Source organism: Ictalurus punctatus, chromosome 9 (genome assembly GCF_001660625.3).
Source record: "Ictalurus punctatus breed USDA103 chromosome 9, Coco_2.0, whole genome shotgun sequence".
NCBI lineage: Eukaryota > Metazoa > Chordata > Actinopteri > Siluriformes > Ictaluridae > Ictalurus > Ictalurus punctatus.
Genome location: NC_030424.2, coordinates 30,673,040 through 30,745,128, shown reverse-complemented (window position 1 = coordinate 30,745,128; position 72,089 = coordinate 30,673,040). Strand labels below are relative to the sequence as shown.

Here is a 72,089-nt window from a genome sequence, read left to right as displayed (position 1 = left end):
GGGCTCTCTGTACTTACGTCCACCACTCCGGCCAGCGGCGTAAGCCGGAGCAGCTACTGGTCTGCTTTGGCAGCGACAGGAAAGGTTATGCTATGTCAAAGCAGCGCATCCCTAATTGGATAGTGGAAGCAATCTCTAGGGCTTACGACACGCGGTCTCGCCACGCCGCTGGGCATAAGAGCTCATTCCACTAGGGCGGTCACCTCCTTAGAGGCTTTGTCCAAAGGGGTATCCTTGCAGGATTTGTGTGTGGCTGCAGGGTGGTCTACACCACACACATTCATTTGTTATTACAGCCTGGATATTCATTCCACCCCGGGCTCGAGTGTCTTGCAGTGACCCTCGGGCTTGGGTATTTTTGAACAGGCCGTACCCTCGGTATGACGGAGTGGGTATTCCCCTTCCCATACTGTTATGCTAAATGTAACGTCGAAGTTCCCTTCTCAGGGAACAGGGTTACATGTGTAACCCCAACGTTAGAGACGTTTAAGTAAATAGGAAACTAAAGAATGGAAGAAGTTCTAGAATGGAGAATCAGAACCAATTTCTAGATCCAAATAAAGAGAAATAATGGAGACAGAGCAGTTTTACTGAGAACTACATTTTTACCTGGTGTTGTTGTTGTTGTTGTTGTGGTGTTGGTGGTGGTGGTGGTGTTGGTGGGGAAACAATAATCTATATGAAAAATGGTAAAAAGTTCACACTTCATGTATTAAACATCACATGTCTGTGAGTCTGCATTTTTGTAAACACTACTACTGATTTCACACTGTCACTAGCTCTTTCCATCTGTTTATAACTCTGCATCCTATCAACAAGGGAAAGAACGAAAAGAAAAAAAAAATACAAAAGTAAAAGTAAAATATATATTTTTTTAATTTACCGATTGAAACATTTCATAATAAACAGTAATGTTAATTTAGGACTAAAAAATTACATATATCTTACGTTAACTAGATTTTTTAAAAATAGTTCTCACCGTAATAATCATTGCAGCAGTTTCCATAGGACTGACAGGAGCTGGTGCAGGAACAGAGCGTACCGTTATAACCACAATGATCCCTGCAGCTAATGTAATCTAAAAAAAAAAAAAAAAGTCAAATCAAATGAAATAAATTAACTAAACAAATCTGACATTTAATAATATATCAACTCAAAATCAATTCATTCATTTAACATTAATATGATTGCTGATTCAGTACGTCATACAGACCATCATATACATTCACATAATCACAGTTGAAGCAACGGTCCAGACTACACACACACACACACACACACACACACACACACACACACACACACACACACACAGGCTGTTGGAGTTAGTTTTTTCTTATTAAGTCATTTAAAAAATGTTAACTTTATGTGCTGTCATCTGTATTTACATAGAACGCCTTACACAACATCATTCTGAATTTTTTTTTTTCATAAAGTAGAGTCTGAAGTACAATGGCTATTAAAAGTCTACACACCCCTGTTACAATGGCAGTTTTTATGATGAAAAGCAAATGAAACCAGGATAAATCATGTTAGAACTTTTTCCACCCTCAATGTGAAATTATTATGTATAAAAACCTGAATGAAAAACAATCAGAAACATTTTAGGGATTTTCTTCACAACCCACTACTGAAGCCATGGTTCACGAAAAGCTTACAAAACACGCACAGTATCGATCAGGAGAGGGGTTATAAAAGAATTTCTAAAACATTAAATGCACCATGGAACACCGTAAAGGCCATCATCAGCATGTGGAGAAAATGGAACACTACAGTGACATCACCCCAGCACGTCCCTCCAACATTTATAAAAGGACAAGACAAAAGCTTACCAGGGAGGCTGCCAAAACACCAACAACAACATTAAAGGAGCTGCAGGAATATCTGACAAGTACTGATTACACTCTGCACATGACAACAATCTCTCATTCTTCACATGTCTGGGCTGTGGGGTATGGTGCCTAGACGGAAGCGCTTTCGCACAAAAAAACATCCAAGCTCAACTAAATCCACCAAACCATGTGGCAAAAATGTATGTATGGCCTGATGAGACCAATTCCAAAAGGTATATTTGGTGCAAACAAAAGGCACATCACCAAAAGAACACCGAAGCTACGGTGAAGCACGGTGGTGGCAGCATCATGCATTACGGCTGTTTTTCATCAGCCAGAAGCAGGGCATTTATCAAGGTGGAGGGAATCATGAATAGCTACAAATACCGGCCGATTTTAGATAGATGCAAAACCTTCAGGTGTCTGCTAGTAAGCTGAACATGAAAAGAAATTTCACCTTTCAGCAGAACAATGACCCAAAGTATACATCCAAATCAAAAATGTTGTTGTTTTGTGTTGACTCGCCGTGTTAGCCGTTATTTTTGAGCTGTTCACAATAAAATTCTGCACCTGCATCCGTCTTGGCCTCCGTAACTTGACAATGGGAGAGCTCTATTTTTCGTCATTTTTGGCTGTTTTGCTGAATTCGGCCCTGTTATTTAAAAGGTATGTCTTGGAATTTAGATGTGTACATGCCACGGACAGTCCTTAAAGCGTATAGCAAAGATTTAGCAGGTTAGCAGGTGGAGAGGATGGCCCGACATGGACGGCCTAAAGATCAATGAGATTACCGAGGATGGTACCACTTAAAAGCCATAAGGAAGGCTTTGGACTACTATTGATATGAGCAGGTCATATATGACCTGTGACAGCTCTCTGACCAGAGAAGGCTTAAAACGTGGAATGGCCTTGGCCAGGGCAGTCCCTACAGTAGCACTGGGGGCTAAGTGCCCTAACAACCTCATGTCCCCTGATACGTCCCTCCATGGCCCCTCAGGACCGTTCCTTCCTTGCCTGCTTTGCTTTTATGATCATTCTTAGATCAGGCCTCTTAGCAGGCTGTGGCCGCCCGGTCCCCCTGGCTCTCTGCGCAGGGGAGGCAGCCCGCCACACTCGCCTTCTGTGCCTCCCTCGCACAAACAACAGACATGCAGTCCCGCTGAAGATAATAAGGCTGGTGGCGTGGTTCAGAGGTGCCATATATATATATATATATATATATGTCATGCGATGCGCTTAATTGCCACGTCACCTGATCATGGCAGGCCTATAAGTAGAGGCATGATTTTACACAAGCTTCAGATACCGGTCACGCGCACAAGGCGTTCCCATACTGTTATGCTAAATGCAACGTCGAAGTTCCCTTTGAAAGGGAACACAGTATCAGTGTTATAAACACAGTAAAAGTGTGAAAGTTTCATTTGGTTTGAGAAAATATCATAATGTATTTTAAAAATCAATACGTTACTACAAAGTTACTCCTCCATCGGGGGAACAGTTCTGTTCATCATTTTACACACTTTCTTTTTCACTCTTCTGAACAAAATGACGGTCTCCTTCGCTGTGACCTGTTTTCTGTGATGGTTTTTGAAATGTATTCATCCTGAATCAGAACCCTGAGAAGAAAGTTCTCCTAATGCTACAGTCTTCAACAGACCATTGAAGTGGCGGTGCTGTTACCACCCCGAAGTTGATTATTTTCCTTTTAACCGCATGTTCGGTAGAGTTTTCTACCACGGCCATTGGTAAATGCACATTATTTATTTATTTATTGATTGATTGATTGATTTTTATCACATTTATTTTCATCACTTTTTCATTGAACTGTCCATAAACAAAATGAATGGAGTTGAAATGAGATTAAATAACACTTACCTATGAAAGCCCATTCTGCTCGAAAACCTTGTGTAGTCATGCTGAAGTCACTGGAGAAAACGACGGTCATGTATCTGCTGCTGGAGTTGAAGGTAGCTCTCTGATTTCCACTCACAGAACCCAAAAATGAATGCTGAGCAGTCGGACCGTCGTACACGCGGATAAAGTCACAGCATAACTCCAAACTGAAGAAAGTTTAACGAAACTAGCCTTACAGACTAACCACAAACAAATATTATTAAATTATAAAGATCTAATAAATAAATAAATAAATAAATAAAAGTCAGGTATGATTTATCAGCAGGTGAGGAACAGGAAGGTGATTTCTTACGCAACGAACGTGAAGTTTAACGAAACCACCTGCAGTTCTCCGGCCAGCAGGCTCCATGTGCAGTTTCCATTATTGGGATAATAATTGGGATAATTGGGGCTCAAAAATTCCCCACGTGACTGAGTCAGATTTCCACCACATGGAGCTACACCTGAAAAACACCACGGTTTTAAACACTATCACACATATAAGTACCCCTATAAGATGGCTAATGTAATCTAAAAAAAAAAAAAAAAAAAGGCAAATCAAATGAAATAAATTAAACTAAACAAATCTGACATTTAATAATAGATCAACTCAAAATCAATTCATTCCTTTAATATTCATATGATTGCTGATTCAGTACATCAGTATTCAGTACTGAAACATTACCTGCTGTCAGTGAGCTTTCTGTCGTCGTGGATTCTTAAACACAGTGAGAAAATATTCAGTTCCCTTGCAAAGGGAACTTCGTCGTTGCATTTAGCATAACACTATGGGAACGCCTTGCGCGCATGACCGGTATCTGAAGCTTGTGTAAAATCATACCTCTGCTTATAGGCCTGCCATGATCAGGTGACGTGGCTGTTAGGCGCGTCGCATGATATATATATATGGCACCTGTGAACCACACCATCAGCCTTATTATCTTCAGCGAGACTGCATGTCTGTTTGTGTGACAAAAATGCTTCATTCCTAATCGATATTTTCTCAAAATCTCTTAACTTTTCTATCCTTTTTAGAGTAAAAGAGAGGTAAGTAATGAATTCGAGAAGTGTGTTACGGCTTGTTCCCGTTTCATCATGGGGAAAAGTGTACACTTTCTGGGTGAAGTGTTAACGGTGTAGTATGCGATGGCAGTCTCGAGAGGCTGTGCATGTTAATGCCTACATTAAGCAGCGTGGCTCGCGACTCGCACTCTTCAAGAAAAAAAAACGGAAGCCGAAGCGAGCTGGGTTTCAGAGCCTCGCAGATCTGGGCCGGCCGCTGCTGAGTTAGCTAGCCGTCTCGGGTTCGGGGGATCTCTTACAGATCCGGAAGAGGAGCCGGAGACGAGCGCTGCTCTATCTCATGCTCGGTCTTCCAGGTTCGGCTCTCCGCTGGATTTTGGAGCTCGCGTCCCCACTCCCCCTTCCGTTATAGAAAGCCAAAAGGTAATAATTCTCTCTGACTCCAAGGAGTTAGAAGGATGTGTTAAAAACTGAGAGCAGCATATAAAGAGATGCTTGAAGTGATTACCCAGTGAAAGTAAATCCCTCACACTGCAGAAACTCCCCTGTTTTCCAGAAGTGCATGACAAAATCTCAGGTTTCTTGGGGAAAACCACGTATAAGCCATATTCATAACCCCACGATGTTGGATTATTCGGCAATTGTGGGAATGAACGGCATGGCTATTTAGCTATGCTCAAGGTGGAGGAGGCGCTTGCGAGCTACCTCTCTCCACCGACGGCAGGTAATTACGGGGGCCGGCTAGCATCCAAGCCATGTAAGGCCACCGTGGCATTGGTGGGCAAGCCAATGCAGTAGTATTCTTGCTTGTGGGTCACTGCAGACAATGACAGGGTTGCAGGCCTACCAAGCAGACCTGCTGAGTGAGCTCGACATATGGCGGCATTAAAAAAAAAGCCAGTTCCTTCCCTGTTGTCTCGAGCTCACCTGGGCGTCCACGAGTGGAGCCTGGGCCAGCACTAATGGGAGGGAGACCCAGAAGGCGAGTATGGCAGCCGGCCAACCCCCGCAGACAGCCAGGGGAACCGGGCAGCCACAGTCGCGGTCTGCTACTAGGCCTGATCTGAGAATGGTCATAAAGGCCAAGCAGGCAAAGAAGAGCGTTCCTGAGGGGCCGTGGAGGGATGTATCTGGGGACATGAGGTTGTTAGGGCAGGTAGCCCCCAGTGCTACTGTAGGGCCTCCCCTAGCCAAGGCAGTCCCCAAGTTTTCAGTGTTCTATGGTCAGCGAGCTGTCACAGGGCAAGGAAAATCTGATGCTTTCCCTCCAATAGAATGTGGAATAGTTAACGTCACCAAAAGACCATCGGACAGCGTGCAAACTACTGCCAAATGTGTCTCCGTGGGTTCTGTCTACCGTAGAAAGGGTTACCGGGTCCAGTTTATAGCTCGACGCCCCCCCGCCCCCGCCCCATTCACAGGTGTGCTCACCACAGCAGTCAGCACATACCAGAGCCCGACGTTAGCGCAGGAAGTAAGTTCCATTTTGGACAGTGGGGCTATAGAACATGTACCCCGTTCCTGAAGGGAGGGAGGTTTACAGACATTATTTCCTGTTCCGTAAAAAAGTGGGAGTATGCGGCCAATTTTAGATCTGCGTCATCTGAACCGTACTCTTCGGACATGACAGGTTCAGAGTCTGACGCTCAAACTTATCGTGCCACAGATTCAGTTCGAGAACTGGTTTGTGGCGATAGATCTAAAAGGTGCATATTTCCACATAGGAATATCGCTAGCTTTATCCCCTCGCACCCTCACAAAGTGCATGGATGTCACTCTGGCTCCATTGGGACTCCAGGGCATCTGTGTACCAAACTACCTGGACGACTGGTTAATTCTAGCACGATCCAGGGAGCTGGCAGTTCAACATCGAGATGTTGTTCTCGCCCACATGAAGAGCTTGGGGCTCAGGTTGAATCTCAGAAAAGTTTGCTTTCCTCGGTGCAGTGGACAACTTTTCTAGATAAACTTGGATCTTGGGAGACTTTTGGGGTGGAGTCCACACATGTGGCCGAGGTCACATCTGTATGCTGCTCCCCCATCGCTCTGCTCCCACAAGCTCTAGCTAGAGTTCGCCAAAACAGTCTGCTAGTAGCACCTTTTTGGCAACTCGAACATGGCTCTGAGGGATAATATCCCTGTGAGATGGCACTCCTTGGGAGATTCCCATCCGCAGGGATCACACTGTAGACCCAGTAAACTGCGCAATAGCTACAGTCCTGGAGCTCCTACAAAAACATTTCTCAGCAGGGTGGGCTCCTTCTACAATCAGGGTTACAAGGCCACCATTTTGGCCAGCGACACCCCTGTTGAGGGAGCCTCTGTGGGGCAACATCCTCTAACTTCGAGATTCATGCGTGGTGTCAGACAGCTGAGGCCCTGGTGCCCCATTTGAGCCCTTAGAGTCAGCCTCTGAGAAGCTTCTGACTCTAAAGGTAGCTCTTTTACTGGCCCTGACATCTCTCAAGCGAGTGGGAGGTCTACAAGCTCTCTCTGATACCCCTGGACTAGCCAAGGCCTTCCTGTATCCTAGGCCGGATTATAATCCTAAAGTGCCTACATCGGCTGCCCACCCTGTGGTGTTGCAGGCTTTCTGCCCTCCTCTGTTCCTCACACCGGAACAAGAGAGGATGCACCTACTGTGTCCAGTAAGGGCTCTCTGTACTTACGTCCACCGCTCCGGCCAGCGGCGTAAGTCGGAGCAGCTACTGGTCTGCTTTAGCAGCGACAGGAAAGGTGATGCTGTGTCAAAGCAGCGCATCTCTAATTGGATAGTGGAAGCAATCTCTAGGGCTTACGACACGCGCTCTCGCCACGCCTCTGGGCATAAGAGCTCATTCCACTCGGGCGGTCGCCTCCTCGGAGGCTTTGTCCAAAGGGGTATCCTTGCAGGATTTGTGTGTGGCTGCAGGGTGGTCTACACCACACACATTCATTTGTTATTACAGCCTGGATATTCATTCCACCCCGGGCTCGAGTGTCTTGCAGTGACCCTCGGGCTTGGGTATTTTTGAACAGGCCGTACCCTCGGTATGACGGAGTGGGTATTCCCCTTCCCATACTGTTATGCTAAATGCAATGTCTCGTTCCCTTCTCAGGGAACAGGCTTACGCATGTAACCCTGACGTTAGAGACATTTAAGTAAATAGGAAACTAAAGAATGGAAGAAGGTCTAGAATGGAGAAACAGAAACGATTTCTAGATCCAAATAAAGAGAAATAATGGAGGGGACAGAGCAGTTTTACTGAGAATACACCGGTTAAAGAGAACTACATTTTTACCTTGTGTTGTTGTTGTTGTTGTTGTTGTTGTTGTTGTTGTTGTTGTTGTTGTGGTGGTGGTGGTGGTGGTGTTGGTGGGGAAACAATAATCTATATGAAAAATGGTAAAAAGTTCACACTGTATGTATTAAACATCACATGTCTGTGAGTCTGCATTTTTTTAAAAACATTACTACTGATTTCACACTGTCACTAGCTCTTTCCATCTGTTTATAACTCTGCATCCTATCAACAAGGGAAAGAACGCAAAGAAAAAAAAATGAATACAAAAGTAAAAGTAAAATCTTTTTTTTTAAATTTACCGATTGAAACATTTCATTATAAATAGTAATGTTAATTTAGGACTAAAAAATTACACATATTTTACGTTAAATAGATTTTTTCTTAAACTATTACATTAACTAGATTTTTTAAAAATAGTTCTCACCGTAATAATCATTGCAGCAGTTTCCATAGGACTGACAGGAGCTGGTGCAGGAACAGAGCGTACCGTTATAACCACAATGATCCCTGCAGCTAATGAAATCTAAAAAATAAAAAAGAAAAGTCAAATCAAATGAAATAAATTAAACTAAACAAATCTGACATTTAATAATAAATCAACTCAAAATCAATTCATTCATTTAACATTAATATGATTGCTGATTCATTACATCATACAGACCATCATATACATTCACATAATCACAGTTGAAGCAACGGTCCAGACTACACACACACACACACACACACACACACACACACACACACACACACACACACACACACACACACACACACACACACACACACACACACACACAGGCTGTAGGAGTTAGTTTTTTCTTATTAAGTCATTTAAAAAATGTTAACTTTATGTGCTGTCATCTGTATTTAGATAGAACGCCTTACACAACATCATTTTGAAAAAATATATTTGTTTTCATAAAGTAGAGTCTCAAGTACAGTGGCTATTAAAAGTCTACACACCTCTGTTACAATGGCAGTTTTTTATGATGAAAAGCAAATGAAACCAGGATAAATCATGTTAGAACTTTTTCCACCCTCAATGTGAAATTATGATGTATAAAAACCTGAATGAAAAACAATCAGAAACATTTTAGGGATTTTCTTCACAACCCACTACTGAAGCCATGGTCCACGAAAAGCTTACAAGACACGCACAGTATCGATCAGGAGAGGGGTTATTAAAGAATTTCTAAAACATTAAATGTACCATGGAACACCGTAAAGGCCATCATCAGCATGTGGAGAAAATGGAACACTGCAGTGACATCACCCCAGCACGTCCCTCAAACATTTATAAAAGGACAAGACAAAAGCTTACCAGGGAGGCTGCCAAAACACCAACAGCAACATTAAAGGAGCTGCAGGAATATCTGACAAGTACTGATTACACTCTGCACATGACAACAATCTCTCATTCTTCACATGTCTGGGCTGTGGGGTATGGCGCCTAGACGGAAGCGCTTTCTCACAAAAAAACATCCAAGCTCAACTAAATCCCCCAAACCATGTGGCAAAAATGTATGTATGGCCTGATGAGACCAATTCCAAAAGGTATATTTGGTGCAAACAAAAGGCACATCACCAAAAGAGCACCGTAGCTACGGTGAAGCACGGTGGTGGCAGCATCATGCATTACGGCTGATTTTCTTCAGCCAGAAGCAGGGCATTTATCAAGGTGGAGGGAATCATGAATAGCTACAAATACCGGCCGATTTTAGATAGATGCAAAACCTTCAGGTGTCTGCTAGTAAGCTGAAGATGAAAAGAAATTTCACCTTTCAGCAGGACAATGACCCAAAGCATACATCCAAATCAAAAATGTTGTTGTTTTGTGTTGACTCGCCATGTTAGCCGTTATTTTTGCGCTGTTCACAATAAAATTCTGCACTTGCATCTGTCTTCGTCTCCGTAACTTGACAATGGGAGAGCTCTATATTTCGTCATTTTTGGCTGTTTTGCTGAATTCGGCCCTGTTATTTAAAAGGTATGTCTTTGAATTTAGATGTGTACATGCCACGGACAGTCCTTAAAGCGTGTAGCAAAGATTTAGCAGGTTAGCAGGTGGAGAGGATGGCCCGACATGGACGGCCTAAAGATCAATGAGATTACTGAGGATGGTACCACTTAAAAACCCTAAGGAAGGCTTTGGACTACTATTGATATGAGCAGGTCATATATGACCTGTGACAGCTCTCTGACCAGAGAAGGCTGAAAACGTGGAATGGCCTTGGCCAGGGCAGGCCCTACAGTAGCACAGGGGGCTAACTGCCCTAACAACCTTATGTCCCCTGATACGTCCCTCCACGGCCCCTCAGGACCGTTCCTTCCTTGCCTGCTTTGCTTTTATGATCATTCTTAGATCAGGCCTCTTAGCAGGCTGTGGCCACCCAGTCCCCCTGGCTCTCTGCGCAGTGGAGGCAGCCCGCCACACTCGCCTTCTGTGCCTCCCTCGCACAAACAACAGACATGCAGTCCCGCTGAAGATAATAAGGCTGGTGGCGTAGTTCAGAGGTGCCATATATATATATATATATATATATATATATGTCATGCGATGCGCTTAATTGCCACGTCACCTGATCATGGCAGGCCTATAAGTAGAGGCATGATTTTACACAAGCTTCAGATACCGGTCACGCGCACAAGGCGTTCCCATACAGTTATGCTAAACGCAGCGTCAAAGTTCCCTTTGAAAGGGAACACAGTATCAGTGTTATAAACACAGTAAAAGTGTGAAAGTTTCATTTGGTTTGAGAAAATATCATAATGTATTTTAAAAATCAATACGTTACTAAAAAGTTACTCCTCCATCGGGGGAACAGTTCTGTTCATCATTTTACACACTTTCTTTTTCACTCTTCTGAACAAAATGACGGTCTCCTTCACTGTGACCTGTTTTCTGTGATGGATTTTGAAATGTATTTATCCTGAATCAGAACCCTGAGAAGAAAGTTCTCCTAATGCTACAGTCTTCAACAGACCATTGAAGTGGCGTTGCTGTTACCACCCCGAAGTTGATTATTTTCCTTTTAACCGCATGTTCGGTAGTGGTTTCTACCACGGCCATTGGTAAATGCGCATTATTTATTTATTGATTGATTGATTGATTGATTGATTGATTTTTATCACATTTATTTTCATCACTTTTTCACTGAACTGTCCATAAACAAAATGAATGGAGTTGAAATGAAATGAAATAACACTTACCTATGAAAGCCCATTCTGCTCGAAAACCTTGTCGAGTCACGATGGGGTCACTGGAGAAAACGACGGTCATGTATCTGCTGCTGGAGTTGAAGGTAGCACTCTGATCTCCACTCACAGTACCCAAAAGTGAATGCTGAGCAGTCGGACCGTCGTACACGCGGATAAAGTCATAGCCTAACTCCAAACTGAAGAAAGTGTAACGAAACTAGCCTTACAGACTAACCACAAACAAATATTCTTAAATAATAAAGATATAAAAATAAATAAATAAATAAATAAAAGTCAGGTATGATTTATCAGCAGGTGAGAAACAGGAAGGTGATTTCTTACGCAACGAACGTGAAGTTTAACGAAACCACCTGCAGTTCTCCGGCCAGCAGGCTCCATGTGCAGTTTGCATTATTGGGATAATTATTGGGATAATTGGGGCTGAAAAATTCCCCACGTGACTGAGTCAGATTTCCACCACATGGAGCTCCACCTGAAACACACCACGGTTTTAAACACTATCACACATATAAGTACCGCTATAAGATGGCTAATGTAATCTAAAAAAAAAAAAAAGTCAAATCAAATGAAATAAATTAAACTAATCAAATCTGACATTTAATAACAGATCAACTCAAAATCAATTCATTCCTTTAATATTCATATGATTGCTGATTCAGTACATCAGTATTCGATACTGAAACATTACCTGCTGTCAGTGAGCTTTCTGTCGTCGTGGGTTCTTAAACAGAGTGAGAAAATATTCAGTTAGAGACGTTTAAGTAAATAGGAAACTACAGAATGGAAGAAGGTCTAGAATGGAGAAACCCGCTAGCTTTGGGATGGGAAGTTTTTTTTGTGTGCTGTGCCATATTTTGTGCGCAGGTCTGAACTCCCTTTCAGAGTTCCAGCCTGCCCTAGCCTACTTTGCTCCCGTCTCCCAGGATGACATCACTAATTGACGATCATATTTAAAGAGGAAGCGGAGTGAGAATGGTGTGGGATGTTGGAGGTGGTTACGTGTGAGCTGTTGTTGTTAGGAGATTGTTTGGTTCGTGTTGCTCGCCCTTGTGACTATCGAATTCTGTATTCTGACTACTCTTCTGGTTTTGACTCTTGCCTGATTTTTGACATTGAGTTTGGTTGTCCCTGCTTCTGTTTATGTGTATACTCTTCACGACTGTATATATTTTGCACTTGGCACTTGGCAGTAGGGGTGTTTGCTGACATTTCTTTTGGGAGGGGATCCCTTTGTCTCTGTTTTTGGCTTAGGTAGTTAGGGAAGTATTTGTATTTTCTTTGTTATTTTCCTTTTAGGTAAGCTAGCTACCTAACAGTAGAATTCTTTTGTTTATTATTTTGGCCTTGGCCCACCCTGAAGTTATGCCTGGTTTGGTTAATTTGTACAGTTATATGTGTATAATTGTGTGTTACAATGTACCACAACTTTTGAACAATTGTTTTCCTGTAACAGCATGACATGGAGTGTTTTATTGCATAATATGTATAACATCAGAGTTACCTTTAAAGTGGTGAACAAAAGGATGATGAACAGATTCTCATCAATTAAAATGCACAATGCTTTTATTTTTGCTACTCTAAATAAAACATAAAGCAAGTAATTATTCAAAAGATTAATTGCAGACTTACGTGTTGTGAATCCAGAGCTGTGCCCGAAAAGAGCAGAGCTGAGCAAAAATATCACGAATCCAAACTCCATCTTGTCTCACCTGCAGAATTTCTGTCCTCACAGAGGTTTATATAGACAACAAGACCACTTCCTTATGACGCTCATGTGGGAATGCAGGTATGGGGTTTAATATTATTTGTTGATCTCACCTGTCTGCATTCCAGACATTTGTGTTAAGTCGGGTTATACTATAGACAATGGCCTTTATAACCTGTTTAACTGTGGTCTGTAGTACATGTAGTACAAAACACACACACACACACACCCACACACATACTCGCACGCCCACACACACACACACACACACACACACACACACTTACTGTTCCACCATCAGAATTAAAACTTCAAACTGAACTCAAAGGTGTTAACACAAAACCAAAATACTGGGTTAAACAAAACAAATTAATTTACAATTAATGAAATTAAGGAACAACTTCTGACCAGAATCCAGACTTCAACAGACAGTGGAATAATAATTACTATTGTTTCCCTTCAATAAAATGCTATTCAAAACTACTTTCTGCACATTGCTGCTATTTCCTTATGCTATACCAGCATTAACTCTTGCTAAAAATGTATGTATACATCTATGCAGTAGCTTTAGCAAATAAATAAATAAATAAATAATGATAATAATAATAATAATAATAATAATAATAATAATAATAATAATATGTTTCAACCACCATTTTCGGGGGCCATGAACCCAGACTCGGTGAGCCGCACATTCATCAACACATCAACATTCATCAATTTCACAACTTTTTACAAGATGGTTCTTTGGGCTGTCGTATACACCCTAGCCAGAAGCAGAAGATGAAGAAAAGGTACAATAACAATAGGGTGCCTACACACATTCAGTGCTTCATCTACTTTCGTTGTCTTCTGTGGTCTTCCAGGCCTTTTGGTGTTGCTGATATCACCAGTGCATTCCTTTAAAAATGTGCCAAATTGTTGATTTGGCCACTCGTACTGTTTCTGTTCCTGTGTTTGTTTTTTCAGCCTAATGATGACCTCATTCACTTGCACTGGCACCTCTTTGGACCGCATATTGAGAGTTCCCATGAACAGCTACCAAATGCAAATTCGACACTTGGAATCAACTCCAGACCTTTAATCTCCTTAATTTGTCATGAAACAACGAGGACACAGGCCACACCTGGTCACAAAAATGCCTATAAGTCAATTAAGCATTCAATGAAGCAATCTCTTCATTCTATGAAGAGAGACAGCAATTTTTGAACTCGGATATGTACCTCTATGTTTAATTTACAATTTAACATACAACTTTGTTAATAAAAGGTTATCGATAGAACACACATCACACAAACACAAGATCCTGGTCTTTTTAGAACTTAGAGAAGGACAGTCTGGATCTGAACCAGGGTGAATTATGTGGTGCAGCCTGTTGAGGTCTGGAATGCAAAGACAGCTGACGTAGGGGAGGTGCGTGAGAGAACCTCAGGACATGAATACAGCATACAAACAGAGACCAGTGAGAAGAGAATTGCAGAAGTTTGCAGGATCAGGTGACTGATGTGATCATCTATAATCACACAACAGTTTTTAGGGTAAGGGCGTAATATGATATGACTGAAAGGCCATCAAGTGGTACTACATACTCAGAAAGATTACATCTATCTGTCTGTGGTTCTAGTAGAAGTACTTCTGTCTTGTCAGTTACTGAGAAGAAATTCCAGCATCCAGTGTCTAATGTAATTCACACATTCCGCAAATTTATTAAGCTGATGTCTGTCATCTAAGTCAACAAAGGAATGGCTTCAGAAGAAGAAGATCATCGGTTTGGAATGGCCCAGGCCAAGCCCAGATGTAAATCCTTTTGAAACCCTGTGGAACGACTTTAAAGAGTTCTGTGCACAGGAGATCAAATTGCAGTTTGATAGATCTAGATCAGGCGTGTCCAATCTTATCCGGAAAGGGCCGGTGTGAGTGCAGGTTTTCATTCCCAACCAAGCAGGAGCCACAGCTGATTCCACCGGTTTAATCAGGTGATCTTGTCTTGGAACATTTTTGCAATGAAGCGTGTAATAAAACTGCCAGATGACGATGTGCTACCTCGGTAGACTCAACTTTAGACTCAAAATCACTGAGTGCTGTATTACAAGCAAAATGTGCTTTAATTAAGTATTAGTTAAGGGGTGTGCATACTTATGCAACCAGGTTATTATAAGTTTTTTCTTTTCTTTAAGTTTTTTTTGTCTTGTTTACCTCAAGAGAGAGATAAAGAGAGGCTGGTGAGGGAACAACTTTTTCTAGCTGCTATAACATAATTGAGAACATCAACTAACTTGATTTGTGGCCATTCTACAACATTAAACCTAACAATAAATAGATAAAAGTAGGACATTCTTTAATAAATGAGGTGATAACATCACACCATTCTGTTGTTGTTGTTGTTGTGTTGATTTCCCTATGACATAGAGTGTTTTCTTTATTAAATTTGATCATCGTTCTGTGTGAACAAAGAATCTTGTGTTTGTCATTTCAGCTAGTGTTGCTATAAGATTTTCATTGCTAGAACTGTCTTCCCATAACCAGTGGTATCTGGTGGTGTAGCACAATACGTTTAATCTACTGCTCTACAGTCACTTTCTTTTAGGTACTGTGTATATATAAGTTCTTCAGATTTTAACAGATAAATATAATAATTTTCTGATCATAACACCAATGACACCACACCAGCTTGCCTTTAGATAATGCTTTAATAGAGGAAGCTTATTCAGATTATTATTCAGTGTTAACTATATTTAAGTGATTAATTAATCAGTCAGTGTGAGTTCACTCCTTGTCCTCTGTCTTGGCCTCAGCCTCCTCTGGACCTGTAAATAAATAAATAAATAAATAAATAAATAAATAAATAAATAAATACTATTCTGCATACATAATAAGCCTGCTTTTCTGTTTATCGCAGTTTATGATACATCGCCTCCTTAAAATGTCTGTCCACCATATTGTGTAGTAAACAGAATTATGGGATTGTCCTCTACACTTTTGTGCATAATAAGAGTCTTTCAAAGTCCCTACTCAAAATTCACAAGTTGTCCTCTGACCTTTGAGTGTGATTGGCCCAAGGATGAGGACCTCAGTGTGGTGATCAGAGCTAGTGCTTCGTTTCCTGCGATAACTGCATCCTTGGCGACATCGTGAGTTGTAGTCGTTGTCAGGGCAGATAATGACATCACACTTGAGGAACACCTGGTTGTGTGTGCGCAGGAACTTGAATGCGCTGAAGCTGAACTGAGCGAAGTAACGATTTCCATTTCTGTATATGTTTACCGTGTTGTCTCTCTGACAGCTGAAATGATAAAGACAAAAATAAATACATCATTGTTACATGAACTGCCTAAATAGAGACAGCACATAGCAAGCAGTGGTCTTAAAGAGTTCATGGATATTATGACACCTTATGCAACTTCATTTACATTCCTAGGCAGCTTTGTAAAGTTACAGATGTCTACCAAAGAGAGAACCTGTACAACAAGGAATAGGATCTACTGTGGGCAACAAAAACACCTCTCAGAGAAGCTGAAGGGTAAACAGTTCCTGATTGAGGTTTGCTCAGGAGAGGAAATCAGTGCTGGTGTAGGAAAAACTACTGGAGGGGTAAAAGTCTTTGATGGTATTTGAACTGTTTCACTGATGTTTACAGTTGTGATCTGCTACTGTGAGTGCCCCGACCATAGACACACAATCTAGGTGTATTTGAGCAGTCAAAAGAAACTTCTCTGAAGAGCTGAAAGACTTAACGTGTAACCCAGTATCAGCATGGAAAACCATCACTAATAACAAGAAATACTGACTATAATTTCAAGGCACCTGTGGAGCCTACACTTGGGAACTATCGGTAGACTTCAGCTCAACCTTAACTACAATCATTTCTGATCTCCTCCACTACATTTTCCCAACATACTATGCCTGCCTAGTTGGATCTAGGGATCACTAACTTCCTGACTCGTAGGAGATAGCAGGTGGGGCACTCATCTTACTGGAATAACTGCAGTTCATATATAGGACTAACAGGTCAGTTTATAATGCAGCTACATTACTTTATTACCTCAGTTACATTATAATGGGGTTACATAACCTCCTCCAACTCCTTAAGCCTGAGGATCCTAGTGTTAGATGCTATTTGTTGACTTTATCTCAACCTTCAATGAAACCATTCCTGTATACAACTCACTATGCCTGACACAATGTTAGCTTATCATTAACATCCTGCTTGGTAGGGGGTAATAGTTGGGCCAAGTGTAACTCTCATCTTGAACCCTGACAATCAGCTACACACGCTCACACTATTGTTTGTGTTGCCTTTAAAAGGTGGGTCCACTGAGGTATTGCTATTGGTTTACAGGGACAAGAATATGTGTACCAATGTTGCTTGTGTCAGTGTACTTGTTATAGTTGTGCGTGAGTGTGAGTGTGTGTGTGTTGTACCCATTGCGTATAAGGTCATAGGTGCGGCTGCTGTAGTTGTGGTTTGGCGAGGCCACACAGGAGTCCATGAACAGGTGGAGGCTTGGTTCGGCTGGGGTTAGCTGCACCTGCACGTACAGTTGCTGATTGAGGTTCACTCGGTACGGGGAATCGGTGATGGGGTAGTAAAAGCTGCTGGATGGGTAAAAGGCCATGGTGGTGTTGAACCGACCCGTTCCAATGATAGCTGCATTTGTAATCTCTTTGGCCTCATAAAGAATCTCGACTGAAGAATCACGCTCCATCACACATTTCACAACCAACGGGAAAACTGTATCATGTTGGGTGATCTCACCCGACGTTGGCTGAGCTGCTCGCACATTATTGGTGTAGATAATACGTCCATTCTCGGTCTGGGGGGAAGTGCACATAAATACGTACATATAAGTGCATATAAAATTAAGCACCATTAGCTAAAGTTTGACTGACAACACATTTATCCTCCAGAGTTGCAATGTTTTTTTCTCATTTTCTCCTTAATCTGGTCTCCAATTCCCACCCACCAGTACTTTGTTATTTAAAAATAACAATAAATAAAAAAAAAAACAATACCTGTCTTGTGTTTTTTTTTTTTTGTTCTTCTTACTGTACTAACCTCTCCAACAGGGTATTTTGACTGATGGTACACAATTTGGCCAAATGTTTCTGGACACCTGACCATCCACAAACTTTTGGCCAGATATTGCATTGTGGGTGATTCAGTACCTGAGAGTGTACTTTGTGCGGTTCATGACATTACCCTACTGCAGTGCATTGTGGGATTTCACTGGATCACTGGATGTTATGTAATATTGTATAAAATGTAGTGTTACCGTTCTCCCGGTGCTGCAGCTATGGAGACGGAAGTTGAAGGTGACATAGTAGTTGTCAGTTGAAGCTCTGCAGCGATGGTCATCAAGATAAAGGTCATACCAGCTGAATCCCAGTGAGTCCAGGTAGGATTTACGGATGGCAATGTTCATCGAGTCAGAGGAGCAATCCACACGGGCTGCACGACATTCAACGTTTGACATTAAACTATAAACATGCATCTAGTTATTGTGTTCTTTGTATTACCAACCTCTATAGTGTTCACTATATAACCATGCTGAGTCCCACTAGTCCAGGCCATGTTTATATTTTATAGTGAAATCCCAAATTCATTAGCAATAAAAAAACAATACTACTACTACTACTACTACTACTAATAATAATAATAATAATAATAATAATAAAGCTGCAAGCAGCATTTTCGGGCACCCAGACTCAGTGAGCCTCATATTTACAGACATGCTACAATTATTGGTTAAGGAATCACAGCAAAGCAGAGCAATAACTATAGGCAAAGGGATTCAAGTATGATTTGTATTTTCACAAATTTGCAAGACTGTTATGGGAGAATTCTTTTGAATATCAGAGTTCCTTTGATAACTTCTATTCAGACAACTCTCAAGATGATGTGAGCCAAATTTGGTGAACATTGGACATAATTTGGAGAAGGAGTTGCAAAAATGGCACTTAGACATGAGCATTTTTTAGCATGTGAATGTTACTTTTGACCAGTAGGTAAAATTTGTTCAATAAAATTTGTTGCTTAGCCTCAGGTCATGGCCCTTAAGATGTGTACCAAGCTTTGTGTCATTGAACAAAGTCATTGCTGAGATGAAGCCTCACTTCCTGTTTGGCTGCTTTGATATCAGATTTGTTGGCACATTATGGGCAAACCATTTTGAATATTCAACATTTTATAAGTTTTTAAATAAGTTTTGTGAGGCTTACTCTGTAGATGATGTGACAGATTTGGTGATGATTGGACAAAGTTTGTAAGAGGAGTAGCAAAAAACTTTTTTTTTCAAAATCAAATTAAAAATTGAAATTAAATTTCAGACCTTGGCGTGCATTCACATCAGCATACTCCAGTGAATTATAGGAAAATTACCTATGAATTTTGCACAAATTCTTCAAATGATAAAACGGAAATTTTTTTAAAGTTTTCACAGTTCTTGACCGCAAGGTGGCAAAAACATAAAACGTCTTGGGTACATTGCTGGCATAGTACTGAAGATACTTATCAAGTTTCAAGATAAATTGATGCATTGTTGAGATACACCCTCACATCCTGTTTTTCACTTATGGGTATCCTCACTTTTGTTGCCAGCGGTTTAGACATTAATGGTTGTGTGGTGAGTTATTTTGAGGGGACGGCAAATTTACACTGTTACACAAGCTGTACACTCGCTACTTTACACTGTAGCACAGTGTCATTTCTTCAGTGTTGCCACATGAAAATATATAATCAAATATTTACAAAAATGTGAGGGGAGAACATGCAAACTCCAAAGTCAAATCAAATGAAATAAATTAAACTAAACAAATCTGACATTTAATAACAGATCAACTCAAAATCAATTCATTTCTTTAATATGAATATGATTGCTGATTCAGTACATCAGTATTCGGTACTGAAACATTACCTGCTGTCAGTGAGCTTTCTGTCGTCGTGGATTCTTAAACACAGTGAGAAAATATTCAGTTAGAGACTTTAAGTAAATAGGAAACTAAAGAATGGAAGAAGTTCTAGAATGGAGAAACAGAAACGATTTCTAGATCCAAATGAAGAGAAATAATGGAGGAGACAGAGCAGTTTTACTGAGAATACACCGGTTAAAGACAATTACATTTTTACCTGGTGTTGTTGTTGGTGTTGTTGTGGGGGTGAAACAATAATCTAAATGAAAAATGGTAAAAAGTTCACACTGTATGTATTAAACATCACGTCTGTGAGTCTGCATTTTTGTAAACACTACTACTGATTTCACACTGTCACTAGCTCTTTCCATCTGTTTATAACTCTGCATCCTATCAACAAGGGAAAGAACGAAAAGAAAAAAAATAAATACAAAAGTAAAAGTAAAATCTTTTTTTTTATTATTTACCGATTGTTACATTTCATAATAAATAGTAATGTTAATTTAGGACTAAAAAATGCATATATCTTACGTTAACTAGATTTTTAAAAAATAGTTCTCACCGTAATAATCATTGCAGCAGTTTCCATAGTAACGACAGGAGCTGGTGCAGGAACAGAGCGCACCATTATAACCACAATGATCCCTGCAGCTAATGAAATCTAAAAAAAAAAAAGAAAAGTCAAATCAAATGAAATAAATTAAACTAAACAAATCTGACATTTAATAATAGATCAAATCAAAATCAATTCATTCCTTTAATATTAATATGATTGCTGATTCAGTACGTCAGTATTCGGTACTGAAACATTACCTGCTGTCAGTGAGCTTTCTGTCGTCGTGGGTTCTTAAACAGAGTGAATAAATATTCAGTTAGAGACGTTTAAGTAAATAGGAAACTAAAGAATGGAAGAAGGTCTAGAATGGAGAAACAGAAACGATTTATAGATCCAAATGAAGAGAAATAATGGAGGAGACAGAGCAGTTTTACTGAGAATACACCGGTTAAAGACAATTACATTTTTACCTGGTGTTGTGGTGGTGGTGGTGGTGGTGGTGGTCGTGTTGAAACAATAATCTAAATGAAAAATGGTAAAAAGTTCACACTGTATGTATTAAACATCACATTTCTGTGAGTCTGCATTTTTGTAAACACTACTACTGATTTCACACAGTCACTAGCGCTTTCCATCTGTTTATAACTCTGCATCCTATCAACAAGGGAAAGAACGAAAAGAAAAAAAATGAATACAAAAGTAAAAGTAAAATCTTTTCTTTTTAATTTACCGATTGAAACATTTCATAATAAATAGTAATGTTAATTTAGGTCTAAAAAAATACATATACAGTGAGGGAAAAAAGTATTTGATCCCCTGCTGATTTTGTACGTTTGCCCACTGACAAAGAAATGATCAGTCTATAATTTTAATGGTAGATTTATTTGAACAGTGAGAGACAGAATAACAACAAAAAAAATCCAGAAAAACGCATGTCAAAAATTTTATGAATTGATTTGCATTTTAATGAGGGAAATAAGTATTTGACCCCTCTGCAAAACATGACTTAGTACTTGGTGGAAAAAACCCTTGTTGGCAATCACAGAGGTCAGACGTTTCTTGTAGTTGGCCACCAGGTTTGCACACATCTCAGGAGGGATTTTGTCCCACTCCTCTTTGCAGATCTTCTCCAAGTCATTAAGGTTTCGAGGCTGACGTTTGGCAACTCGAACCTTCAGCTCCCTCCACAGATTTTCTATGGGATTAAGGTCTGGAGACTGGCTAGGCCACTCCAGGACCTTTATGTGCTTCTTCTTGAGCCACTCCTTTGTTGCCTTGGCCGTGTGTTTTGGGTCATTGTCATGCTGGAATACCCATCCACGACCCATTTTCAATGCCCTGGCTGAGGGAAGGAGGTTCTCACCCAAGATTTGATGGTACATGGCCCCGTCCATCGTCCCTTTGATGCGGTGAAGTTGTCCTGTCCCCTTAGCAGAAAAACACCCCCAATGCATAACGTTTCCACCTCCATGTTTGACGGTGGGGACGGTGTTCCAGGGGTCATAGGCAGCATTCCTCCTCCTCCAAACACGGCGAGTTGAGTTGATGCCAAAGAGCTCCATTTTGGTCTCATCTGACCACAACACTTTCACCCAGTTGTCCTCTGAATCATTCAGATGTTCAGTGGCAAACTTCAGACGGGCGTGTATATGTGCTTTCTTGAGCAGCGGACCTTGCGGGCGCTGCAGGATTTCAGTCCTTCACGGCGTAGTGTGTTACCAATTGTTTTCTTGATGACTATGGTCCCAGCTGCCTTGAGATCATTGACAAGATCCTCCCGTGTAGTTCTGGGCTGATTCCTCACTGTTCTCATGATCAATGCAACTCCACGAGGTGAGATGTTGCGTGGAGCCCCAGGCCGAGGGAGATCGACAGTTCTTTTGTGTTTCTTCCATTTGCGAATAATCGCACCAACTGCTGTCCCCTTCTCACCAAGCTGCTTGGCAATGGTCTTGTAACCCATTCCAGACTTGTGTAGGTCTACAGTCTTGTCCCTGACATCCTTGGAGAGCTCTTTGGTCTTGGCCATGGTGGAGAGTTTGGAATCTGATTGATTGATTGCTTCTGTGGACAGGTGTCTTTTATACAGGTAACAAGCTGAGATTAGGAGCACTCCCTTTAAGAGTGTGCTCCTAATCTCAGCTCGTTACCTGTATAAAAGACATCTGGGAGCCAGAAATCTTTCTGATTGAGAGGGGGTCAAATACTTTTTTCCCTCATTAAAATGCAAATCAATTTATAACATTTTTGACATGCGTTTTTCTGGATCTTCTTGTTGTTATTCTGTCTCTCACTGTTCAAATAAATCTACTATTAAAATTATAGACTGCTCATTTCTTTGTCAGTGGGCAAACGTACAAAATCAGCAGGGGATCAAATACTTCTTTCCCTCACTGTATCTTACGTTAAATGGATATTTTTTAAAACTATTACATTAACTAGATTTTTTAAAAATAGTTCTCACCGTAATAATCATTGCAGCAGTTTCCATAGGACTGACAGGAGCTGGTGCAGGAACAGAGCGTACCGTTATAACCACAATGATCCCTGCAGCTAATGAAATCTAAAAAAAAAAAAGAAAAGTCAAATCAAATTAAATAAATTAAACTAAACAAATCTGACATTTAATAATAGATCAATTCAAAATCAATTCATTCATTTAACATTAATATGATTGCTGATTCATTACGTCATACAGACCATCATATACATTCACATAATCACAGTTGAAGCAACGGTCCAGACTACACACACACACACACACACACACACACATCCTCAAACGGAAGTTGGAGGAGCACAAGGTCTCTAACATCCACCAGCTCCATGATGTCGTCATGGAGGAGTGGAAGAGGACTCCAGTGGCAACCTGTGAAGCTCTGGTGAACTCCATGCCCAAGGGGGTTAAGGCAGTGCTGGAAAATAATGGTGGCCACACAAAATATTGACACTTCGGGACCAATTTGTACATTTTCACTTATGGGTATCCTCACTTTTGTTGCCAGCGGTTTAGACATTAATGGCTGTGTGTTGAGTTATTTTGAGGGGACAGCAAATTTACACTGTTACACAAGCTGTACACTCACTACTTTACACTGTAGCACAGTGTCATTTCTTCAGTGTTGCCACATGAAAATATATAATCAAATATTTGACACAATGTGAGGGGAGAACATGCAAACTCCAAAGTCAAATTAAATTAAATAAATTAAACTAAACAAATCTGAAATTTAATAACAGATCAACTCAAAATCAATTCATTTCTTTAATATTAACATGATTGCTGATTCAGTACATCAGTATTCGGTACTGAAACATTACCTGCTGTCAGTGAGCTTTCTGTCGTCGTGGGTTCTTAAACACAGTGAGAAAATATTCAGTTAGAGACTTTAAGTAAATAGGAAACTAAAGAATGGAAGAAGGTCTAGAATGGAGAAACAGAAACGATTTCTAGATCCAAATGAAGAGAAATAATGGAGGAGACAGAGCAGTTTTACTGAGAATACACCGGTTAAAGACAATTACATTTTTACCTGGTGTTGTGGTGGTGGTGGTGGTGGTGGTGGTCGTGTTGAAACAATAATCTAAATGAAAAATGGTAAAAAGTTCACACTGTATGTATTAAACATCACATTTCTGTGAGTCTGCATTTTTGTAAACACTACTACTGATTTCACACAGTCACTAGCGCTTTCCATCTGTTTATAACTCTGCATCCTATCAACAAGGGAAAGAACGAAAGAAGAAAAATGAATACAAAAGTAAAAGTAAAATCTTTTCTTTTTAATTTACCGATTGAAACATTTCATAATAAATAGTAATGTTAATTTAGGTCTAAAAAATTACATATACAGTGAGGGAAAAAAGTATTTGCTCCCCTGATGATTTTGTACTTTTGCCCACTGACAAAGAAATGATCAGTCTATATTTTTAATGGTAGATTTATTTGAACAGTGAGAGACAGAATAACAACAAAAAAAAAAATCCAGAAAAACACATGTCAAAAATGTTATAAATTGATTGACATTTTAATGAGAGAAATAAGTATTTGACCCCTCTGCAAAACATGACTTAGTACTTGGTGGAAAAAACCCCTGTTGGCAATCACAGAGGTCAGACGTTTCTTGTAGTTGGCCACCAGGTTTGCACACATCTCAGGAGGGATTTTGTCCCACTCCTCTTTGCAGATCTTCTCCAAATCATTAAGGTTTCGAGGCTGACGTTTGGCAACTCGAACCTTCAGCTCCCTCCACAGATTTTCTATGGGATTAAGGTCTGGAGACTGGCTAGGCCACTCCAGGACCTTTATGTGCTTCTTCTTGAGCCACTCCTTTGTTGCCTTGGCCGTGTGTTTCGGGTCATTGTCATGCTGGAATACCCATCCACGACCCATTTTCAATGCCCTGGCTGAGGGAAGGAGGTTCTCACCCAAGATTTGACGGTACATGGCCCCGTCCATCGTCCCTTTGATGCGGTGAAGTTGTCCTGTCCCCTTAGCAGAAAAACACCCCCAAAGCATAATGTTTCCACCTCCATGTTTGACGGTGGGGATGGTGTTCTTGGGGTCATAGGCAGCATTCCTACTCCTCCAAACACGGCGAGTTGAGTTGATGCCAAAGAGCTCCATTTTGGTCTCATCTGACCACAACACTTTCACCCAGTTGTCCTCTGAATCATTCAGATGTTCAGTGGCAAACTTCAGACGGGCGTGTATATGTGCTTTCTTGAGCAGCGGACCTTGCGGGCGCTGCAGGATTTCAGTCCTTCACGGCGTAGTGTGTTACCAATTGTTTTCTTGATGACTATGGTCCCAGCTGCCTTGAGATCACTGACAAGATCCTCCCGTGTAGTTCTGGGCTGATTCCTGTAGTTCTGATTCCAAAAGGTATATTTGGTGCAAACAAAAGGCACATCACCAAAAGAGCACCGTAGCTACGGTGAAGCACGGTGGTGGCAGCATCATGCATTACGGCTGATTTTCTTCAGCCAGAAGCAGGGCATTTATCAAGGTGGAGGGAATCATGAATAGCTACAAATACCGGCCGATTTTAGATAGATGCAAAACCTTCAGGTGTCTGCTAGTAAGCTGAAGATGAAAAGAAATTTCACCTTTCAGCAGGACAATGACCCAAAGTATACATCCAAATCAAAAATGTTGTTGCTTTGTGTTGACTCGCCGTGTTAGCCGTTATTTTTGCGCTGTTCACAATAAAATTCTGCACTTGCATCCATCTTCACCTCCGTAACTTGACAATGGGAGAGCTCTATTTTTCGTCATTTTTGGCTGTTTTGCTGAATTCGGCCCTGTTATTTAAAAGGTATGTCTTGGAATTTAGATGTGTACATGCCACGGACAGTCCTTAAAGCGTGTAGCAAAGATTTAGCAGGTTAGCAGGTGGAGAGGATGGCCCGACATGGACGGCCTAAAGATCAATGAGATTACCGAGGATGGTACCACTTAAAAACCATAAGGAAGGCTTTGGACTACTATTGATATGAGCAGGTCATATATGACCTGTGACAGCTCTCTGACCAGAGAAGGCTTAAAACGTGGAATGGCCTTGGCCAGGGCAGGCCCTACAGTAGCACTGGGGGCTAAGTGCCCGAACAACCTCATGTCCCCTGATACGTCCCTCCACGGCCCCTCAGGACCGTTCCTTCCTTGCCTGCTTTGCTTTTATGATCATTCTTAGATCAGGCCTCTTAGCAGGCTGTGGCCGCCCGGTCCCCCTGGCTCTCTGCGCAGGGGAGGCAGCCCGCCACACTCGCCTTCTGTGCCTCCCTCGCACAAACAACAGACATGCAGTCCCGCTGAAGATAATAAGGCTGGTGGCGTGGTTCAGAGGTGCCATATATATATATATATATATATATATGTCATGCGATGCGCTTAATTGCCACGTCACCTGATCATGGCAGGCCTATAAGTAGAGGCATGATTTTACACAAGCTTCAGATACCGGTCACGCGCACAAGGCGTTCCCATACTGTTATGCTAAATGCAATGTCGAAGTTCCCTTTGAATGGGAACACAGTATCAGTGTTGTAAACACAGTAAAAGTGTGAAAGTTTCATTTGGTTTGAGAAAATATCATAATGTATTTTAAAAATCAATACGTTACTAAAAAGTTACTCCTCCATCGGGGGAACAGTTCTGTTCATCATTTTACACACTTTCTTTTTCACTCTTCTGAACAAAATGACGGTCTCCTTCGCTGTGACCTGTTTTCTGTGATGGATTTTGAAATGTATTTATCCTGAATCAGAACCCTGAGAAGAAAGTTCTCCTAATGCTACAGTCTTCAACAGACCATTGAAGTGGCGTTGCTGTTACCACCCCGAAGTTGATTATTTTCCTTTTAACCGCATGTTCGGTAGTGGTTTCTACCACGGCCATTGGTAAATGCGCATTATTTATTTATTGATTGATTGATTGATTGATTTTTATCACATTTATTTTCATCATTTTTTCACTGAACTGTCCATAAACAAAATGAATGGAGTTGAAATGAGATTAAATAACACTTACCTATGAAAGCCCATTCTGCTCGAAAACCTTGTCGAGTCTCGATGTAGTCACTGGAGAAAACGACGGTCATGTATCTGCTGCTGGAGTTGAAGGTAGCTCTCTGAGTTCCACTCAAAGTACCCAAAACTGAATGCTGAGCAGTCGGACCGTCGTACACGCGGATAAAGTCATAGCCTGACTCCACACTGAAGAAAGTGTAACGAAACTAGCCTTACAGACTAACCACAGACAAATATTCTTAAATAATAAAGATATAAAAATAAATAAATAAATAAATAAATAAATAAAAGTCAGGTATGATTTATCAGCAGGTGAGAAACAGGAAGGTGATTTCTTACGCAACGAACGTGAAGTTTAACAAAACCACCTTCAGTTCTCCAGCCAGCAGGCTCCATGTGCAGTTTGCATTATTGGGATAATCATTGGGATAATTGGGGCTGAAAAATTCCCCAGAGTCAGATTTCCACCACATGGAGCTCCACCTGAAACACACCACGGTTTTAAACACTATCACACATATAAGTACCCCTATAAGATGGCTAATGTAATCTAAAAAAAAAAAAAAGTCAAATCAAATGAAATAAATTAAACTAAACAAATCTGACATTTAATAACAGATCAACTCAAAATCAATTCATTCCTTTAATATTCATATGATTGCTGATTCAGTACATCAGTATTCGGTACTGAAACATTACCTGCTGTCAGTGAGCTTTCTGTCGTCGTGGGTTCTTAAACACAGTGAGAAAATATTCAGTTAGAGACGTTTAAGTAAATAGGAAACTACAGAATGGAAGAAGGGCTAGAATGGAGAAACCCGCTAGATTTGGGATGGGAAGTTTTTTGTGTGTGCTCTGCCATATTTTGTGCGCAGGTCTGAACTCCCTTTCAGAGTTCCAGCCTGCCCTAGCCTACTTTGCTCCCATCTCCCAGGATGACATCACTAATTGACGATCATATTTAAAGAGGAAGTGGAGTGAGAATGGTGTGGGATGTTGGAGGTGGTTACGTGTGAGCTGTTGTTAGGAGATTCTTTAGTTCGTGTTGCTCGCCCTTGTGACTATCGAATTCTGTATTCTGACTGCTCTTCTGGTTTTGACTCTTGCCTGATTTTTGACATTGAGTTTGGTTGTCCCTGCTTCTGTTTAAGTGTATACTCTTCACGACTGTATATATTTTGCACTTGGCACTTGGCAGTAGGGGTGTTTGCTGACATTTCTTTTGGGAGGGGATCCCTTTGTCTCTGTTTTTGGCTTAGGTAGTTAGGGAAGTATTTGTATTTTCTTTGTTATTTTCCTTTTAGGTAAGCTAGCTACCTAACAGTAGAATTCTTTTGTTTATTATTTTGGCCTTGGCCCACCCTGAAGTTATGCCTGGTTTGTTCATTTGTACAGTTATATGTATATAATTGTGTGTTACAATGTACCACAACTTTTGAACAATTGTTTTCCTGTAACAGCATGACATGGAGTGTTTTATTGCATAATATGTATAACATCAGAGTTACCTTTAAAGTAGTGAACAAAAGGATGATGAACAGATTCTCATCAATTAAAATGCACAATGCTTTTATTTTTGCTACTCTAAATAAAACATAAAGCAAGTAATTATTCAAAAGATTAATTGCAGACTTACGTGTTGTGAATCCAGAGCTGTGCCCGAAAAGAGCAGAGCTGAGCAAAAATATCACGAATCCAAACTCCATCTTGTCTCACCTGCAGAATTTCTGTCCTCACAGAGGTTTATATAGACAACAAGAGGAGAAATAAACCACTTCCTTATGACGCTCATGTCCTGGAATATGCTGTAATAGAGAGATACATGTGGGAATGCAGGTATGGGGTTTAATATTATTTGTTGATCTCACCTGTCTGCATTCCAGACATTTGTGTTAAGTCGGGTTATACTATAGACAATGGCCTTTATAACCTGTTTAACTGCGGCCTGTAGTACATGTAGTACAAAACACACACACACACACACACCCACACACATACTCGCACGCACACACACACACACACACACACACACACACACACACACACACACACACACACTTACTTACTGTTCCACCATCAGAATTAAAACTTCAAACTGAACTCAAAGGTGTTAACACAAAACCAAAATACTGGGTTAAACAAAACAAATTAATTTACAATTAATGAAATTAAGGAACAACTTCTGACCAGAATCCAGACTTCAACAGACAGTGGAATAATAATTACTATTGTTTCCCTTCAATAAAATGCTATTCAAAACTACTTTCTGCACATTGCTGCTATTTCCTTATGCTATACCAGCATTAACTCTTGCTAAAAATATATGTATACATCTATGCAGTAGCTTTAGCAAATAAATAAATAAATAAATAAATAAATAAACAAATAAATAATGATAATAATGATAATAATAATAATAATAATAATAATAATAATAATATGTTGCAACCACCATTTTCGGGGGCCATGAACCCAGACTCGGTGAGCCGCACATTCATCAACACATCAACATTCATCAATTTCACAACTTTTTACAAGATGGTTCTTTGGGCTGTCGTATACACCCTAGCCAGAAGCAGAAGATGAAGAAAAGGTACAATAACAATAGGGTGCCTACACACATTCAGTGCTTCATCTACTTTCGTTGTCTTCTGTGGTCTTCCAGGCCTTTTGGTGTTGCTGATATCACCAGTGCATTCCTTTAAAAATGTGCCAAATTGTTGCTTTGGCCACTCATACTGTTTCTGTTCCTGTGTTTGTTTTTTCAGCCTAATGATGACCTCATTCACTTGCACTGGCACCTCTTTGGATCGCATATTGAGAGTTCCCATGAACAGCTACCAAATGCAAATTCAACACTTGGAATCAACTCCAGACCTTTAATCTCCTTAATTTGTCATGAAACAACGAGGACACAGGCCACACCTTGTCACAAAAATGCCTATAAGTCAATTAAGCATTCAATGAAGCAATCTCTTCATTCTATGAAGAGAGACAGCAATTTTTGAACTCAGATATGTACCTCTATGTTTAATTTACAATTTAACATACAACTTTGTTAATAAAAGGTTATCGATAGAACACACCTCACACAAACACAAGGTCCTGGTCTTTTTAGAACTTAGAGAAGGACAGTCTGGATCTGAACCAGGGTGAATTATGTGGTGCAGCCTGTTGAGGTCTGGAATGCAAAGACAGCTGACGTAGGGGAGGTGCGTGAGAGAACCTCAGGACATGAATACAGCATACAAACAGAGACCAGTGAGAAGAGAGTTGCAGAAGTTTGCAGGATCAGGTGACTGATGTGATCATCTATAATCACACAACAGTTTTTAGGGTAAGGGCGTAATATGATATGACTGAAAGGCCATCAAGTGGTACTACATACTCAGAAAGATTACATCTATCTGTCTGTGGTTCTAGTAGAAGTACTTCTGTCTTGTCAGTTACTGAGAAGAAATTCCAGCATCCAGTGTCTAATGTCATTCACACATTCCGCAAATTTATTAAGCTGATGTCTGTCATCTAAGTCAACAAAGGAATGGCTTCAGAAGAAGAAGATCATCGGTTGGAATGGCCCAGGCCAAGCCCAGATGTAAATCCTGTTGAAAACCTGTGGAACGACTTTAAAGAGTTCTGTGCACAGGAGATCATATTGCAGTTTGATAGATCTAGATCAGGCGTGTCCGATCTTATCCGGAAAGGGCCGGTGTGGGTGCAGGTTTTCATTCCCAACCAAGCAGGAGCCACAGCTGATTCCACCTGTTTAATCAGGTGATCTTGTCTTGGAACATTTTTGCAATGAAGCGTGTAATAAAATTGCCAAATGACGATGTGCTACCTTGGTAGACTCAACTTTAGACTCAAAATCACTGAGTGCTGTATTACAAGCAAAATGTGCTTTAATTAAGTATTAGTTAAGGGGTGTGCATACTTATGCAACCAGGTTATTATAATTTTTTTCTTTTCTTTAAGTTTTTTTTGTCTTGTTTACCTCAAGAGAGAGATAAAGAGAGGTTGGTGAGGGAACAACTTTTTATAGCTGCTATAACATAATTGAGAACATCAACTAACTTGATTTGTGGCCATTCTACAACATTAAACCTAACAATAAATAGATCAAAAGTAGGACATTCTTTAATAAATGAGGTGATAACATCACACCATTCTGTTGTTGTTGTTGTTGTTGATTTCCCTATGACATAGAGTGTTTTCTTTATTAAATTTTATCATCGTTCTGTGTGAACAAAGAATCTTGTGCTTGTCATTTCAGCTAGTGTTGCTATAAGATTTTCATTGCTAGAACTGTCTTCTCATAACCAGTGGTATCTGGTGGTGTAGCACAACACGTTTAAACTACTGCTCTACAGTCACTTTCTTTTAGGTACTGTGTATATATAAGTTCTTCAGATTTTAACAGATAAATATAATAATTTTCTGATCATAACACCAATGACACCACACCAGCTTGCCTTTAGATAATGCTTTAATAGAGGAAGCTTATTCAGATTATTATTCAGTGTTAACTATATTTAAGTGATTAATTAATCAGTCAGTGTGAGTTCACTCCTTGTCCTCCGTCTTGGCCTCAGCCTCCTCTGGACCTGTAAATAAATAAATAAATAAATAAATAAATACTATTCTGAATACATAATAAGCCTGCTTTTCTGTTTATCGCAGTTTATGATACATCGCCTCCTTAAAATGTCTGTCCACCATATTATGTAGTAAACAGAATTACGGGATTGTCCTCTACACTTTTTGCATAATAAGAGTCTTTCAAAGTCCCTACTCAAAATTCACAAGTTGTCCTCTGACCTTTGAGTGTGATTGGCCCAAGGATGAGGACCTCAGTGTGGTGATCAGAGCTAGTGCTTCGTTTCCTGCGATAACGGCATCCTTGGCGACATCGTGAGTTGTAGTCGTTGTCAGGGCAGATAATGACATCACACTTGAGGAACACCTGGTTGTGTGTGCTCAGGAACTTGAATGCGCTGAAGCTGAACTGAGCGAAGTAACGATTTCCATTTCTGTATATGTTTGCCGTGTTGTCTCTCTGACAGCTGAAATGATAAAGACAAAAATAAATACATCATTGTTACATGAACTGTCTAAATAGAGACAGCACATAGCAAGCAGTGGTCTTAAAGAGTTCATGGATATTATGACACCTTATACAACTTCATTTACATTCCTAGGCAGCTTTGTAGGTTACAGATGTCTACCAAAGAGAGAACAACTACCTGTACAACAAGGAATAGGATCTACTGTGGGCAACAAAAACACCCCTCAGAGAAGCTGAAGGGTAAACAGTTCCTGATTGAGGTTTACTCAGGTGAGGAAATCAGTGCTGGTGTAGGAAAAACTACTGGAGCGGTAAAAGTCTTTGATGGTATTTGAACCATTTCATTGATGTTTACAGTTGTGATCTGCTATTGTGAGTGCCCCGACCATAGACACACAATCTAGGGGTATTTGAGCAGTCAAAAGAAACTTCTCTGAAGAGCTGAAAGACTTAACGTGTAACCCAGTATCAGCATGGAAAACCATCACCAATAACAAGAAATACTGACTATAATTTCAAGGCACCTGTGGAGCCTACACTTGGGAACTATCGGTAGACTTCAGCTCAACCTTAACTACAATCATTTCTGATCTCTTCCACTACATTTTCCCAACATACTATGCCTGCCTAGTTGGATCTAGGGATCACTAACTTCCTGACTCATAGGAGGTAGCAGGTGGGGCACATATCCTACTGGAATAACTGCAGTTCACATATAGGACTAACAGGTCAGTTTATAATGCAGCTACATTACTTTATTACCTCAGTTACATTATAATGGGGTTACATAACCTCCTCCAACTCCTTAAGCCTGAGGATCCTAGTGTTAGATGCTATTTGTTGACTTTATCTCAACCTTCAATGAAACCATTCCTGTATACAACTCACTATGCCTGACACAATGTTAGCTTATCACTAACATCCTGCTTGGTAGGGGGTAATAGTTGGGCCAAGTGTAACTCACATCTTGAACCCTGACAATCAGCTACACACGCTCACACTATTATTTGTGTTGCCTTTAAAAGGTGGGTCCACTGAGGTATTGCTATTGGTTTACAGGGACAAGAATATGTGTACCAATGTTGCTTGTGTCAGTGTACTTGTTATAGTTGTGCGTGAGTGTGAGTGTGTGTGTGTTGTACCCATTGCGTATAAGGTCATAGGTGCGGCTGCTGTAGTTGTGGTTTGGTGAGGCCACACAGGAGTCCATGAACAGATGGAGGCTTGGTTCGGCTGGAGTTAGCTGCACCTGCACGTACAGTTGCTGATTGAGGTTCACTCGGTACGGGGAATCGGTGATGGGGTAGTAAAAGCTGCTGGATGGGTAAAAGGCCATGGTGGTGTTGAACCGACCCGTTCCACTGATAGCTGCATTTGTAATCTCTTTGGCCTCATAAAGAATCTCGACTGAAGAATCACGCTCCATCACACATCTCACAACCAACGGGAACTCTGTATTATTTCGGGTGATCTCACCCGACGTTGGTTGAGCTGCTCGCACATTATTGGTGTAGATAATACGTCCATTCTCGGTCTGGGGGGAAGTGCACATAAATACGTACATATAAGTGCATATAAAATTAAGCACCATTAGCTAAAGTTTGACTGACAACACATTTATCCTCCAGAGTTGCAATGTTATTTTCTCATTTTCTCCTTAATTTGGTCTTCAATTCCCACCCACCATCCAGTACTTTGTTATTTTAAAATAACAATAAATTAAAAAAACAACCAATACTTGTCCTGTGTTTTTTTGTTTGTTTGTTTGTTTGTTTTTGTTTTTTTTTGTCTTACTGTACTAACCTCTCCAACAGGGTTTTTTGACTGATGGTACACAATTTGGCCAAACGTTTCTGGACACCTGACCATCCACAAACGTCCGGTCAGATATTGCATTGTGGGTAATTCAGTACCTGAGAGTGTACTTTGTGCGGTTCATGACATTACCCTACTGCAGTGCATTGTGGGATTTCACTGGATCACTGGATGCTATGTAATATTGTATAAAGTGTAGTGTTACCGTTCTCCTGGTGCTGCAGCTATGGAGACGGAAGTTGAAGGTGACATAGTAGTTGTCAGTTGAAGCTCTGCAGCGATGGTCATCAAGATAAAGGTCATACCAGCTGAATCCCAGTGAGTCCAGGTAGGATTTACGGATGGCAATGTTCATCGAGTCAGAGGAGCAATCCACACGGGCTGCACGACATTCAACGTTTGACATTAAACTATAAACATGCATCTAGTTATTGTGTTCTTTGTATTTCATTACCAACCTCTATAGTGTTCACTACATAGCAATGTAGTTCTTGACCACAAATTGGCACAAACAAAAAACATCTTGGGTACATTGCTGGCATAGTACTGAAGATACTTATCAAGTTTCATGACACATTGATGCATTGTTGAGATACACCCTCACATCCTGTTTTTGGCATTTGCCAGTGCTTTACAGGAGGACTGTTATGAAAATCAAAATTCCTCTGATAACCTTTGATCAGACAGGTCACATGCTAATGTAAGCAAAATTTGGTGAAGATTGGCCAAAATTTGGAGGCGGAGTAACAAAAATGCAGTTAGATGTAAACATTTTAAGCATGTTGTTGTAACTTTTGTCCAGTAGGTGATGCTGTCACTAAATCTGTTGTATAGGCTCATGTCATGCTCCTGCAGTTGCCTACAACATTCTCTTTCAGTGGGCAAAGTCACTGAGATACTTCCTGTTCCTGTTTGGCAGCTTCGCTGTCAGATTCGTTGGCTCATTATAGGCAAAACATCTGGAGTATTTAAAATTCTGTTGATAAATTTTGTGATGCTTACTCTGAAGATGATGACTGCTAAATTTGTTGATGATTGGACAAAATTTGTAGGAATTGAACTAATCTCAACCCATGGAATCCAGGGATGCCTGGCTTTTAAATTTTGGACACGGTTCAAAAGTTATGACCATAAACATACTTCCAAATTGATCAAAATTTGACCCAATGATGGGGCGAGATTGTTGCCAGCACTTGGCCAGATTTGGTCAGAATGTTCCCTAGACCCTCCCCAATCACTGTACCAAATTTCGCAAATTTGGTACAGCCCATAGAACCAGATGGTTCTATGGGCTGCCATAGACACCCAACCCAGAAGAAGAAGAAGAAGAGGAAAAAGACACAAAATAAGAATAAGTTGCTTGGCCTCCTAGTAATATATGATGCATATCCAACTACTGCTGGTGCATTAAGACGTTTTTAGGTGAAATTTTTCTGGCAGATGGTCTTTCTTGGTTGGAAGGATTTGGGCACATCACCTGAATTTTGGACACATAAAGAATTGTCTGTATGGCTCTACTTTAGACTGACCTTGCCAATTCCAAAACAAGTTTAAGACCAGGACCAGCCAAGACCAAGTCAAAACTGAGTCTTAAGGGAGTCAAGGCGAAGGCAAGGTCAAGTCTAAATGAAAATAAGTCAAGAACGAGACAAAAAAATCATCAAAGCCTTTTGTAGGCTTTGGCTTCAACTAGCTGGTTTTATTTGTGTTCTGTGCTGTTTTTTCTTTTTTTCTTTTTTTTTTTTGAGTTCCAACCATTTTCTCCTTAATTTGGTTTTGGTCCACCAGCTAGCTCTCTCTTATCATAAAACAGCTACCAACCAGGGAAGGTGAGGGCTAAGACATGCTACACCAGAAGGTTCACAAACCACTGCTCATGCAGAGACACAGAGCAGCGTAACACACTCAGAGGAAAGTGTTATCATCAAACTTTGTGTTTCATAGAACTCTGTTTTATAATGGACTGTGTACCTGTGTTTTGGTTGAGGGAGGAACTGAAATGGGCTTTAAAGCCACGCCCAACCCCAGAGTAGTCACTCCTGAACATCACGGTCATGTAGGACGAGGACGACTGGAAGTCCAGGTGGCTTGTGCTATTCTGACAGAGCTTTCCTATCAAGCGGTACGCGGTGGACGGACTATCATACACATTCACATAATCACAGTAGCAGCAGTGTTCCAGACTACACACACACACACACACACACACACACACACACACACACACACAAACACAGATATAGACAGACAGATAAATAAGTAGAGCACTCGATGGATTTACTAAAAATTAAAACAAATTATTCAATTCATATCTACAATTAACACAAATATTAAAAAGATGAAGTGAAACAAATCATATATTTAAAAAGTCATAGCAAGATGTGTTTTACTTCTGAAATACCCCGCTTTTAATTAAAGTAAATATAATGTGAATATTGCAAAATATCCAACCAGAATTCTGCCAGAAGCTGGTTGATGGCTATCAAAAGCGTCTGCTCGAGGTGAAACTTGCTAAGGGACATTCAACTAAATATGAGGTGTGCTGTATGTATATTTTTGACCTGTGACCCTGTGTTGATTACAGAAAACCCCAAATAAATAAAAACTTGTGAACCAAGATGTATGTTGTACAATCATTCTGCCCCAGAAAAAGAAAAGTTCAAAGAAATGATTGAAAGCGCAATATTGCCATGACATTCAAGTCCATGATGAGTGTATGTAAACTTCCGACCGCAGCTGTACATTTATATTGAATATAAATAGATTAATTCACTCAGCAAAGGGAACCATCATAAAAATAGTGTTTTTATGAAAAAAGTATTTATGAATTTATTATAAATAAATAAATAAATAAGTGATTTATTGTGATAATTCAGATGTAATTTGAACAAGTAGCAGATGTATACAGTGAAAGTAAAATTTGGGAAATGGACTGACTCTAAGTCCTGGAACGAGAGGAAGACGGTCTGTCCTGCCGGAGCCGAGAGCTGCCACACACAATACGCGTTGTCATGGTAATAACTGGGGTAGTAAGGGCTGGAGATGGAGCCTGAGCCCTGAAGACTCCCCCCACAGGCTGTAGAGTGTAAACACACATACACGCACACACACGCACACACACACACACACACATTGCTAGGCTAATTTTTCCAAACTATAATAGTAATAATAAAAATAAAAATAAAAACACCAACATGAAGTATATAATAAAGCATATTTTATGAAATATACAAATACATATAATTAAATTTATCATTAAAATATTCAATAATTATGACAAATATAATCAATATTCTGGGATCAAATGATAAATATAAATAAAATATGTAATAAAAATGTCTGTAATGTAAATAAGAGTTTTACAAGTAAGGCAAGATGTTACTGTTAGTTAGTTAGTTAGTTAGTTAGTTAGTTAGTTAGTTAGTTAGTTAGTTAGTTAGTTAAATCAATTGGAATTGTAAAAGAGGCCACATGCTGACCCAAGCTAAGGTAAAGAGCTCACCTGGTACAGGAGTTGGCGTCACATAGTAACAATAATCTGAAAAATTAAATAAATACAATAAACACTAGAACTTTCATTTCATACTCCAAACTCCAACATGTCTACACAGACAGACAGACAGACAGACAGACAGCTCGAGAGACAAACAGGAAGACCAAGGGACAGGCAGAAGGACAGACTATTTAAAAATAATAAATGGACATGTTCGTTACCATAATAATCGTGACAGCATCTTCCATATCGTTCACATGAACTCTCACAGGAGCATCTGCTGTTGCTGCTGCCACATCGGTCCTTACACATTGGAGCAGCTGTACACACACACACACACACACACACACACACATTTCAAAATTATCATTTCAAAGGTATGTCTTTGAATTTATATATCACAGACATTCCTTACAGCATGTAGCAATGACATTAGCAGGTTAATGTGTGCTGGACAGTTGGATAGATGAGTTCTGCTCACACAAACACAAACTGAAATTGAATTTAAATAAGTTGAACAAATACGTACATTTGAAAGTCCATTCAGCCCGAAAACCTTGTCGAGTCACGCTGATGTCACTGGAGAAAACGACGGTCATGTATCTGCTGCTGGAGTTGAAGGTAGCTCTCTGATTTCCAGTCACAGAACCCAAAAGTGAATGCTGAGCAGTCGGACCGTCGTACACGCGGATAAAGTCACAGCATGACTCCAAACTGAAGAAAGTGTAATGAAACTAGCCTTACAGACTAACCACAGACAAATATTCTTAAATGATAAAGATGTAAACAAAGTCAGGTATGATTTATCAGCAGGTGAGAAACAGGAAGGTGATTTCTTACTCGACGAACGGGAAGTTTAACGAAACCACCTGCAGTTCTCCGGCCAGCAGGCTCCATGTGCAGTGTGCGTAATTGGGATAATAATTGGGATAATTGGGGCTGAAAAATTCCCCTTGTGACTGAGTCAGATTTCCACCACATGGAGCTCCACCTGAAACACACCACGGTTTTAAACACTATCACACATATAAGTACCCCTATACGATGGCCATCGTCACACTGCCTAAAATTAATCAACACCTTCTGACCAATCACAAATCCAGAACTGAACAGTGCTGTGGTATATTATGTATGTAGACTGTGTTAAGTAAAGCAGTTATTAATGATGGAGTGCATTTAATGACGCCTTCTCACTGAACATGCATTCAAGACATTTTTACATCACCTCTGTATCAGTTAATCATGTTTCTCTGTCATAAATTATCACCAGTACAACGGTATTGAATAATAAACATGCACCTGTTTTCAGCATATCTTCTGTGGTCATGTCATAACCTATTTAAACAGAGTAAATATGAAATACAGCCTCACCTTAACGTCACTGTAGTGTAAACAGAGGACTGAAGGTTTTACAGAGGACCTGTACCTGTTGTTGTGGGAAAACAATAATCTATACGAGAGACACAAAGAAAATCAAATACATTAGCACAGATAAAAACATGCCGTGTTTTAATATGTGTACAATATATATGTGAAATATGTGTTTTTATATATTTATGGGAATTAATAACTATGAATAAATATTTTTCCTCACCGTAATAATCATTGCAGCAGTTTCCATAGTAACGACAGGAGCTGGTGCAGGAACAGAGCGCACCATTAAAACCACAACGATCCCTGCAGCTAATATAATCTATAAATAAATTTTTTTTTTAAAAGTCAAATCAAATGAAATAAATTAAACTAAACAAATCTGACATTTAATAATATATCAACTCAAAATCAATTCATTCATTTAACATTAACATGATTGCTGATTCAGTACGTCAGTATTTGTTACTGAAACATTACCTTCTGTCAGAAAGCTTTCGGCCGTCGTGGGTTCTTAAACACAGTGAGAAAATATTCAGTTAGGGACGTTTAAGTAAATAGGAAACTAAAGAATGGAAGAAGGTCTAGAATGGAGAAACAGAAACGATTTCTAGATCCAAATGAAGAGAAATAATGGAGGAGACAGAGCAGTTTTACTGAGAATACACCGGTTAAAGACAATTACATTTTTACCTGGTGTTGTTGTTGGTGTTGTTGTGGGGGTGAAACAATAATCTATATGAAAAATGGTAAAAAGTTCACACTGTATGTATTAAACATCACATTTCTGTGAGTCTGCATTTTTGTAAACACTACTACTGATTTCACACTGTCACTAGCGCTTTCCATCTGTTTATAACTCTGCATCCTATCAACAAGGGAAAGAACGAAAAGAAAAAAAATAAATACAAAAGTAAAAGTAAAATCTTTTTTTTTTTTAATTTACCGATTGAAACATTTCATAATAAATAGTAATGTTAATTTAGGACTAAAAAAATACATATATCTTACGTTAACTAGATTTTTTAAACTTTATTACATTAACTAGATTTAAAATAAATAAATAAATAAATAGTTCTCACTGTAATAATCGTGACAGCAGTTTCCGTAGTACTGACAGGAGCTGGAGCAGGAACACCAACCCAAATTGTAGCCGCAGTTATACCGGCAGGAATAATGACCTACAACAGACAATAATAATTATAACTCATACCATTATTACAATTAAATGACATTGAGGTGAAATGGCAATGGTAGTGCAGTGGTTAAGATGTTGGTTTGTAAATTGTTGGTTTGGAAGGTCATGAGTTTAAATCCCAGCAACGCTAGAGCACTATCTCACTGCAGTTCTTGCTTGGTGTCCTACTGAAGCTAAGCAGGGTTGAGCCTGGCTTGTACCTCGATGAGAGACTTCCTGGGGAAAGCTAAGTTTGCTGCTGGAAATGGTATTTATTAGTGAGGCCAGCAGGGGATGCTCACCCTGTGGTCTGTGTGAGGGGTAATGGCTCAGTATACTGATGTGGACTCTAAACTGTAAAAACAGCGACGTCTTTTGTAGATGTTAAACCGAGGTCCTGACTCTCTGTGGTCATTACAAATCCCGCGACACTTATGGTAAAAGAGTAGGGGTATAACCCTGGTGTCCTGGTGAAATTCCCCCACTGGCCCTTCTCTATCACGGCCCCCTAATAATCCCCATCTCTGAATTGGCTACATCATGCTCTCCTCTCCACTAATAACTGGTGGGTGGTGGGAGATCTGGAGCACTATGGCTGCCGTCGCATCATCCAGTTGGACGCTACACACTAGTGGTGTTTGAGGAGATCCCTCCCCCCACCATACTATGAAAAGCGCTTTGAGTGCATAGAAAAGTGCTATGTAACTGTATCTGTAACTAACTGCCAAGCAATCACTGCTGGGCCCTTCAGCAAGGCCCTCAACTGCTCAGTTGTGCAAATGTAAGTTGCTCTGGATAAAGTTGGTCTGCGAAACTCTGTAAATGTAATGTCACTACATTATAGTACTCTGAATCTCTGGCCCTTATAATGGAGTTATAAAGCGTTTCTTTAATTGTTAATTTTTTCTCAGAACTTTTTTTTTTCCATTTTATAGACTTCATTACTCAGTTGTGAAATTCTGAGATTAGCACCAGTGTTTAATAATTTAATGGTTTAATAATTTAAATATTTAATAATGAAACCTCACCTGTTGTCTGGACAACGTACACACGTGCTGAGTCACTGGTGCTATAAGAGACATCCTAACACTCAGCTATTGTAGTGGATCGCTCATCTATATTTACCATCTACATACCTGCTGTTATGTCCCAGTACGGTGTGGCATCAGCTATTTAAAAAGACAAAATAAAAATGAAATATTAGGGAAAGAGGAATAAAACACTGCTTCATCACACCAACACATTGCTGATTATTTTCCTGTAACAGCATGACATGGAGTGTTTTATTCCATAATATGTATAATATCAGATACACTTTTAAGTGGTGAACAAAAGGATGATGAACAGATTCTCATCAATTAAAATGCACAATGCTTTTTTTTTGCTACTCTAAATAAAGCATAAAGCAATTATTCAGAAGACTAATGAGAATTAAATGTTCGGCACTTTTCTGATTGTAGACTTACGTGTTGTGAATCCAGAGCTGTGCCCGAAAAGAGCAGAGCTAAGCAAAAATATCACGAATCCAAACTCCATCTTGTCTCACCTGCAGAATTTCTGTCCTCACAGATGTTTATATAGACACAAAAAGAGAAGTAAACCACTTCCTCATGACGCTGGAATGTCCTGGAATATGCTGTAAAAGAGATATACCTGTGGGAATGGAGCGGGGGGATTAATGGTACTTATTGATCTCACCTGTGCTTAGCAGGGTTATACAATACACAATGGCCTTTATATCCCATTTAACTGCAGTCTGTAGTACATGTAGTATAAAAGAGTGGCATGCATGTAAATGTAAAATAACTAAAGCAATAATAATAATTGTTTTAATATATTATTATTACTGCATAGGCTCCATATTTTATAGATGTGTACATTGTGTAGAACACAGAGGCATTATATAGAAATGTATTATCTAAAAATGTATGTATACATATATGCAGTAGCTTTAGCAATAATAATAATAATAATAATAATAATAATAATAATAATAATAATAATAATAATAATAATATGTTGCAAGTAGCATTTTCAGGGGCCAAATACCCAGACTTGGTGAGCCACACATTCATTGGCATGCTAAAATTGTTGCAGAAATTAGAGTAGTAGTTGGTACTGGCACAAAATTTGTTGCGTAGCCTCAGGTCATGGTCCTGAAGGTGCCTACCAGGTTTTATGTCAGTGCACAAAGTCATTTGGTGGCTTCGCTGTCAGATTTGTTGGCCCGTTATAGATGTTGGCCCTTTACAGACATTACAACTGTTTGGATATTCAAAATTCTTTTGATAACTTTTGTGAGGCTTAATCTGAAGATGATGTGTTCCAAATTTGGTAATGATTAGACTCAATTTGCTGGAGGAGTAGTGAAAAGAACTAGTAGTTTTTGACCAAAAAAAAAAGTAGTTTTTGACCAAATCCAAGATGGTGGAATTTGGGTGCACTGAACTGGTCTCGAAACAGGGATCCAGGGATGCTTGGATTTTACATTTTGACACATGGTTCAAAAGTTATGATACAAACGTACAACCAAATTAGCCCCAAATTTGTCCCAAAGGTGGCACTTGGCCCAAATTTGGTGAGAACATTCCTTAGACCCTGTCCAGTCAATGTGCCAAATTTCACAACTTTTTACAAGATGGTTCTTTGGGCTGTCGTAGACACCCTAGCCAGAAGCAGAAGATGAAGAAAATCTACAATAACAATAGGGTGCCTACACACATTCAGTGCTTCATCTACTTTAGTTGTCTTCTGTGGTCTTCCAGGCCTTTTGGTGTTGCTGATATCACCAGTGCATTCCTTTAAAAATGTGCCAAATTGTTGCTTTGGCCACTCATACTGTTTCTGTTCCTGTGTTTGTTTTTTCAGCCTAATGATGACCTCATTCACTTGCACTGGCACCTCTTTGGACCGCATATTGAGAGTTCCCATGAACAGCTACCAAATGCAAATTCAACACTTGGAATCAACTCCAGACCTTTAATCTCCTTAATTTGTCATGAAACAACGAGGACACAGGCCACACCTGGTCACAAAAATGCCTATAAGTCAATTGTCCGATTACTTTTGAGCCTTTTTAAAATGGCGGGACTCTGTTTGAATGGCTGTAATTTCAAAACTTTTGATGCAATATTTTTGTTAAACCCTTTGAATTAAAGCTGAAGTTCTACACTTCGATCACATCTTGATTGCTTCGTTTCAGATCCACTGTGGTGGTGTACAGAGGAAAAATGATGAAAATTGTGCCACTATCCAAATACTTATGGACCTGACTGTAAATCATAGTCAAGAAACAATGCTCCAAACTCCAAGGGTGGATTTATATTTAAGTAAATGTATAGATAATGTGTCAAAATCTTATTCACTTCAAAATGCCTTTATCTAGATGAAAGTCTTCAACTGGAACCTCAAAAAGTTTCTATTTTTTAATATTATGTAATTTAATGAATGGGATGTTATATTATGAAAACTACCTTATATCACTGATCTAAAACTTTTTGAAATGAGCAAATATGGCGTTTTTCTCTAAAATAAAACATTCCTCTCAGATGTGGTGCAATGAACATGAACACTGTGGATTATTTACTCTCTCGTTCTTTTTTTTTCACCATAAGACCTTGTGATATAAAGCATTGCTCAACCATAACTTTTGCTGACCTATTGACAGATATTAGATTTTAGCCCTTCAGATAACCTCACCATCAGCCGTCACTGCTCTGAATTATAACCCCTTCCTTTGTGCATGCATGGAGTGTGTTAAATAATAATCTTTCTGACGCATGCCCTTTTATAATCTGCCACCAATAAAACCCTTGTGTGAATGCTGAGCTCGTTCCCATGAACAGCACTAACTACATATTTCAATAAGGGCACCCCTCTTCAAAAATAAGACCTTTCAGAAAATAATCGAAAAATTGTTCAGCGTAGGACAAGGACATTTTTTCCCCCTTGTATATTCAATTAATAAAATGCAATGAAAACAAAAATCATTTCTAATAACTAACTGGAAACACCTTCATTGATTATTAAAGCTAAAACAAATATAGCTCTCTTCAAAACATGTTAAAGCTTATTAGCCAATGAAGACACTATACTGTATCTCTCCCAGTCAAGAAATGGAGAAAGTTGTCTTCACTATGAAGAGAGACAGTAATTTTTGAACTCAGATATGTACCTCTATGTTTAATTTACAATTTAACATACATCTTTGTTAATAAAAGGTTATCCATAGAACACACATCACACAAACACAAGATCCTGGTCTTTTTAGAACTTAGAGAAGGACAGTCTGGATCTGAACCAGGGTGAATTATGTGGTGCAGCCTGTTGAGGTCTGGAATGCAAAGACAGCTGACGTAGGGGAGGTGTGTGAGAGAACCTCAGGACATGAATACAGCATACAAACAGAGACCAGTGAGAAGAGAGTTGCAGAAGTTTGCAGGATCAGGTGACTGATGTGATCATCTATAATCACACAACAGTTTTTAGGGTAAGGGCGTAATATGATATGACTGAAAGGCCATCAAGTGGTACTACATACTCAGAAAGATTACATCTATCTGTCTGTGGTTCTAGTAGAAGTACTTCTGTCTTGTCAGTTACTGAGAAGAAATTCCAGCATCCAGTGTCTAATGTCATTCACACATTCCGCAAATTTATTAAGCTGATGTCTGTCATCTAAGTCAACAAAGGAATGGCTTCAGAAGAAGAAGATCATCGGTTTGGAATGGCCCAGGCCAAGCCCAGATGTAAATCCTGTTAAAAACCTGTAGAACGACTTTAAAGAGTTCTGTGCACAGGAGATCATATTGCAGTTTGATAGATCTAGATCAGGCGTGTCCGATCTTATCCGGAAAGGGCCGGTGTGGGTGCAGGTTTTCATTCCAACCAAGCAGGAGCCACACCCGATTCCACCTGTTTAATCAGTTGATCTTGGCTTGGAACATTTTTGCAATGAAGTGTGTAATAAAATTGCCAGATGACGATGTGCTACCTCGGTAGACTCAACTTTAGACTCAAAATCACTGAGTGCTGTATTACAAGCAAAATGTGCTTTAATTAAGTATTAGTTAAGGGGTGTGCATACTTATGCAACCAGGCTATTATAAATTTTTTCTTTTCTTTAAGATATTTTTGTCTTGTTTACCTCAAGAGAGAGATAAAGAGAGGTTGGTGAGGGAACAACTTTTTCTAGCTGCTATAACATAATTGAGAACATCAACTAACTTGATTTGTGGCCATTCTACAACATTAAACCTAACAATAAATAGATAAAAAAGTAGGACATTCTTTAATAAATGAGGTGGTAACATCACACCATTCTGTTGTTGTTGTTGTTGTTGATTTCCCTATGACATAGAGTGTTTTCTTTATTAAATTTTATCAACGTTCTGTGTGAACAACGAATCTTGTGTTTGTCATTTCAGCTAGTGTTGCTATAAGATTTTCATTGCTAGAACTGTCTTCTCATAACCAGTGGTATCTGGTGGTGTAGCACAATACGTTTAAACTACTGCTCTACAGTCACTTTCTTTTAGGTACTGTGTATATATAAGTTCTTCAGATTTTAACAGATAAATATAATAATTTTCTGATCATAACACCAATGACACCACCTTGCTTGCCTTTAAATAATGCTTTAATAGATGAAGCTTATTCAGATTATTAAGTGTTGGTAACTCGTAAATTGGTAACTCGGGTTTTTGGATGTTTTTAACGTCTCCTTTTGTTACGCCACGGCCAGCAGATGGCACTCTGGCACGGCTCCGGACTGGTCACATGACTTTGTTCTGTTTTCATTCGCTTTCTGCCCGAGTTCTAGTTTCTGTTTGAGGATGTCCTTGATTTAACCCAGGTGTCTTTGGTTTAGATTAATTATGTTGGGTATTTAAACCCCTCGGGTCTATGCGCACGTGGCGCGATATTGTTTGAAGCTGAGATACCGTTGTGAGACGCATCAGCCTTAACGGTGTAATGTCTAAGTTTAGCATGCTAAGCGGTCTTTGTTTTCATGTCCTGTTTCCTGCCTCGACTCTAGTCTCATGTTTTCTTGCTAACTCCGTATAGGCCGCGTTCCCGTGTTTGCTTGTTTGTTTAATTGATTTATTAATAAAGACAGTGCTCCTGCACTTACTTCCTGTCTATCCCTCTGTTTCGTAACACCTTTGATCAAAATCTGACGTTTTTGTCTTAAATATATGACTTATTTATGAGTCATTTACTTAAAAGTCTGTATATAAACACCACTGCAGCAGTTCTAGCAATACATTTAGGAACCCCTTGTGTATAAATAAAGGAGAGACCGTGTTGACGTATTTGTTTATAATGTGGTATATTTTACATATTCAACATATGAAACCATTTATGAAATAAAATTAACGCAGCGTTTTTGTAAAAAAACAAAAAACAAAAAAACAAACAAAAAAAAAACACCTTATTTGCTGGGTTAAAATTAACAACCCAACTTGATGGGTTAGTTTAACCCAAAATGTGTTCTGTCCTATAATTACCCAACTGTTGGGCTAAAAATACCCCACTTTGGGATGTTTTTAACCCCGTGTTTTTTTAGAGTGTAGGACAGCAGGGACGTTGTGAATGTGTGTGCTTAATAAAAACCATTAAGTAATTATTCAATAAGATATCTGCTCCTGATCTTGTTTTTAATCCTTCTCTTGTCTGTGTCGAACCCCCCCCCCCCCCCCCCCCCCCCAAAAAAAAAAAACAAAAAAACACCAACTTATTAGTACATTAAAGAGTATAAATTTAGTTTAGCCCAAAATGTGTTCTTTCCTATATTTACCCAGCCATTGGGTTAAAAATAACCCAATTTGGATATAAACGGGGTATATAACCAGTTACTATGTATAGCTGGCAATGTTTCATAAAATAAACACACCAACCAAACAATGCAATAATTTATTGATAACAAATAATCATTCATACCCAAAACAATGGAGTTCTTCAGCAACATTTAGCAGAATGGTTGCCAATCAGCGCACAGATGCAGCAAGACACGGTAATTATAAAGGAATTATGTATGGAATTATGTAGGGAATAACTGATGACAATTGTTTAATTATTAGAAAAAATTGCACACACCGAAGTCGTAATATGGTAATGTGCTATTTTCTAATAGAGTCAATTATTCCGCTAATGGTCTGCACTTATATGCTGCTTTTTTGTAACCTTAGCGGTTCTATAAAGCGCTTTTCTCATTCACCCATTCACACACACACACACACACCAATGGTAGTAGAGCTGCCATGCAAGGTGCTAACTTGCTATCGGGAGCAACTTCGGGTTCAGTGTCTTGCCCAAGGACATGTGGAGTCACGTGGGCCGGGAATCGAACTGACAACCCTACGATTAGCAGAGAACCTGCTCTACCACCTGATCCACAGCCGATTATACCATGACATTGTTCAGATGTTTTATTTCAAGACATTTGTCAGGTTTCTGTCCTTAAAAAACCTGGGCGCCGTCTTTTTGTATATTTTCGCTTTCTCTAACCCAAAGATCACAATTCCTAACACTAAATTTCCTGTTATTTCAGTTAACTTGGAGAAACGATACGGAACTGTAATGCAGTCAAGGCCTGACTGGAACTACTTCAGCTGTGCATTTACTGAAAAATAATTGCACACCTCAGAACGTCTGTCAGCCAATCAGAATTGAGAACAGAGCTGCGGTATAAACTTGGTTACAGTCCAGTCCAGTAAGTGGCATTAATGCACCTTTCAGTTTGATTTAAATTGCCTTTATTGAAAGAGTAAGATATTATATTTGATAAGAGTGAGTATCATATTTGATCATCCCTGCTTCTCAGTTGGAATACTTATACCATGTACTAAATGTATGTACTCATTTTCTAAACTGTGTCCTTCAATTTGGCGAAGCAAACCATCACAAAACTCCTCCTCCTTCATGCAAGATACTGTGGGTAACATTAGCTGAAAAAAGTGTCCACGGATCCATACTTCGAAACTCTACCAGAAATACTAGACCATCCGGGTACCTTTGGGATGGGCTCTTAGTTGTTTTTTTTTTTCTCACAAATTGGTATTATTAGCATAACATGCAGAAGGCAGCTCTTCAATTAGGTCTCATTAATTTCAGCATGCCTCCTTTCTATTTTCTCGTCCTCCTCTATCCTGTCCATCTCTTTCAACCATTCATCCACACTTAGCCCATGCAGTAAATCAAAATTCACAACAAAATCTGACATTTCGAAATACTTTATTTGGCACAGTAATACTGATGTAATGAGGTCACAGGTGTGAGTTTAAAGGGTAGTCTACAATGGCTTCGAATGCGGCTCAACCAATCACAATCAACAACCAAAGCTCTGTTTAATAAAGGAGATTTCTCTGCAGAACTGAACTGTCAGCATGCAAAATAATTAAACACACATACACACTGACCCACTCATGCACTTCCTATTATACATTGCACTTCTTCTACCCAAATTATGACAAAAGACACACTTCCTACTTTCTATTTGACTTCTTCTGCTTGACTAATGACATTAACCCCATACACAAGTGCTGCAGTCAGCAATTTTCCATAATTCCAAGTTCTGATAAAACTCAGAGTGAACTTTAAAAAAAGAATGTGATACAAAATAATATTTTGATTAAAATTAATAAAATCAATAAACATCTATAATAATCTTTTTAAATAAATGCCTCTATTATATGCATACATTTAATAATTTTATCTTTTTTTTTTTTTTTTTTTTTTTTACATTTTGTTGATGCTTAGATTCTTAAACTACATCACAATATTTCCATTTCATTTTCTAATCATTTTCTTGTTTTCTCTTGAATTCAGAAGTTTACAGGAACATTTTATCTGCAGATTTACAGAGAAATGCATCCGAATGAATCAGGAGGAACTTCATCGTGCAGCAAGACTACGATCCAAAACACACTTCCACCTCAACACAGGACTTCATCAGGGGGAAAGTGGAAGGTTTTAGACTGGACACGTCCATCACCAGACCTTCACCCAACTGATCAGCACCTCACCTCCTGAAGAGGAGACTGAAGGGAGAAACCCCCGAAACACACAACTACTGAAAGAAGCTGCAGGAAAAACCTGGAGAAGCTTCACAGAAGAAGAAACCAGCAGTTTTGATGTTTCTATACTTTTGCTTGCCTAAAATTTGAATGGTCTGATACAAAAGCTTCTATGTCTTATGTTGTTTAATACGTCTAGATGTAAATAGATGTAAATAAAAGCTGAAATCCTAAACTCTCAAAAAAAAAGAACAAAAAAAAAGCTGTGATCTATCTGTTATAATTAAGATCTAGGCACTCCAAATGCAAACTTTATTAGTACATAACATCTTACCTTTTAACTACGTACATTTTTAAGTAGAATAAAATGTTCATTTTGCACGTTTGTACAACAAGGAACAATTAATGTAAATAAAACATGCACAGCACTGAACAAATCTGTTCAGCTGTATTAAATACATGATTTATTCATGGTAAGAGCGAGCTCGACTATTTAATCAGTTCAATGTGAACAGTTTGAAAATATTCTAAGTGCATGGAAAGATAAAGGAACTGAACTGTCAGGAATACTGATGTATGTATGTTCAATATGTCCGAGGCGGATTTACTGTGTCATTTTAAAATAAATATGAAAGCTAACAAAAAGGATATTGTCAAACGGACTGTTTCTGGAGGCTGAACCCAAAAAACGTAAACGTGTCTTGTAAACCAAAATATTTCAATCAATAAAATGAAATGCTCTGGAGTTGTGGCAGTTTATGAATAGGAGTTTAACATAACGGAAATTGCAAATTACTGAAATGCACAGTAGGTACTGTGATGTATATATCCCCTGTGATGCATTTCTGCATTATGGACCTCACCTAAATTTAGATCCTTGTTACAGTCCTGCTTGGCATCCAGTGTACACCTATTCAAGTGGCGATGTGGGCATGATCTAGACTGGGTGGTGTTAGGGTGTTTTTAATGTAGACAGCACCACCATGCATTGAGACAACTGGAAAACTCATGCATCATCATTTCTACAGTAACAGCTCATTCCCAGGGACACACGAACACTCCACATTTAAAGATGCGTGTAATCGCTTTTACGGTGAAGTTTTCTGTAAGGAGACATTGTAAGGGTAAAAAGAGAGGGCTGGTGAGGAAACGACTGCTTATAGCTGCTATATCGTGAGTGAGAACAGAAACTAACTTGTTTATTTTTTATTTTACGCAATGTTAAATGTAACTGTAAATGTATTTCAGCCATCACAACTGAGTGAAATTGTGAGCTTTTATAGATGGGGATGGAGTGGGAATAGGTTTGGTATACTTGCTCTGATAGACACGGACAGATAGAAAGAAGAGAAGGCTGATGTTTACGAAGGAGGATCCCTCCTCATAGCAGATCTAGACAGTGGTTCTGTGGAGGAGGAGGGTAGGATACGGAATTTAGTAGCGTGCACAGGCGTGCCTTAGGCGGTAAGTTGGTCAGGATTATAAAGGGTTACACTGGTGGGAAGCATGGCTGATAGGCTGTTACATGGCTTTGAGGGAGCCAATCAGCACTCAGACAGAGTTTCATGGCTGAACTGGGAATTTAATAAATGGGGTAGTAACAGTAACTCCGCCTCATTACACCATTCTGTCTGCTTGTTTTTTTACTACACAGAATGTTTATTTTTCTTACATTTTATTATCAACCTCTGTGAACAAAGAATCTTGTGTTTATCATTTCAGCTAGTGTTGCTATAAGATTTTCATTGCTAGAACTGTCTTCTCATAACCAGTGGTATCTGGTGGTATAGCACAATACGTTTAAACTACTACGCTACTATCACTTTCTTTTAGGTACTGTGTATATATATATATATATATATATATATATATATATATATATATATATATATATATATATATATATATATATATATATATATTGTCGCGACGGGCAGAGATCCGGCGCACACAAGAGGGAAAACGCTCCTTCTCCAACTGCCGCACCGGCACGACGTGGGCAGCTTCCTGCCGAACATTCCGCCAGCCGGAAGGACCGCCGCGGCAGGGCGGGACTGACGCGACTCCGGCCAGCGATTGGCGGATCCAACGGGGAAGTCCCACCACTCAGGCGACGGCGGAGGAGGATAAAAGGGCGCGCTTCCGGCCGGGAAGCGGAAGAGAATATCGTAGCGTCAAGACGGACTCTGTGCGTGTTTGCAGCGATTCGCAATCTCCGATCACGACGGTAACCTCACGCCCCACGCTAATCTCTCTCTCTCTCTCTCTCTCTCTCTCTCTCTCTCTCTCTCTCTCCCTCTCTCCAGGAGGCACAAGCGCGGACGAGACCGCCGGATAGTGAGAGTCGCACACACGGAGGACGCCGGCCCGGGAAAACCCCCGCCCTGCCTCGGGAATCCCGCCTCCGCCACGAGTAGACTCCGCCGGCCGTCACGCCTCCACAAAACCCCGCACTCATCCACTTATAACCCATTCACCTCACCCTAGCCACAATAAACCACCGCTTGCAAACATCCTTCTGTCTCCTGTGGGTCTGTACGCCGCCCTTCCCCGGGCTAATTCCTCACAACTGGTGGAGGATGCGGGCAAAGTACAGACCCGCCTACCACACAAAAAAAAAAAAAAAAAAAAAAAAAATTTATAAATAAACCCGCGAGAGAGAGAGGAAAAAAAAAATAAAAAATTAAAAAAAAAAAAAAAAAAAAAGGAACCCCACAAAATGGACCATACCCTGCAACACCTGCTGGAGACCAGCCTCCAGCAGCACGCCGTGACACAGCAGCTCGCCGAGAGCCTTCAGGTCGCCACACAGACACTGATCGCCATGAGGACTGAGACCCCCGCCGCCTCCATGCCTCTCCCCGACGCAACCAGCGAGATCCGCCGCCTACTACCCCCCCTTGGCCCCGAAGAGGACCTCGAGGCGTACTTCGAGACCTTCGAGAGTATCGCCCGCCAGGAGGGGTGGGACTGTGACGACTGGCCCCGTGCCCTTGGTCCCCTGCTCACGGGAGAGGCCCGAACAGCCTACTATGCCCTCGAGCCGGAGGAGGCCACGGACTACCTGGCGATGAAGGAGGGAGTCCTGGCGTGGTGTGGCCGAACCCCTGGCCAGGCAGCTACTGAATTCCATCGTTGGGTTTATCGATCAGATGCCCGACCATGTTGCCAGATGAACGCCCTCATCCGGATCACCAAACGATGGCTCCGACCGGATCGGCATACCGCCTCGGAGGTGGCGGAGAAGGTGGCGGTCGACCGTTTCCTGAGAGCGCTACCCCGGGCAGAGAGACAGGCCGTGGGGGCCCACGCCCCAACTACGCCCCAGGAACTCCTGACTGCCCTGGAGCGAACCTTGGCCACCCTGGAGCTCGACTCCGGGGAGCAGCAGCACCTCGATCGGCCCCTCGGTGCCCAGGGCCCCCGGTCCGACCGCCAGACCCGGCCCCGCATCTGGAGGAACCCCCAGAGGGCGCCCACTTGTGAACACCCCCGAGACGAGCCCATGCCTACAGAGCCGGAGAGGGAAGCCGCCCGGCTGCTTACAAAACCATGGCTGGCAGGCTGCGCCCTCCATCAGCAGCAACCGCCGGAGGCGCCCTCCGTGACGGTGTGGGTCGAAGGGAGACCGGTAACCGCCCTACTGGACACCGGGAGCACGGTGACCCTTGCCCAACCCTCCATCCTGCCTGAGGGGCGCCGCCCAAGCGGGACGCTTACCGTGACATGCGTCCATGGGGACACCCGGGAGGTCCCCTCAGCTGAGGTCCAGATCCGGAGCGAAGCCGGCACCTGGCCCCTCCAGGTCGGAATCATCCCCGAACTCCCCGTGCCCCTCCTCCTGGGACGAGACTGGCCAGGATTCCGGGTGGTACCGAGAGCCGAGCCCCGGAGACCGCGGCGGCGGGGGAAGGGGATCCCAACCTGGCCGGCCTACCTGGCCCAGGACGACGGAGAGGCCACCTCAGAAGGTAAGACCCCCCAAACTACTAACCCTCTGTTGTCTGTCTTTCCCCAGGTAAACCGGGAGGGGAAGTTCGGCCGGGAGCAGAAGGAGGACGACCGGCTGAAGCACCGCTGGGCCCAGGTACGGGTGATAGAGGGGGTCGACCAGAGCCCAGACCTGAGGCTCCCCACATCGTACTTCCTCGTCCGAGGGGGGCTCCTGTACCAACGGGCCTGCCGCCGCGGGGAGCAGGTGGACCTACTGGTGGTGCCCCGAGCCAAGACAGCCATCTTATTACACCTAGCCCACACCCATCCCCTCGGCGGCCACCTGGGGGCCCGAAATACCCTGGAGAAACTGCGGGACCGCTTCATGTGGCCCGGGATGGACGCAGAGGTCCGGGCCTTTTGCCAACAGTGCCCGCAGTGCCAACGCACGGCCCCGCGGAGGCCCCCGCCGGCGCCCCTGATACCCCTGCCCATCATCGGCGTCCCGTTTGAGCGAGTGGGCATGGATCTCGTGGGGCCCCTACCCAAGTCTGCCCGGGGCCATGAATACATCCTGGTCCTGGTCGACTACACCACTCGGTACCCTGAGGCGGTGCCGCTCCGCAAGGCCACCTCGCAAAACATCGCCAGGGAGCTGGTACTCCTCTTCAGTCGAGTGGGGATCCCCAAGGACGTGTTGACCAACCAAGGTACGCCTTTTGTCTCGAAGGTAATGGCGGATTTGTGTCGTATGTTACAGGTGAAGCACCTCCGGACGTCCGTCTACCACCCCCAAACCGACGGGCTTGTTGAGAGGTTCAATCAGACCCTCAAGCGGATGCTGCGCCGGGTGGTGGACGAGGAGGGGAGGAACTGGGACCTCCTCCTCCCCTACGTACTCTTCGCCGTTCGGGAGTGCCCCCAGGCGTCCACGGGCTTCACGCCCTTCGAGCTCCTGTTCGGGCGGCGGCCGCGGGGATTGTTGGATGTAGCCCGCGAAGCCTGGGAGGAGCAACCATCCCCCTTCCGCTCCGTCGTCGAGTACGTGCAGGACATGCAAGCAAGGATTGACAGGGTGGGCCCCATCGTCCGGGAGCACATGCTGGCGGCGCAGGAGGAGCAGAAGAAGGTATACAACCGCCCCGCACAGCCCCGGGAATTCCAGCCGGGGGACCGGGTCCTCCTGTTAGTGCCCAGCAGCGCCTGCAAGTTCCTCGCCCGGTGGCAAGGTCCATACACTGTCCTCGAGCGCCGGGGCCCAGTCAACTACCGCCTACAGCAGCCCGGTAAGCCGAAGGACGAGAAGCTATATCATGTAAACCTGCTGAAAAAGTGGGTGGAACCAACCCCGGTGGTGTCGGCGTTCGCAGCTCAGGACTCGGACCGGGGCAAGGGTACCTTGGTCGGCTTCGGGGAGGACCTCACCCCCACCCAAAGACAGGAGCTTACCGAGCTGATTGACCAGTTTGCAGATGTGTTTTCGGCTTCCCCGGGAATGACTCAGCTGGTCCAGCATGAAATCAAGACTCCTCCCGGTGTAGTGGTGAGACAAAGGCCATACCGTGTCCCCGAGGCCCGGCGCCAGGCCATCGAGGAGGAAGTCAGTCGCATGCTGCGGGACCACATCATCGAGGAGTCCAGCAGCCCCTGGTCCAGCCCCATCGTCGTCGTGCCGAAGCCGGATGGAAGCATGAGGCTATGCAATGACTTCCGGAGGCTGAACCAGGTGTCGGAGTTTGACAGCTACCCCCTCCCCAGAGTGGACGACCTGATCGAGAGGCTGGGGAGAGCCCGATTCATATCGACCCTGGACCTCACCAAAGGCTATTGGCAAGTGGCGCTTGCACCGGAGGCAAGGCCCAAGACAGCCTTTAGCACGGCCACCGGCCACTGGCAGTACCGGGTTCTCCCCTTTGGGCTGCACGGGGCGCCCGCCACGTTCCAGCGGCTAATGGACATCTTCCTGCGACCCCACCAACAGTTTGACGCGGCCTACCTGGACGACATGGTCATACACTCCTCCACCTGGGCTGACCACCTGTTCCACCTCAGGGAGGTCCTGAAAGCCCTCCGGGAGGCCGGCCTGATGGCGAACCCAAAGAAATGCCACCTAGGGCTGACGGAAGCCCAGTACCTGGGATACCGCATCGGACGGGGAATGCTGAAGCCCCAACAAAAAAAGATCGAGGCTGTGAAGGACTACCCATGTCCGACATCGAAAAAACAGGTACGTGCCTTCTTGGGATTGGCGGGCTACTACCGCAGGTTCGTGCGTAACTTTTCTGCTGTAGCCTCTCCCCTCTCAGACCTTACAAAGAAGGGCTAGCCAGACCAGGTGAGGTGGACAGCCGATGCAGAAAGGGCCTTCCAGGCCCTAAAAGAGGCCCTCACCAGCGCGCCGATACTCCGCAACCCGGACTTTGACCTCCCGTACATACTGATACATCCCGTACATACTTTGACACTGTACATACTGATGCTTCCGAGACCGGGCTGGGCGCCGTCCTCTCCCAGACCTTCGACGGGGAAGAACACCCAGTCCTCTACATCAGCCGGAAGCTGTCCCCGGCCGAGAGGAAGTATGCGGCGGTCGAGCGGGAGGCACTAGCAATAAAATGGGCCATCGAGGAGCTGAGATACTATCTGGCGGGCAGGCACTTCGTCCTCATAACAGACCACGCCCCCCTGCAGTGGATGGCCAAGGCGAAGGACACCAATGCCCGGGTAACCCGCTGGTTCCTCGCCTTACAAGACTTCTCCTTTCAGGTTAAGCACCGGGCGGGGCCCAGCATGGTAACGCGGATGGGCTCTCACGACGAGACGCCCTCTGGGCCCACCACCGAGCGGCAGTAGGCTCGGAGCTGAGGGGGGGGGTACTGTCGCGACGGGCAGAGATCCGGCGCACACAAGAGGGAAAACGCTCCTTCTCCAACTGCCGCACCGGCACGATGTGGGCAGCTTCCTGCCGAACATTCCGCCAGCCGGAAGGACCGCCGCGGCAGGGCGGGACTGACGCGACTCCGGCCAGCGATTGGCAGATCCAACGGGGAAGTCCCACCACTCAGGCGACGGCGGAGGAGGATAAAAGGGCGCGCTTCCGGCCGGGAAGCGGAAGAGAATATCGTAGCGTCAAGACGGACTCCGTGCGTGTTTGCAGCGATTCGCAATCTCCGATCACGACGGTAACCTCACGCCCCACGCTAATCTCTCTCTCTCTCTCTCTCTCTCTCTCTCCCTCTCTCCAGGAGGCACAAGCGCGGACGAGACCGCCGGATAGTGAGAGTCGCACACACGGAGGACGCCGGCCCGGGAAAACCCCCGCCCCGCCTCGGGAATCCCGCCTCCGCCACGAGTAGACTCCGCCGGCCGTCACGCCTCCACAAAACCCCGCACTCATCCACTTATAACCCATTCACCTCACCCTAGCCACAATAAACCACCGCTTGCAAACATCCTTCTGTCTCCTGTGGGTCTGTACGCCGCCCTTCCCCGGGCTAATTCCTCACAATATATATACACACAAGTTCTTCAGATTTTAACAGATATAATTATTTTCTTATCATAACACCAATGACACCACACCAGCTTGCCTTTAGATAATGCTTTAATAGAGGAAGGTTAGTGAAATTATTCAGTGTTTTTTTTTTCTTCCCATATTTATTTATTCATTTACATGTGATTCATTTACATGTGATTCATTTACTGATTTGCTTCTCTTTAAATCCAGTTTTAGACTGTGATATTACAAAGGTCTTTCCAGATTATTACTTGCCACACTATATGAGATAACCCCAGTCAAATTGCCTGAATCGTATAATATAATTTGTTCACCATGTTAGGTTTAAATCCTCTAAAAACAGATTCGCAATTGAATAACATTATTCTGTTCCAATTCACATCCTTCAAAGCATTGACATGTTTTGTCTACTTTCACAATTGCCACTACTGTATTTTAGCTAGTTCTAGTTTTACCTCATCCTATGCTGTCTTGTAATTATTATATTTTAGATCAGCATTGTAATAAATTATTTCACAGTTTTTTTTCTTTTTATGCAAACAAAGGAAAACAAAATTAAAAAGTACAATCACCGGAAAAACCCCTCCCACCGGCTCATCATGGCTATCCAATAACTATCGCTGGTTATATAGATATTTTAAAACCCAACCACAGGCACAAAAATTTAAGTAGGAAGTGTCTGTGTCTGCCAAAAGAAGAGAATTAAATCTCCAAGGCGATGGGATAAGTTTATAAAAAATAATCAATCCTCGAATAGGAACGATGCACCTGGGAGAAGAAAGAAAACTTTTTTAGAGAGGGGTTACGGAATCTTCACGGATCAAAAAACCGTTCTCACACATAAAATCAGAAAATGTTTTAGACATAGCAGATTGATTCAGATTACGGGGATTAGACGGTTCTAAATTTGGGTCAAAAACACAGTTTAAATCTCCCCCCAAAAATCAACAGGTGAGTATTTAAGAAAGAGAGATTGCTCAACAATCTATTAGCAAATTTATTCAGTGTTAACTATATTTAAGTGATTAATTAATCAGTCAGTGTGAGTTCACTCCTTGTCCTCCGTCTTGGCCTCAGCCTCCTCTGGACCTGTAAATAAATAAATAAATTTAAAAAATATTGAATACACAATAAGCCTGCTTTTCTGTTTATCACATTTTATGATACATCGCATCCTTAAAATGTCTGTCCACTATATTGTGTAGTAAACAGAATTACGGGATTGTCTTCTACACTTTTTGCATAATAAGAGTCTTTCAAAGTCCCTACTCAAAATTCACAAGTTGTCCTCTGACCTTAGAGTGTGATTGGCCCAAGGGTAAGAACCTCAGTGTGGTGATCAGAGCTAGTGCTTCGTTTCCCGCGATTGAGGCATCCTTGGCGACATCGTGAGTTGTAGTCGTTGTCAGGGCAGATAATGACATCACACTTGAGGAACACCTGGTTGTGTGTGCGCAGGAACTTGAATGCGCTGAAGCTGAACTGAGCGAAGTAACGATTTCCATTTCTGTATATGTTTACCGTGTTGTCTCTCCGACAGCTGAAATGATAAAGACAAAAATAAATACATCATTGTTACATGAACTGTCTAAATAGAGACAGCACATAGCAAGCACTGGTCTTAAAGAGTTCATGGATATTATGACACCTTATACAACTTCATTTACATTCCTAGGCAGCTTTATAGGTTACAGATGTCTACCAAAGAGAGAACAACTACCTGTACAACAAGGAATAGGATCTATTGTGGGTAACAAAAACACCTCTCAGAGAAGCTGAAGGGTAAACAGTTCCTGATTGAGGTTTACTCAGGAGAGGAAATCAGTGCTGGTGTAGGAAAACCTGCTGGAGGGGTAAAAGTCTATGATGGTGTTTGAACTGTTTCACTGATGTTTACAGTTGTGATCTGCTATTGTGAGTGCCCCGACCATAGACACACAATCTAGGGGTATTTGAGCAGTGAAAAGAAACTTCTCTGAAGAGCTGAAAGACTTAACGTGTAACCCAGTATCAGCATAGAAAACCATCACTAATAAGACATACTGATTCTAATTTCAAGGCACCTGTGGAGCCTACACTTGGGAACTATCAGTAGACTTCAGCTCAACCTTAACTACAATCATTACTGATCTCTTCCACTACATTTTCCCAACATACTATGCCTGCCTAGTTGGATCTAGGGATCACTAACTTCCTGACTCGTAGGAGATAGCAGGTGGGGCACTCATCTTACTGGAATAACTGCAGTTCACATATAGGACTAACAGGTCAGTTTATAATGCAGCTACATTACTTTATTACCTCAGTTACATTATAATGGGGTTACATAACCTCCTCCAACTCCTTAAGCCTGAGGATCCTAGTGTTAGATGCTATTTGTTGACTTTATCTCAACCTTCAATGAAACCATTCCTGTATACAACTCACTATGCCTGACACAATGTTAGCTTATCACTAACATCCTGCTTGGTAGGGGGTAATAGTTGGGCCAAGTGTAACACATCTTGAAACCCTGACAATCAACTACACACTATTGTTTGTGTTGCCTTTAAAAAGTGGATCCATTGAGGTATTGCTATTGGTTTACAGGGACAAGAATATGTGTACCAATGTTGCTTGTGTCAGTGTACTTGTTATAGTTGTCCGTGAGTGTGTGTCTGTGTGTTGTACCCATTGCGTATAAGGTCATAGGTGCGGCTGCTGTAGTTGTGGTTTGGCGAGGCCACACAGGAGTCCATGAACAGGTGGAGGCTTGGTTCGGCTGGAGTTAGCTGCACCTGCACGTACAGTTGCTGATTGAGGTTCACTCGGTACGGGGAATCGGTGATGGGGTAGTAAAAGCTGCTGGATGGGTAAAAGGCCATGGTGGTGTTGAACCGACCCGTTCCAGTGATAGCTGCATTTGTAATCTCTTTGGCCTCATAAAGAATCCCGACTGAAGAATTACGCTCCATCACACATCTCACAACCAACGGGAAAGCTGTATCATTTCGGGTGATCTCACCCGACGTTGACTGAGCTGCTCGCACATTATTGGTGTAGATAATACGTCCGTTCTCAGTCTATGGGGAAGTGCACATAAATACGTACATATAAGTGCATATAAAATTAAGCACCATTAGCTAAAGTTTGACCGACAACACATTTATCCTCCAGAGTTGCAATGTTATTTTCTCATTTTCTCGTTAATTTGGTCTCCAATTCCCACCCACCATCCAGTACTTTGTTATTTAAAAATAACAATAAATAAAAAAACAACAACCAATACTTGTCTTGTGTTTTTTTTTTTTTTTGTCTTACTGTACTAACCTCTCCAATAGGGTTTTTTGACTGATGGTACACAATTTGGCCAAATGTTTCTGGACACCTGACCATCCACAAACTTTTGGCCAGATATTGCATTGTGGGTAATTCAGTACCCGAGAGTGTACATTGTGCGGTTCATGACATTACCCTACTGCAGTGCATTGTGGGATTTCACTGGATCACTGGATGTTATGTAATATTGTATAAAGTGTAGTGTTACCGTTCTCCTGGTGCTGCAGCTATGGAGACGGAAGTTGAAGGTGACATAGTAGTTGTCAGTTGAAGCTCTGCAGCGATGGTCATCAAGATAAAGGTCGTACCAGCTGAAGCCCAGTGAGTCCAGGTAGGATTTACGGATGGCAATGTTCATCGAGTCAGAGGAGCAATCCACACGGGCTGCAGGACATTCAACGTTTGACATAAAACTCTAAACATGCATCTAGTTATTGTGTTCTTTGTATTTCATTACCAACCTCTATAGTGTTCACTACATAGCCATGCTGAGTCCCACTAGTCCAGGCCATGTCTTGTAGTGAAATCCCAAATTCATTAGCAATAAAAAAAAAACAATAATAATAATAATAATAATAATAATAATAATAATAATAATAATAATAAAGCTGCAAGCAGCATTTTCGGGGGCCAAGCACCCAGACTCAGTGAGCCTCATATTTACAGACATGCTACAATTATTGGTTAAGGAATCACAGGCAAAGGGATTCAAGTATGATTTGTATTTTCACAAATTTGCAAGAGTGCTATGGGAGAATGGTTTTGAATATCAAAGTTCCTTTGATAACTTTTATTCAGACAACTCTCAAGATGATGTGAGTCAAATTTGGTGAACATTGGACATAATTTGGAGAAGGAGTTGCGAAAATGGCACTTAGACGTGAGCATTTTTTAGCATGTGAATGTTACTTTTGACCAGTAGGTGAAAATTTGTTTAATAAAGTTTGTTGCTTAGCCTCAGGTCATGGCCCTTAAGATGTGTACCAAACTTTGTGTCACTGAGCAAAGTCATTGCTGAGATGCAGCCTCACTTCCTGTTTGGCTGCTTTGTTATCAGATTTGTTGGCACATTATGGGCAAACCATTTGGAATATTCAACATTTTATAAGTTTTTAAATAAGTTTTGTGAGGCTTACTCTGTAGATGATGTGCCAGATTTGGTGATGATTGGACAAAGTTTGTAAGAGGAGTGGCAAAAAACTTTCTTTTTTTCAAAATCAAATTAAAAATTGAAATTACATTTCAGACCTTGGTGTGCATTCACATCAGCATACTCCAGTGAATTATAGGAAAATTACCTATGAATTTTGCACAAATTTTTCAAATGATATAATGGAAAAAAAATTAAGTTTTTACAGTTCTTGATCACAAGGTGGCACAAACATAAAACGTGTTGATTACATTGCTGGCATAGTACTGAAGATACTTATCAAGTTTCATGATACATTGATGCATTGTTGAGATACACCCTCATATCCTGTTTTTGACTTAGGGGTATCCTCACTTTTGTTGCCAGCGGTTTAGACATTAATGGCTGTGTGGTGAGTTATTTTGAGGGGACGGCAAATTTACACTGTTACACAAGCTGTACATTCACTACTTTACATTGTAGCAAAGTGTCATTTCTTCAGTGTTGCCACATGAAAAGATATAATCAAATATTTACAAAAATGTGAGGGGAGATCATGCAAACTCCAAAGTCAAATCAAATGAAATAAACTAAACAAATCTGACATTTAATAACAGATCAACTCAAAATCAATTCATTTCTTTAATATTAATATGATTGCTGATTCAGTACGTCAGTATTCGATACTGGAACATTACCTGCTGTCAGTGAGCTTTCTGTCGTCGTGAATTCTTAAACAGAGTGAGAAAATATTCAGTTAGAGATGTTTAAGTAAATAGGAAACTAAAGAATGGAAGAAGGTCTAGAATGGAGAAACAGAAACGATTTCTAGATCCAAATAAAGAGAAATAATGGAGGAGACAGAGCAGTTTTACTGAGAACTACATTTTTACCTGGTGTTGTTGTTGTTGTGGTGGTGTTGGTGGTGGTGGTGGTGGTGGTGTTGGTGGGGAAACAATAATCTATATGAAAAATGGCAAAAAGTTCACACTGTTTGTATTAAACATCACATGTCTGTGAGTCTGCATTTTTGTAAACACTACCACTGATTTCACACTGTCACTAGCTCTTTCCATCTGTTTATAACTCTGCATCCTATCAACAAGGGAAAGAACGCAGAGGAAAAAAAATGAATACAAAAGTTAAAATAAAATCTTTTTTTTTTTTTTAATTTACCGATTGTTCCATTGCATAATAAATAGTAATGTTAATTTAGGACTAAAAAAATACATATATCTTACATTAACTAGATTTTTAAAAAATAGTTCTCACCGTAATAATCATTGCAGCAGTTTCCATAGGACTGACAGGAGCTGGTGCAGGAACAGAGCGTACCGTTATAACCACAACGATCCCTGCAGCTAATGTAATCTAAAAAAAAAAAAAAAGTCAAATCAAATGAAATAAATTAAACTAAACAAATCTGACATTTAATAATATATCAACTCAAAATGAATTCATTCCTTTAACATTAACATGATTGCTGATTCAGTACGTCATACAGAACATCATATACATTCACATAATCACAGTTGAAGCAGCGGTCCAGACTACACACACACACACACACACACACACACACACACACACACACACACACAGGCTGTAGGAGTTAGTTTTTTGTTATTAAGTCATTTAAAAATGTTAACTTTATGTGCTGTCGTATGTATTTAGATAGAACGCCTTACACAACATCATTTTGAAAAAATATATTTGTTTTCATAAAGTAGATTCTGAAGTACAATGGCTATTAAAAGTCTACACACCCCTGTTACAATGGCAGTTTTTATGATGAAAGACAAATGAAACCAGGATAAATCATGTTAGAACTTTTTTCACCCTCAATGTGAAATTATGATGGATAAAAACCTGAATGAAAAACAATCAGAAACATTTTAGGGATTTTCTTCACAACCCACTACTGAAGCCATGGTCCACGAAAAGCTCACAAAACATACACAGTGTCGATCAGGAGAGGGGTTATAAAAGAATTTCTAAAACATTAAATATACCATGGAACACCGTAAAGGCCATCATCAGCATGTGGTGAAAATGGAACACTACAGTGACATCACCCCAGCACGTCCCTCCAACATTTATAAAAGGACAAGACAAAAGCTTACCAGGGAGGCTGCCAAAACACCAACTGCAACATTAAAGGAGCTGCAGGAATATCTGACAAGTACTGATTACACTCTGCACATGACAACAATCTCTCATTCTTCACATGTCTGGGCTGTGGGATATGGTGCCTAGACGGAAGCGCTTTCTCACAAAACATCCAAGCTCAACTAAATCCACCAAACCATGTGGCAAAAATGTATGTATGGCCTGATGAGACCAATTCCAAAAGGTATATTTGGTGCAAACAAAAGGCACATCACCAAAAGAGCACCGTAGCTACGGTGAAGCACGGTGGTGGCAGCATCATGCATTACGGCTGTTTTTCCTCAGCCAGAAGCAGGGCATTTATCAAGGTGGAGGGAATCATGAATAGCTACAAATACCGGCCGATTTTAGATAGATGCAAAACCTTCAGGTGTCTGCTAGTAAGCTGAAGATGAAAAGAAATTTCACCTTTCAGCAGGACAATGACCCAAAGCATACATCCAAATCAAAAATGTTGTTGTTTTGTGTTGACTCGCCATGTTAGCCGTTATTTTTTCCCTGTTCACAATAAAATTCTGCACTTGCATCCGTCTTGGCCTCCGTAACTTGACAATGGGAGAGCTCTATTTTTCGTCATTTTTGGCTGTTTTGATTGTTGATTATTTTCCTTTTAACAGCATGTTCGGTAGTGTTTTCTACCACGGCCATTGGTAAATGCATATTATTTATTTATTTATTGATTGATTTTGATCACATTTATTTTTATCACATTTTTTCACTGAACTGTCCATAAACAAAATGAATGGAGTTGAAATGAGATTAAATAACACTTACCTATGAAAGCCCATTCTGCTCGAAAACCTTGTGGAGTCACGCTGCCGTCAGTGGAGAAAACGACGGTCATGTATCTGCTGCTGGAGTTGAAGGTAGCTCTCTGATTTCCAGTCACAGAACCCAAAAGTGAATGCTGAGCAGTCGGACCGTTGTACACGCGGATAAAGTCACAGCATGGCTCCAAACTGAAGAAAGTGTAATGAAACTAGCCTTACAGACTAACCACAAACAAATATTCTTAAATAATAAAGATCTAAAAAATAAATAAATAAATAAATAAAAGTCAGGTACGATTTATCAGAAGGTGAGAAACAGGAAGGTGATTTCTTACTCGATGAACGTGAAGTTTAACGAAACCACCTGCAGTTCTCCGGCCAGCAGGCTCCATGTGCAGTGTGCATAATTGGGATAATTATTGGGATAATTGGGGCTGAAAAATTCCCCTTGTGACTGAGTCAGAGTTCCACCACATGGAGCTCCACCTGAAACACACCAGGGTTTTAAACACTATCACAAATATGAGTACCCCTATACGATGGCTAATGTAAAAAAAAAAAAAAAGTCAAATCAAATGAAATAAATTAAACTAATCAAATCTGACATTTAATAATAGATCAAATCAAAATCAATTAATTCCTTTAATATTCATATGATTGCTGATTCAGTACATCAGTATTCGGTACTGAAACATTACCTTCTGTCAGTGAGCTTTCTGTCGTCGTGGATTCTTAAACAGAGTGAGAAAATATTCAGTTCCCTTTCAAAGGGAACTTCGTCGTTGCGTTTAGCATAACACTATGGGAACGCCTTGCGCGCGTGACTGGCATCTGAAGCTTGTGTAAAATCATACCTCTACTTATAGGCCTGCCATGATCAGGTGACGTGGCAATTAGGCGCGTCGCATGATATATATATGGCACCTGTGAACCACGCCATCAGCCTTATTATCTTCAGCGAGACTGCATGTCTGTTTGTGTGACAAAAACGCTTCATTCCTACTCGATATTTTCTCAAAATCTCTTAACTTTTCTATCCTTTTTAGAGTAAAAGAGAGGTAAGTAATGAATTCGAGAAGTGTGTTACGGCTTGTTCCCGTTTCATCACGGGGAAAAGTGTACACTTTCTGGGTGAAGTGTTAACGGTGTAGTATGCGATGGCAGTCTCGAGAGGCTGTGCATGGTAACGCCTACATTAAGCAGCGCGGCTCGCGACTCGCGCTCTTCAAGAAAAAAAACGGAAGCCGAAGCGAGTTGGGTTTCAGAGCCTCGCGGATCTGGGCCGACCGCTGCCGAGGCAGCCAGCCATCTCAGGTTCGGGGGATCTCTTACAGATCCGGAAGAGGAGCCGGAGATGAGCGCTGCTCTATCTCTTGCTCAGTCTTCCGGGTTCGGCTCTCCGCTGGATTTTGGAGCTCGCGTCACGACTCCTCCTTCCGCTGTAGAAAGCCAAAAGGTAATAATTCCTCTCTGACTCCAAGGAGTTAGAAGGATGTGTTAAAAACTGAGAGCAGCATATAAAGAGTTGCTTGAAGTGATTACCCAGTGAAAGTAAATCCCTCACACTGCAGAAACTCCCCTGTTTTCCAGAAGTGCATGACAAAATCTCAGGTTTCTGGGGGAAAACCACGTATAAGCCATATTCATAACCCCACGATGTTGGATTATTCGGCCATTGTGGGAATGAACGGCATGGCTATTTAGCTATGCTCAAGGTGGAGGAGGCGCTTGTGAGCTACCTCTCTCCACCGACGGCAGGTAATTACGGGGGCCGGCTTGCATCCAAGCCATGTAAGGCCACCGTGTCATTGGTGGGCAAGCCTATGCAGTAGTAGTCTTGCTTGTGGGTCAATGCAGACAATGACAGGGTTGCAGGCCTACCAAGCAGACCTGCTGAGTGAGCTCGACATATGGCGGCATTCAAAAAAAGCCAGTTCCTTCCCTGTTGTCTCGAGCTCACCCGGGCGTGTGGAGCCTGGGACAGCGCTATTGTGAGGGAGTCCCAGAAGGCGAGTATGGCAGCCCGCCAACCCAGACAGCAGACAGCCAGGGGAACCGTGCGGCCACAGTCGCGGTCTGCTACTAGGCCTGATCTGAGAATAGTCATAAAGGCCAAGCGGGCAAAGAAGAGCAGTCCTGAGGGGCCGTGGAGGGATGTATCTGGGGACGTGAGGTTGTTAGGGCAGGTAGCCCCCAGTGCTACTGTAGGGCCTCCCCTAGCCAAGGCAGTCCAACAAGTTTTCAGTGTTCTCTGGTCAGCGAGCTGTCACAGGGCAAGGAAAATCTGATGCTTTCCCTCCAATAGAATGCGGAATAGTTAACGTCACCAAAAGACCATCGGGCAGCGTGCAAACTACTGCCAAATGTGTCTCCGTGGGTTCTGTCTACCGTAGAAAGGGTTACCGGGTCCAGTTTATAGCTCGACCCCCCCCCCCCCCCCCCCATTCACAGGTGTGCTCACCACAGCAGTCAGCACAGACCAGAGCCCGACGTTAGCGCAGGAAGTAAGTTCCCTTTTGGACAATGGGGCCATAGAACATGTACCCCCTTCCCGAAGGGAGGGAGGTTTACAGACATTATTTCCTGTTCCGCAAAACGTGGGAGTATGCGACCAATTTTAGATCTGCGTCATCTGAACCGTACTCTTCGGACATGACAGGTTCAGAGGCTGACGCTCAAACTTATCGTGCCACAGATTCAGTTCAAGAACTGGTTTGTGGCGATAGATCTAAAAGGTGCATATTTCCACATAGGAATATCGCTAGCTTTATCCCCTCGCACATTCACAAAGTGCATGGATGTCACTCTGGCTCCATTGGGACTCCAGGGCATCTGTGTACCAAACTACCTGGACGACTGGTTAATTCTAGCACGATCCAGGGAGCTGGCTGTTCAACATCGAGATGTTGTTCTCGCCCACATGAAGATCTTGGGGCTCAGGTCAAATCTCAGAAAAGTATGCTTTCCCCGGTGCACTGGACAACTTTTCTAGGGGTTATAGGATTGTACTACATTGAGGGTGTTTCTATCCCCAACATGCGTAGTGTCAATCCAGTCATCACTGAGCAAGATAAAAATGGATCTTGGGAGACTTTTGGGGTGGAGTCCACACATGTGGCTGAAGTCACATCGGTATGCTGCTCCCCCCATCGCTCTGCTCCCACAAGCTCTAGCAAGAGTTCGCCAAAACAGTTTGCTAGTAGCACCTTTTTGGCCAGCTCGAACATGGTTCTGAGAGATAATATCCCTGCGAGATGGCACTCCTTGGGAGATTCCTGTCCACAGGGATTACACTGTAGACCCAGTAAACTGCGCAATAGCTACAGTCCTGGAGCTCCTACAAAAACATTTCTCAGCAGGGTGGGCTCCTTCTAGGATCAGGGTTACATGGCCGCCATTTTGGCCAGCCATACCCCTGTTGAGGGAGCCTCTGTGGGGCAACATCCTCTAACTTTGAGGTTCACGCGTGGTGTCAGATGGCTGAGGCCCATCTGCAGGCCACACATACCTTCCTGGGACCTTCTGTGGTCCTGGAAGATCTGTCGGGTGCCCCATTTGAGCCCTTAGAGTCAGCCTCTGAGAAGCTTCTGACTCTAAAGGTAGCTCTTTTACTGGACCTAACATCTCTCAAGCGAGTGGGAGGTCTACAAGCTCTCTCTGTTACCCCTGGACTAGCCAAGGCCTTCCTGTATCCTAGGCCGGATTATATTCCTAAAGTGCCTACATCGGCTGCCCACCCTGTGGTGTTGCAGGCTTTCTGCTCTCCTCTGTTCCTCACACCGGAACAAGAGAGGATGCACCTGCTGTGTCCAGTAAGGGCTCTCTGTACTTACGTCCACCACTCCGGCCAGCGGCGTAAGCCGGAGCAGCTACTGGTCTGCTTTGGCAGCGACAGGAAAGGTTATGCTATGTCAAAGCAGCGCATCCCTAATTGGATAGTGGAAGCAATCTCTAGGGCTTACGACACGCGGTCTCGCCACGCCTCTGGGCATAAGAGCTCATTCCACTAGGGCGGTCGCCTCCTTAGAGGCTTTGTCCAAAGGGGTATCCTTGCAGGATTTGTGTGTGGCTGCAGGGTGGTCTACACCACACACATTCATTTGTTATTACAGCCTGGATATTCATTCCACCCCGGGCTCGAGTGTCTTGCAGTGACCCTCGGGCTTGGGTATTTTTGAACAGGCCGTACCCTCGGTATGACGGAGTGGGTATTCCCCTTCCCATACTGTTATGCTAAATGTAACGTCGAAGTTCCCTTCTCAGGGAACAGGGTTACATGTGTAACCCCAACGTTAGAGACGTTTAAGTAAATAGGAAACTAAAGAATGGAAGAAGTTCTAGAATGGAGAATCAGAACCGATTTCTAGATCCAAATAAAGAGAAATAATGGAGGAGACAGAGCAGTTTTACTGAGAACTACATTTTTACCTGGTGTTGTTGTTGTTGTTGTTGTTGTTGTGGTGTTGGTGGTGGTGGTGGTGGTGGTGTTGGTGGGGAAACAATAATCTATATGAAAAATGGTAAAAAGTTCACACTTTATGTATTAAACATCACATGTCTGTGAGTCTGCATTTTTGTAAACACTACTACTGATTTCACACTGTCACTAGCTCTTTCCATCTGTTTATAACTCTGCATCCTATCAACAAGGGAAAGAACGAAAAGAAAAAAAAAATACAAAAGTAAAAGTAAAATATATATATTTTTAATTTACCGATTGAAACATTTCATAATAAACAGTAATGTTAATTTAGGACTAAAAAATTACATATATCTTACGTTAACTAGATTTTTTAAAAACTTCATTACATTAACTAGATTTTTTAAAAATAGTTCTCACCGTAATAATCATTGCAGCAGTTTCCATAGGACTGACAGGAGCTGGTGCAGGAACAGAGCGTACCGTTATAACCACAATGATCCCTGCAGCTAATGAAATCTAAAAAAAAAAAAAAAAAAAGTCAAATCAAATGAAATAAATTAAACTAAACAAATCTGACATTTAATAATACATCAACTCAAAATCAATTCATTCATTTAACATTAATATGATTGCTGATTCAGTACGTCATACAGACCATCATATACATTCACATAATCACAGTTGAAGCAACGGTCCAGACTACACACACACACACACACACACACACACACACACACACACACACACACACACGCTGTAGGAGTTAGTTTTTTCTTATTAAGTCATTTAAAAAATGTTAACTTTATGTGCTGTCATCTGTATTTACATAGAACGCCTTATACAACATCATTCTGAATTTTTTTTTTTTCATAAAGTAGAGTCTGAAGTACAATGGCTATTAAAAGTCTACACACCCCTGTTACAATGGCAGTTTTTATGATGAAAAGCAAATGAAACCAGGATAAATCATGTTAGAACTTTTTCCACCCTCAATGTGAAATTATTATGTATAAAAACCTGAATGAAAAACAATCAGAAACATTTTAGGGATTTTCTTCACAACCCACTACTGAAGCCAAGGTTCACGAAAAGCTTACAAAACACGCACAGTATCGATCAGGAGAGGGGTTATAAAAGAATTTCTAAAACATTAAATGCACCATGGAACACCGTAAAGGCCATCATCAGCATGTGGAGAAAATGGAACACTGACAGTGACATCACCCCATCACGTCCCTCCAACATTTATAAAAGGACAAGACAAAAGCTTGCCAGGGAGGCTGCCAAAACACCAACAACAACATTAAAGGAGCTGCAGGAATATCTGACAAGTACTGATTACACTCTGCACATGACAACAATCTCTCATTCTTCACATGTCTGGGCTGTGGGGTATGGTGCCTAGACGGAAGCGCTTTCGCACAAAAAAACATCCAAGCTCAACTAAATCCACCAAACCATGTGGCAAAAATGTATGTATGGCCTGATGAGACCAATTCCAAAAGGTATATTTGGTGCAAACAAAAGGCACATCACCAAAAGAGCACCGAAGCTACGGTGAAGCACGGTGGTGGCAGCATCATGCATTACGGCTGTTTTTCATCAGCCAGAAGCAGGGCATTTATCAAGGTGGAGGGAATCATGAATAGCTACAAATACCGGCCGATTTTAGATAGATGCAAAACCTTCAGGTGTCTGCTAGTAAGCTGAAGATGAAAAGAAATTTCACCTTTCAGCAGGACAATGACCCAAAGCATACATCCAAATCAAAAATGTTGTCGCTTTGTGTTGACTCGCCATGTTAGCCGTTATTTTTGCGCTGTTCACAATAAAATTCTGCACCTGCATCCGTCTTGGCCTCTGTAACTTGACAATGGGAGAGCTGTATTTTTCGTCATTTTTGGCTGTTTTGATTGTTGATTATTTTCCTTTTAACAGCATGTTCGGTAGTGTTTTCTACCACGGCCATTGGTAAATGCATATTATTTATTTATTTATTGATTGATTTTGATCACATTTATTTTTATCACATTTTTTCACTGAACTGTCCATAAACAAAATGAATGGAGTTGAAATGAGATTAAATAACACTTACCTATGAAAGCCCATTCTGCTCGAAAACCTTGTGGAGTCACGCTGACGTCAGTGGAGAAAACGACGGTCATGTATCTGCTGCTGGAGTTGAAGGTAGCTCTCTGATTTCCAGTCACAGAACCCAAAAGTGAATGCTGAGCAGTCGGACCGTTGTACACGTGGATAAAGTCACAGCATGGCTCCAAACTGAAGAAAGTGTAATGATACTAGCCTTAAAGACTAACCACAAACAAATATTCTTAAATAATAAAGATGTAACAAAAAAAAAAAAAAAAAAGTCAGGTATGATTTATCAGAAGGTTAGAAACAGGAAGGTGATTTCTTACTCGATGAACGTGAAGTTTAACGAAACCACCTGCAGTTCTCCGGCCAGCAGGCTCCATGTGCAGTGTGCATAATTGGGATAATTATTGGGATAATTGGGGCTGAAAAATTCCCCTTGTGACTGAGTCAGAGTTCCACCACATGGAGCTCCACCTGAAACACACCAGGGTTTTAAACACTATCACAAATATGAGTACCCCTATACGATGGCTAATGTAAAAAAAATAAAAAAAAGTCAAATCAAATGAAATAAATTAAACTAAACAAATCTGACATTTAATAATAGATCAAATCAAAATCAATTAATTCCTTTAATATTCATATGATTGCTGATTCAGTACATCAGTATTCGGTACTGAAACATTACCTTCTGTCAGTGAGCTTTCTGTCGTCGTGGATTCTTAAACAGAGTGAGAAAATATTCAGTTCCCTTTCAAAGGGAACTTCGTCGTTGCGTTTAGCATAACACTATGGGAACGCCTTGCGCGCGTGACTGGTATCTGAAGCTTGTGTAAAATCATACCTCTACTTATAGGCCTGCCATGATCAGGTGACGTGGCAATTAGGCGCGTCGCATGATATATATATGGCACCTGTGAACCACGCCATCAGCCTTATTATCTTCAGCGAGACTGCATGTCTGTTTGTGTGACAAAAACGCTTCATTCCTACTCGATATTTTCTCAAAATCTCTTAACTTTTCTATCCTTTTTAGAGTAAAAGAGAGGTAAGTAATGAATTCGAGAAGTGTGTTACGGCTTGTTCCCGTTTCATCACGGGGAAAAGTGTACACTTTCTGGGTGAAGTGTTAACGGTGTAGTATGCGATGGCAGTCTCGAGAGGCTGTGCATGGTAATGCCTACATTAAGCAGCGCGGCTCGCGACTCGCGCTCTTCAAGAAAAAAAACGGAAGCCGAAGCGAGTTGGGTTTCAGAGCCTCGCGGATCTGGGCCGACCGCTGCCGAGGCAGCCAGCCATCTCAGGTTCGGGGGATCTCTTACAGATCCGGAAGAGGAGCCGGAGATGAGCGCTGCTCTATCTCTTGCTCAGTCTTCCGGGTTCGGCTCTCCGCTGGATTTTGGAGCTCGCGTCACGACTCCTCCTTCCGCTGTAGAAAGCCAAAAGGTAATAATTCCTCTCTGACTCCAAGGAGTTAGAAGGATGTGTTAAAAACTGAGAGCAGCATATAAAGAGTTGCTTGAAGTGATTACCCAGTGAAAGTAAATCCCTCACACTGCAGAAACTTCCCTGTTTTCCAGAAGTGCATGACAAAATCTCAGGTTTCTGGGGGAAAACCACGTATAAGCCATATTCATAACCCCACGATGTTGGATTATTCGGCCATTGTGGGAATGAACGGCATGGCTATTTAGCTATGCTCAAGGTGGAGGAGGCGCTTGTGAGCTACCTCTCTCCACCGACGGCAGGTAATTACGGGGGCCGGCTTGCATCCAAGCCATGTAAGGCCACCGTGGCATTGGTGGGCAAGCCTATGCAGTAGTAGTCTTGCTTGTGGGTCAAT

At 41.6% G+C, this 72,089-nt stretch overlaps 4 protein-coding genes and 1 long non-coding RNA gene across 6 annotated transcripts in view; 1 reads left to right on the top strand and 4 right to left on the bottom strand.

Moving 5' to 3' along the window:
* Positions 1–15,630: 15,630 nt before the first annotated feature.
* Positions 15,631–19,732, bottom strand: LOC108261980 (CUB and zona pellucida-like domain-containing protein 1). The gene is made up of 4 exons (XM_053682543.1): positions 18,233–19,732; positions 17,382–17,773; positions 15,998–16,242; positions 15,631–15,766 (listed from the first exon to the last, which is right to left on the bottom strand). Exons 1-4 carry the CDS (start codon positions 18,449–18,451, stop codon positions 15,726–15,728), a joined length of 897 nt encoding a protein of 298 aa, XP_053538518.1. The 5' UTR covers positions 18,452–19,732; the 3' UTR covers positions 15,631–15,725.
* An 11,688-nt stretch (positions 19,733–31,420) lies between these two features.
* On the bottom strand, positions 31,421–41,415 carry LOC108261668 (CUB and zona pellucida-like domain-containing protein 1). Its single transcript, XM_053682951.1, has 17 exons — positions 41,340–41,415; positions 41,010–41,042; positions 39,779–39,877; positions 39,390–39,431; positions 39,177–39,209; positions 38,897–39,018; positions 38,739–38,775; positions 38,166–38,316; positions 37,855–38,039; positions 37,547–37,645; positions 37,335–37,370; positions 36,770–36,908; positions 35,804–36,015; positions 34,038–34,213; positions 33,160–33,551; positions 31,771–32,015; positions 31,421–31,556 (listed from the first exon to the last, which is right to left on the bottom strand). Exons 1-17 carry the CDS (start codon positions 41,407–41,409, stop codon positions 31,516–31,518), a joined length of 2,112 nt encoding a protein of 703 aa, XP_053538926.1. The 5' UTR covers positions 41,410–41,415; the 3' UTR covers positions 31,421–31,515.
* A 4,236-nt stretch (positions 41,416–45,651) lies between these two features.
* Positions 45,652–49,811, top strand: LOC128633564 (uncharacterized). Of its 2 annotated transcripts, none has more exons than XR_008396967.1 (3): positions 45,652–45,841; positions 47,426–47,587; positions 48,703–49,811. It is a non-coding gene; the product is annotated as an uncharacterized LOC128633564 (long non-coding RNA). The 2 variants fall into 2 exon arrangements; XR_008396966.1 differs by lacking the exon at positions 45,652–45,841 and adding an exon at positions 46,592–46,888.
* A 1,332-nt stretch (positions 49,812–51,143) lies between these two features.
* LOC128633558 (CUB and zona pellucida-like domain-containing protein 1) overlaps positions 51,144–72,089 on the bottom strand; it is a 153,430-nt gene continuing 132,484 nt past the window's right edge. Inside the window, exons 6-7 of the mRNA XM_053682537.1 lie at positions 56,011–56,038; positions 51,144–51,164 (exon numbers count right to left, since the gene is read on the bottom strand). The gene's annotated coding sequence lies outside the window, so the exon portion shown is untranslated. The remainder of the gene's footprint in view (positions 51,165–56,010; positions 56,039–72,089) is intronic.
* Positions 56,410–61,416, bottom strand: LOC128633559 (CUB and zona pellucida-like domain-containing protein 1). Its single transcript, XM_053682538.1, has 4 exons — positions 59,867–61,416; positions 59,011–59,402; positions 57,636–57,880; positions 56,410–57,429 (listed from the first exon to the last, which is right to left on the bottom strand). The coding sequence occupies exons 1-3, from the start codon at positions 60,065–60,067 to the stop codon at positions 57,637–57,639; spliced, it is 837 nt and encodes a 278-aa protein (XP_053538513.1). The 5' UTR covers positions 60,068–61,416; the 3' UTR covers positions 56,410–57,429; position 57,636.

Excerpts from the sequence above, each read along its gene's own strand:
- LOC108261980 (XM_053682543.1), bottom strand. The coding sequence starts at position 18,451 with ATGCATGTTTATAGTTTAATGTCAAACGTTGAATGTCGTGCAGCCCGT. Across the intron at positions 17,774-18,232 it reads GCTGCAGCACCGGGAGAACG|ACCGAGAATGGACGTATTAT; the intron begins GTAACACTACAT and ends ACTTCCCCCCAG. Across the intron at positions 15,767-15,997 it reads TGGGCCAATCACACTCAAAG|GTCCAGAGGAGGCTGAGGCC; the intron begins GTCAGAGGACAA and ends ATTTATTTACAG.
- LOC128633559 (XM_053682538.1), bottom strand. The coding sequence starts at position 60,067 with ATGTCAAACGTTGAATGTCCTGCAGCCCGTGTGGATTGCTCCTCTGAC. Across the intron at positions 59,403-59,866 it reads GCTGCAGCACCAGGAGAACG|ACTGAGAACGGACGTATTAT; the intron begins GTAACACTACAC and ends ACTTCCCCATAG. Across the intron at positions 57,881-59,010 it reads TATGACCTTATACGCAATGG|CTGTCGGAGAGACAACACGG; the intron begins GTACAACACACA and ends TTATCATTTCAG.
- LOC108261668 (XM_053682951.1), bottom strand. The coding sequence starts at position 41,409 with ATGGAGTTTGGATTCGTGATATTTTTGCTTAGCTCTGCTCTTTTCGGG. Across the intron at positions 41,043-41,339 it reads CAGCTCTGGATTCACAACAC|CTGATGCCACACCGTACTGG; the intron begins GTAAGTCTACAA and ends CTTTTTAAATAG. Across the intron at positions 38,317-38,738 it reads ACAACAGGTACAGGTCCTCT|GTGGAGCTCCATGTGGTGGA; the intron begins GTAAAACCTTCA and ends GGTGTGTTTCAG.